General features: G+C 41.6%; 2 protein-coding genes across 4 annotated transcripts; one reads left to right on the top strand and one right to left on the bottom strand.

The window, feature by feature from the left end:
- Window positions 1–12,011: 12,011 nt before the first annotated feature.
- On the bottom strand, window positions 12,012–17,914 carry LOC145793482 (uncharacterized). Its single transcript, XM_082876319.1, has 5 exons — window positions 17,847–17,914; window positions 17,175–17,477; window positions 16,819–17,060; window positions 14,592–15,034; window positions 12,012–12,143 (listed from the first exon to the last, which is right to left on the bottom strand). The coding sequence occupies exons 1-5, from the start codon at window positions 17,912–17,914 to the stop codon at window positions 12,012–12,014; spliced, it is 1,188 nt and encodes a 395-aa protein (XP_082732445.1).
- A 23,267-nt stretch (window positions 17,915–41,181) lies between these two features.
- LOC114293088 (cleavage stimulating factor 64) lies at window positions 41,182–71,071 on the top strand. Of its 3 annotated transcripts, XM_082874399.1 has the most exons (11): window positions 41,182–41,517; window positions 41,720–41,798; window positions 42,405–42,579; window positions 44,528–44,561; window positions 44,664–44,908; window positions 44,994–45,071; window positions 49,127–49,162; window positions 49,269–49,799; window positions 50,420–50,746; window positions 68,488–68,597; window positions 70,467–71,071. In XM_082874399.1, exons 1-10 carry the CDS (start codon window positions 41,487–41,489, stop codon window positions 68,566–68,568), a joined length of 1,617 nt encoding a protein of 538 aa, XP_082730525.1. In that variant the 5' UTR covers window positions 41,182–41,486; the 3' UTR covers window positions 68,569–68,597; window positions 70,467–71,071. The 3 variants fall into 3 exon arrangements, with proteins under 3 accessions (XP_082730525.1, XP_082730524.1, XP_082730523.1); XM_082874398.1 differs by lacking the exon at window positions 68,488–68,597 and having other exon boundaries at window positions 44,694–44,908; XM_082874397.1 differs by lacking the exon at window positions 68,488–68,597.
- The last annotated feature ends 1,018 nt before the right edge of the window (window positions 71,072–72,089 follow it).

Raw genomic sequence — 72,089 nt, 5'->3', positions numbered from 1 at the left:
CCTGAGCGAGTATGTGAGCTTAGGGGAATGATAAAGAAGGCTGAGCACTTAAGAGAGATATTAAGTGCGCAGCCCACCATCAAAAAGGGAAAAACAGAGGCCACGAACGTCATGTCTTTTTTAGACAGAGACTTGGCAAGGATATATTGCCCTCACAATGATGCACTGGTCGTTACTCTCCGCGTCAAGGATTACGACGTCAAGCGAATTTTGATCGACCAAGGGAGCTTATGTGAGATAATGTACTACGAAACTTTCAAACAGTTGAAACTGGAGGACAAAGACTTGGCACCTGCCGTATCTCCCCTAATTGGATTCAACTCAATGCCAGAGTGGCCAGTTGGAAAGATTATCCTCCCAGTTAGAGCAAGAAGCATGACGAAACAAGTGAAATTCTGGGTATTGAAAGTCCCTTCCACTTACGACATAATTTTGGGAAGAACATGGCTGCACGCCATGCGATTGGTAGTGTCAACCTACCATCAAGTAATGCGGTTCCCCAACGAAGCCGGAGTAATTGAAGAGGTCTATGGAGACCAAATTATGTCTAAACAATGCTTCGTCACAGTAAATGGCAGCCGAGCTGCCAAGGGGTTTGTTTAGATGGGGGAAGAGCCCGAGAGTAATGAATTGTTTGCGGATGTTGGCAAAGCCGCTGAACAGAAGGCAGTGGAAGACTTGGTACAGGTAAGAATAGATGAAAAGAACCCGGATAAGTTCTTTTTGCTTGGCTCATCTATGTCTAGCACTGAGAGAATAGAGGTCATGGAATTCTTGACCTCTAACATCGAAGTGTTTGCCTAGACGCCGTATGACATGCCTGGCATTGACACAAGGTTCATCTGTCACCAATTAAATGTCCATCCAACTGCCAGACCAATTATACAGTGCACTCGCAGATCGGCACTCCACCATGTCGAGATAGTGGCGGAAGAAGTGGAAAACCTGCTAGAAGCAGGATCTATCAGAGAGGTGCACTACGCCAGATGGATCTCCAATACAGTAGTGGTACCGAAGAAGAATGGAAAATGGCGTGTCTGTATGGACTACAAAACAATTAACAAGGCATGTCCAAATGACAACTTTCCTCTACCACGCGTAGACCAACTGGTAGATCTGACGACAGGACATAACCGTCTTAGCTTTCTTGATGTGTACAGAGGTTACCATCAGATCGCTATGTATGAGCCAGACCAGGAGGTCACATCCTTTACAACACCAAAAGGACTGTATTGTTATAAGGTCATGCCCTTTGGCCTTAAGAACGCATGGGCAATATTCCAACGGATGGTCACCAAGATGTTCGAACCATTGTTAGGCAGAACAATGGAAGCCTATATCGACGACATGGTGGTCAAGAGCAAGGATAAGAATGACCATCTCAGGAACCTAGGTGAGATGTTTCAGATCCTGAAGAAGTACAAGCTACGCGTTAATGCATCCAAGTGTGCGTTCGGCGTAGGATCTGGCAAGTTCCTAGGCTCCCTGATGACCAACCGAGGTATAGAGGTAGACCCTTCTCAGATCAAAGCAATTCAAGATTTAGAGAGGCCCAACTCAGTAAAATAAGTATAGCATCTCACCGGTATGGCAGCTGCGCTCAACCGGTTCATCAGTCGGTCATCAGACAGATGTCGACCATTTTTTCAAGCATTAAAGGCCAAATTTGAGTGGGACGAAGAATGCAACCGCGCCCTAGAAAGTTTGAAAGAATACATGTCTTCTCTGCCATTGCTAGTGACCCCAATACCTGGAGAAGAACTATTCTTGTACTTAGCAGTTTCACAGCACGCAATCAGCACAGTGTTGGTCCGAGCGGAAGGAATCCAACATCTGCCCATCTTTTATGTCAGCAAGACATTGCTGGGCGCAGAAGCCAGTTACTTACCATTGGAAAAATTGGCCTTAGCCTTGATGATGGCATCAAGGAAATTATCGCATTACTTCCATGCCCACACAATAATCGTCCTCACAGCTTTTCCATTAAAAGCTTTGTTTGAGAGGGCGGATTTTTTTGGACGAGTCTTGAAGTGGGCAGTCAAGTTGGGACAGTTCGACATCAAGTTCCAACCTAGAACTGCCATAAAAGCCCAAGCCTTGGCAGACTTTGTCGCAGAATTCACTCCAGGAAGTCATCATATCTGCCCAGTCGACCTGACTGATACAACCGAACTTGGGTTGGCAGTTGAAGCCGGAATAGCACAACCCCTGGTGCAGGATACCCAGTCAGACCCTAAGGCAGACCAGAGTAAAGTAAGGGAGGAAGAAGCAAACCATGCGACACCAAGCCAAGACTCACTAACAAATAAAGACTTGGTACAATCAGATAGCAAGGGGCAAACAGCAAGCATGGACCTTGAAGAAAACACTAGTAACACTCTTGATCCCAAGGCATCATCTAATCCCTCCACTTGCTGGAAACTGTTCGTCAGAGAGATGTGGAAGCTCTTCGTCGATGGAGCGTCCAACAGGCACGATGCAGGACTAGGCATAGTCCTCATCTCACCAGATGGCCTAGTGATGGAGCAAACAGTCAACCTTGGCTTCCCAGCATCAAACAACGAAGCGGAATATGAAGCACTTCTGGCAGGCTTAAAATCAGCATCCTACATGAAGGCCACCGAGCTAATGGTTTACAGTGGCTCACAGCTGGTGGTAAACCAAATTTCAGGTGACTATGAGGCAAAGGATGACAGGATGGCTAAGTACCAAGAGTTAGTCAGAAAAGAGATTAAGAAATTTGAAATAGTGAGGACAGAGCAGATCGGTAAGGAAAAAAACAGTAGAGCGGACAAACTAGCAGGCTTTGCTTCAATGACAGATACCTCCATCCCTCATCCATTGTTGATTGACTACCTACCAAGACCAAGCATTGAAGAACCCGAAGTAGAAGAGGTATGTTGTGCCGAACTAGGCCCTTCGTAGATGGATCCCATCATACTGTTCCTAAAAGACGGTGTCTTACCGGAAGAAAAGAAAGAGGCCAACAAAATAAGAGCAAAGTCATGGCGCTTTTGGCTCTCCCCATCAATGGCATTGTACAAGAAATCCTTCACAAGACCTTACCTAAAGTGTGTCCACCCTAGCAAAGTGGAAGCATTCTTGTTCAAAATTCACGAAAGCATATGCGGAAGCCACCAAGGGAGGAGATCATTGGCTTACAAAGCAATTTCGCAGGGATATTAGTGGCCTTACATGCAAGCAGATTCGGAGAAGTATGTCAAGAAGTGCAAGAAATGTCAGAAGTTCGCACACCAAATACATCAGCCAGCCAGAGAGCTTCTACCTTTAACTAGTCCATGGCCCTTCGCAATGTGGGACTTGGACATAGTAGGACCACTTCCGACAGCACCCGACAACAAAAAGTTCTTCCTCGCAGCAACAGACTACTTCACAAAGTGGGTGGAAGCAGAAGCACTAGCATCAATAAAGGAGAAAGATGTGAAGAAGTTCGTCTGGAAAAATGTCATCACTCGGTTCGGCATACCCAAGGCGCTAATATCAGACAACGGCACTCAGTTCGACGGCAATATCTTTAGAGGCTTTTGTGAAGAGTACAAGATAGAATTCTACAACTCTACACCAGCATACCCCCAGGCAAATGGCCAGGCAAAAGCATCAAATAAAGTTGTCTTTGATGGATTAAAGAAAAAGTTAGAGAAAGCAAAAGGAAAGTGGGCTGAGGAGCTTCTTCATGTTTTATGGGCTTACCGTACCGCACCTCGACGATCAATAGGAGAAATACCATTCTTCTTAGCCTACGGCATGGAAGCAGTAATCCCACTAGAAGTTGGACTCCCCACCATTCGAAGCGAAAATTTTGATCCAGACTTAAATGAAAAAACCATCACATTAGAGCTCGACCTTGCAGAAGAAAGAAGAGAAAGAGCACTGGTTCACATCGCCTCATACCAGCAGGAGTTATCCAAGAAATACAACAAGACTGTACATCCAAGGCAATTCAAGATCAGAGATTCGGTACTACGCAAAGTAATGGGAAACACCCTAGTATCCGGAGATGACAAGTTAGGGCCCAATTGGGAAGGACCTTACAAAGTGGTTGGATTAGTTGGTAAAGGGGCATACCACTTAGAAGACAAGAACGGCAAAGCCATTCCCAGGCCATGGAACACTGCCAATCTCAAATTATTTTATTTTTAGCTTTTCTTTCAAGTATTTGTAATTTTTTCTTTCTCAATAAAACAAGTAGTTTCTTTTCAGTATAGTTGTTTCCTTCTGTAAAAGATTGTTTTAGTGAGTTAGGAGCACTGTAAGCATAGTTAGCCGGAATAACCAACTTTGTACTCTCTTCAGCTAAGATTAGGATCAGTACTGAAGAAGTTGGCTAGAAAAACCAACACCCCTCCTAAGCCCAGGATAAGGATCCAGGCTGCAGGACGTTTGGTCGGAATAACCAAACACTTTACTCTAGGTTGGCAGGAAAAACCAACTTAGAGGTTGGCTGGAAAAACCAACACCCCCCCTAAGTCCAGGATAAGGATCCAGGCTGCAGGACGTTTGGTCGAAATAACCAAACACTTTACTCTAGATTGGCAGGAAAAACCAACTTAGAGGTTGGCTGGAATAACCAACACCCCTCCTAAGCCTAGGATAAGGTTCCAGGCTACAGGACGTTTCGTCGGAATAACCAAACACTCTACTCTAGGTTGGTAGAAATAACCAACTTAGAGGTTAGCTGGAATAACCAACACCTCTCATAAGTCCAGGATAAGGATCTAGGCTGCAGGACGTTTGGCAGGAATAACCAAACACTTCACTCTAGGTTGACAGAAATAACCAACTTAAAGGTTGGCTGGAAAAACTAACACTTAGTTCTTTTCAGTTGAAGAGTGGTTGGCTGGAAAAACCAACACTTATTGTTCTTCAGCCGAGATAAGAAGTTGGCTGGAAAAAACAACACTTAGTACTCTTTAGCCAAAGTAAGGATCTAGGCTGAAGAGTGGTTGGCTGAAAAAACCAACGCTTATTGTTTTTTAGCCGAGATAAGGATCAAGGCTAAAGAGGTTGGCAGGTATGGCCAGTCAGATTGTAAAATTATGACCAGGATAAAGTATCTCGGCCCGAGAATATTATACTTCATTCAGATTATAGTTAGAAAGTTACATGCATGGCAGTTAACAGAAATAACAATTGGATCAAAAGAGATTTCATTGATCATACAAAGTCAAAGTACAAAAGGGGGGACTTTGGCTCGGTTACAGTCTCTCTTTCCAAAAGGAAAAAAAAGAAGAAAAGTACATAGTCAAGCAAACAGGTCATCTAAGTCAGCATCTAAAACCACCCGGTCTTCGCCCAAAGGTAGCTCGGTTGTGGCAACCACATTCTGGTTAAGCTCGGTTGGAGGCACAACATCGGACACAGCTGGCAAAGGTGGGATGGAGACCTCTGGAGTTGGGGAGGTAGACTGGCGACCGGATTGAGTGTTGTCTTCTGGAGCTTCATCTTCATCCTCCTCCTTCAGAAATTGCTAGTGAACTCGGTATGAAATATGAAGGAGGATTGAAGACCTCGGTCTCAGGTCCATGACCGAGCTGCGCCACAACCCCCCTCCACCCGCATTTAAAGAACGGGTCTTTCGCAGCTTCACACTGCTTGATGTACAGGACTTCGCCTTCTTTAAAACCGCGGTCCTCCGCATCCTCCAGCTTCTTCTCAAGCTTTGTTATTTCGGCATTCTTTTTTCCTTCAAGCTTGGCCAGCTTGCGCAGATATTTATCTTTCATCACGGCCAGGGCCTTTTGTTTATCAGCATCAGCCGAGGTAACTAGCCCGGTGAGTCGAGCCACCTCGGCCTCTAGCTCGGCCGTCTTCTGTTGGGACTCTTTTAGCTCGGCCGCCTTTTCATTAGCCTCGACCATGGCCTGCTTGGTGGTTTTTCGAAGTTCCAACACTCGCTTGTGAGCGATGTGGTTTTTCTGTATGGCCTGCAAAAGGATGGTAAGACAATTTTCAGTAAAACCGAGCCAAAAGTCGTAAGAATTTCTGAAAAATAAGTGAATGAGCAACTTACCAGCACCATTGATTTTGTGGACAAACGAAGGGCCTTCAGTTCGGTTAGGTGGTCGTGGTGCCTCATGTCGACTAGAAGGCAAACGCCTTTAGCAAGGTTGAAGGCCATCAAGTGGTCTTTTTCTGTGACCATTGAGTCAGAATCCGTGATAGCGCGGTTCTGAAATGTGATCTTTGGTACCCACTTTAAGGAGCTAGCTTGGTCTGAGTGCTCAGGTGGAGGGCTTGGTGAAGAGGTTCGAGGCACTACGGTTTCATCCTCGTCGACAAGGCGTGGCTCGGTTATGGAAGTCCGAGCACGCTTGTGGTTGGCTTGCTGGTGGTACCTCGGCTTGGTTTGTTTCAGTTAGAAGGGCCCTCATTGCTCTTTTCTTGGCCATTTCTTGTTCGGTAGTTAGTGTGATGAGATTGATTTGTGGCAAGGATAGATCAGGCTCTGGCGAAGGTTCAAGGAGGAAATCGGTTACTCTGGTCTTCCTGCGGCTATTATATCGGTAAGTCGATTCGAAATTCAGTAGCTCGACCCAGCCTCTGTTTGGATATCGGAGTGCAGCACGAAGTACGTTTAAGTTCAGGAAGTAAAGCGACGTCGTACGGAGGAACGCAGACTTGATCAACAGGATTATACGAGATGGTTTATTTCTTTCCCGCACAGGTACAATTTTTGTGTAAAGGTATATCGTAGTGATGTCTCTCTCTATATCTTGCATACATGTGTGACCTACTAAATGAAATGTTCTTTCATTAAAAGGGTGACTAAATCATGGTTGATTGCATCTATTTTTGAAAAACAAAATTGAGCATGTAAAGTTCTTCAACTGAGCATTCCAGTGATTAGTGATGCGCTTGATGGTTTACTAAATTGAATAGAAATGAATAATACCTTTTTGTCAAACAATCCTATGGGCGCCTAAGCCTAGGTTTTTATTTTGGAAAGAATAAATAAATAAAAGGGAGAATAGAAGCCCACATTACATCAAAAGATATCATCACAGAACTACGATGAAGCAACCCGACTATGCCTCACTAAGGGCACAATGTAAGTAGCAGTGCACACATGATTTTCCATATCAAGTTTATCTACAAAACTACCCACTACTACTATATCTAGCACTCAAGCCTCCAAGAAGAACCAAAAAATAAATAATTGTGAAGGTCCTTGGGTTAGGGTATGAGAGAGAGTACTTGACTTCTTTCTAATTAGGCACGGGCAAAATTGACCAAATTTAAACAAATCTTGACCAAATTTTAAAAATTTAAGACAGACCAATTTTAGAATAGCGACGTAATCAGCCAAATGTTTTACACTTCAATTTACCCACCGGAGTCAAGACAACCAATCCTAATCCAAGCTTTAAGTTCTAACAACAACAATAACGAGTCAGGGCAACCAAACCATGATGATTATGATTAGTAAATTACTTAACTTTCTCTCTCTCTCTCTCTCTCTCTCTCTCTCTGTTCATCAAATTTGAGTAAAAATTTGATTAAAAGCTTGATCTGATATGAATACTCCAATCCTTACTCTATTCGCATCTTTAAATCTTTTCAAAAAAATTCCAAACTTATCCTAAAAACCATCTCTTATCCATACCATTTTTTATGAAAGAAAACCATCTCCTATCCATACTCTATTTTAAAATTTTATCAAAAAAGATTAAAAGTATTATTATTGGAGATTTGGTGAAATTTTTTGTTCATCTTTGATTTAGTGAAAATTTTGGATCTATTATGTTTTTCCTGTGTATAATAGCCAAATAATTTTGAGACCAAAGTTATGTGTAAGAACCAAATTTTTGCTTAATAGTTCAAATAATTGACAGTAATTCTTTGATGAAAAAATAATTTCTGCTTAATGTTTTTTTTGATTAAAAAAATTGGCAATAATTCTGATTAAAAATTGACAGAAATTTGGTGATGAGAGACATTTCCTCAATGTTTAATAGTTCTGAGAGAAATTTGGTTCACAATAATTCTGCTTAATGTTTAATCAAAATTGACAGAAATTTGGTTCACATAATGTTTTTTTTAATTCTTTGATGAAATTTAGTTCAAATAATTTATGCTTAATAGTTCAAATAATTGACAATAATTGACTGACCAACTATTATACACAGTTGATAGTAAACACAATGTGTATAACCTTTTATTTTCTTTTTTGAACACCAAACCAATTTATGCTTAATGTTTTTTTTTATTTAAAAAATTGACAATAATTCTGATTAAAAATTGACAGAAATTTGGTGATGAGAGACATATTTCCTCAATGTTTAATAGTTCTGAGAGAAATTTGGTTCACAATAATTCTGCTTAATGTTTAATCAAAATTGACAGAAATTTGGTTCACATAATGTTTTTTTAAATTCTTTGATGAAATTTAGTTCAAATAATTTCTGCTTAAGAGTTCAAATAATTGACAATAATTGACAGACCAACTATTATACACAGTTGACAGTCAACACAATGTGTATAACCTTTTTTTTTTTTTTTGAACACCAAACCAATTTCTGCTTAATGTTTTTTTTATTAAAAAAATTGACAATAATTCTGATTAAAAATTGACAGAAATTTGGTGATGAGAGACACATTTCCTCAATGTTTAATAGTTCTGAGAGAAATTTGGTTCACAATAATTCTGCTCAATGTTTAATCAAAATTGACAGAAGGCACGATGTAAATAATTTTAAGATCAAAATGTAGTTATAAAAATATATTTAATTTTTTTTTTCTTAAAGAACTTGGAACATTTTTGCTTGTGTTACATGCTCTACAAAACTCAAATAAAATATATTAAGACTTTCATAATATGAAAAAAGGAACTTATAATTTTAAAAATTTTGTAGGAAAAATGGAATCATTCACAGTATTAATCTGTCAAAGTCCAACTGCACATTTAATAATGACGTCAGTTCTCTTTTCTACGTGGAGATAACTATCACATGGAATCTCTAGTATATTTGTGAGATTTTTGAAGTGTTCATGCACATGTCCATGTGTGATGGAAATTGATCTATATATCTTGCCAGGTAATGTTTGAAATTCAGAATCCAAACCATGTGGAACTTGATGGTGTGCTATCTAGAAAGAGAGGCATGATTTGTGAAAGTGTAGTGAATTAAATGTGAAATAGAATGCTTATCCATTGAGATTTCATTACATGACCAACGGGTGAGGCCTCAACCTTGAGGCAGAACCTTGATACAAATCTAGCAAGCTAAAATTATGGAAAAAAAGCCTCTTATCTTAGCAAAATTAACAACCCGCCACCAAGCTAAGATATGCATATTCATATATATGATCAATTACATGCCCAAGATGACTACTAAAATGGAGCATATTCAGTTGACAGAGGACTTGAAAAAGTGAAACAGGAAAAATTCCAAACTATTTAAGTCTAAGTCTAAACAATTGAAGTTGATAAGACAAAAAAATCCAAGACACTCATTTTATATTATTTTTTTAAGAGCACTAAATTTTATTTTAAATAACAAACATAGAAAAATCAAAATTTTAAATACTGAATTTCTACACAAACAAACAAATAAAAGCTTATTAAGTCTAAAAAATTGCGAACATTTGGGATAGTGCAAACAAACAAACAAACCAATATACGAACACATAATAAATTATACGAAAACATAACAAATTATAAACACATAAACACAAAAATAGGAACACCATTTTTTTAAAACACACACGCACACAAATTAAGTAAACAAACAAACCAAATTTTTTAAAACTGAATTTATGCACAATTTGTATATACAGAATCTTTTTATATAATACACCTAATATTTTCTTAGTTGATGATTCAACTAACATATTATTATTATTATTATTATTATTATTATTATTATTATTATTATTATTATGTCTATAGTTTTGTGTTCCATAAAAGCAACAATATAGTATATATGTTAGAACCTAGCAATATTAAATTCTAAATTTAATACTTACAGTGCTTTTGAAGAAAATGAGAATCAAGAATTCTTATTCTGTAGTTTGTCTATAAACTAAATTCAATGCTTTTCTACGCCAATTTTCTGCGCCAATTTTCTAGCGTATTTTCTACGTACTAAAGCACATCAGTATCTGTAAAAAAAATTGACAATACTTAACGTGTAAACACAAAACTAATGTGCATAACCTTTTATTTTTATTTTGTTTGAACACCAAACTAATTTATGCTTAATGTTTTTTTGGTGATAAAAAATTTCTGATTTTGGTGATAAACAGTTGACAGTAAACACATTGAGCAAATTTTTTGTCTCTCATCACTAATTTAAACAGTTGACAGTAAACATATTGAGCAGAATTTTTGGTGATTTTGGTGATAAAAAACAGAGCCAACTGATTTTGGTGATAAAAAACAGAGTCAAGTGATTTTGGTGATAAAAAACATAGCCTTTGCAACTACAAAAAGCATATACCATGACACATTATTCTGAATATTTCTCATCAACTCATCCATAAAAGTAAACCACAAATTTTAAAGAGCTCCATAAAAGGTGCAAACAGATTAACAAAAAGAACATTATAGACCTCTTTGCAGGTTCATAAATGTTGAGGCTTACTTATAGAACATTAAAAATGTTTTCAACCATAAAGAACATTAAGAACATTATAGAACATTATAGACCTAATTAAGTTGAGGCTTACTTGCATGAACCGTATCACCTATAGAGCATATAGGTTGTGAATTTACATAAAACAGCAATACGTATCCACCTGTTTCTTAATGGAAACGTGTTGAACCTTGTAACTGATTAATTTATGTCATAATACTATGGGGCATTGTTTGTAATTGGAGGAATGGGATTTGCCCCCTCCCACACACACAGAAGAGCATATCACAAATCAAGCATATATGTATTGGTGATCAAAGTTTGAAGATTATTCTTCTAGAACCATGATATGGGAACAAAGTAATTATTCCTTTGTGCTATCAGAGAAATATGTTAGTTGCCTAATGTCATACCTTCGTAAGGTAGTGTCTACTTTTCTTCAGTTTTACTCAATAGCAAAGCAATAACAAAAGAAATAACAAAAGTAAAAAATTCACCCGTATATATTAGGTGAAAAAAATTCACCTCAGAGAGGAAAAAAAGTGATGTCAACCCGCCAAACGTTACCAAAGCAATAACAAAAGAAAAAAAAATAAGAAAAAATAAATGAACAAAACAATCCCTTTATTTTTGAAAACCATTGATATACACCGTGCCTTTAACAGCCAATTTGCTTTTTAATTTTTTATTTTTTTGAGAACATCTTTTCTTTTTGTTGAGGTAGGAAAATGAATATCTATTAGACAAAAAAAATGAGTGTGAATATTTACTATTACCAATTTGGTATCCATATATTTATTATGATGTCAGATTGAAATTAGGACATGAAAATGTAGTCTGATAAGGGGAGGGGAAAAGATGTTAAATAAAAAATCAAATCTCTATTACACCCTTTGTTACTTGTCACTAAGTAGATTGATGATGGAAGGAAATGAAGTTTGTACAAAGTGCTATATGTGTATCAGTCTTACAATCCCTCCAAAAATTATAGTATACACAGATATAAATGCAGAATATACATCTTTTATCTATCTATTTGGGATGATCAAGTAGGAGCTTGAAATGTAGATGCTATTTAAGTTCTTTAATGAATTTGGATCCATACCTATTATATTATCAACCTATATATATGTTTGCATATAAAATTTACTAAAATTAAAAACAGAAGAAAAATCCCAAAAAAATGGGAGCCAAACAGGGGTAGTTAATATCAATATGCTTCAAGGATTTTTTGACATGACTGTCTTATACCAGTATACTAATATTCTCATATGTTATCCGTGTGTGTGTGTTCTTAGATCTTCCGACTCGTATAGAGACCTAATTATAGAAGTATAGTGGTCTGTTGAATATTTTCTAATACAAATACATATGAACACACACACATGGATAACATTTGAGAACCAAAGTAATAAACTAACCGAGCAGCCGAGCAGGATGTTGAGCAGCCGAAGTGAATAGCCAAGCAGCCAAAGTGATGTCGCAGCCGGAGTGAACAACGGTGAGAGTGGTCAGAGTGATCGACAGAAGCTCTGATGAAGGCAAAAGCTGAGAGAGGAAAAAAAAAATTCAAGAAGAAGAACAATTAATAATACTGAATTGGTTAAAGTCATGTTTTCAATAACTCTATAGATTGGTCTGTGAAGAATTTGAATTCAATAACTATAGATTTGCAGAATTTGCAGAATTTGGTCAAAAGAAATATATGCTGATATTTGCAAAGAAATTCTGCAAATCAGAAAGAAATATATATACTGAGGGAGATTCTGCTCAGAAAGAAATTTGACCAAATATATATACTCTATATATATGTTTGCAAAGAAATTCTGCAAATCAGATATTTACAAATCTGACCAAATATATATACTTTGAATCCCTTATATATCAGAATTTGAATTCAATAACTATAGATTTGCAGAATTTCTTTTGAATCCCTATAACTAAATATATATATATCAGCACATCTGATTTGCAGAATTTCTTTTTCAAATCTGTTGCACGGTGTATCATTTAAATAACTCAAATTTGTTGCACGGTGTATCATTCAAATAACTCAATATATATATCATTCAAATCTGCACACACCCAGAAGACACCATAATAAAATGCAAATCTGCACACACCCAATACAAAATCCAAACCGTATAACTCACCCGTATAACTCAAACCATATCACCCGTATATATCAGTTGGCTCAATATCACCATATCACCCGTATAACTCAATATCACCCAATACAATATGATAAACCCCAAAACACAAAAACAGAGCAAGGAATTCAGATGGTAGACAGAGAGGGAAATAGAGATGGAAGGTAAATAGAGGGTATGGGAAGACAGATGGTAGAAAGAAGGTATGGGACAGACAGAGGGTAGATACTGAGGGAGACACAGGCAAATGAAATGTGTTGGGCGGGAACCACCCATTGATCTCAACCATTGATATACACTTAGGATTCATCTGAGCCATCCAAATGAAATGTGTCTCTCATACATTTTAGACATTTTCAAAAACCTTTGTGACTTATTATATAGATTTAATCATACCAAATCAATTTTCACTTAAATTTACCATAAAATCACATAAATTCTAATTAGCATAAAACACTACTCAATTTCTGAATCGGTCGCCGGTAAGGCTTTCAATTCGCAGTTTAAAGTCAAAACATGAACAAATCATTTTATGACAAACAGATAAAAACACAAGGATAATGCAATACATATGCAATTTAATTCTAGATTCCTTCTAAATTACTGTTAGGCATAAATAATCATGGTTTAGCATTAATCGGAGGTCGAGGTTATTACAGTCTTCCCCTATTAAAAGAGTTTGGTCCTCCAAACTCGAATTACCTTCATTCGGAATCAACATTGGGTCCAATGGGAACAAATCCGGATATCTCTTCATTATGTCTTCCTCGGTTTCCCAAGTTGCATAGGTTCCTCTGTGGTTTTGCCAATCAACTTTTACCAACGGTATTTCTTTATTTCTCAACTTTTTGATCCAGCGATTCACAATCTGGATAGGTCTTTCCTCATAAGTGTAGTCATCTTTCAAAAGCACATGTGTCGGTTCGATGACGTGGAGTGGATCCCTCAAATATTCTCGTAGCATCGATACATGAAAGGCGTTATGTATGTGTTCTATTACTGGAGGTAAGGCTACCCGATACGATACTGGATTGATCTTTTCGAGGACTTCATAAGGTCCAACATATCTTGGCGCCAATTTTCCCTTAACACGAAACCGAGTTTGACTCTTCATCGGGGTCACCTTTATAAACACGTGGTCCCTAACTTCATATTCCCTCTCTTTTCTTCGAACATCGGCATAGCTCTTCTGTCGACTCTGTGCAGTTTTCAGACGCTGCTGTATCTGTTTCACTTTCTCGGTTGTTTCTTGCACAAGTTCCGGTCCCAACAAAGGTCTATCACCTATTTCAGCCCAACATATCGGAGAACGACATTTTCTTCCATACAAAGCTTTGTAAGGAGCCATTCTAATGCTTGAATGGTAACTGTTGTTATACACAAATTCAGCTAATGGCAGATAGGTCTCCCAGTTTCCCTGGAAGTCTAATACACACATTCTAAGCATATCCTCTAAAGTTTGGTTAGTTCGTTCAGTTTGTCCATCTGTCTGTGGGTGATAAGCACTACTCAACCTCAGTTCAGTCCCCAAAGCCTGTTGCAAACTCTGCCAAAATCTTGATACAAACTTCAAGTCTCTGTCAGACACAATAGATATTGGCACTCCATGCAATCTCACAATTTCAGTCATATAGATATTGGCCAATTTATCAACGTTATAAATAGTTTTGACAGGCAGAAAATAGGCAGACTTAGTTAAACGATCAACTATAACCCAGATAGAGTCCATACCTTGGGAAGAACGAGGCAGTCCCACAATGAAGTCCATGGTAATGTGCTCCCATTTCCATTCCGGTATTGGGAGTGGTTGTAGCAAACCAGCGGGTCGTTGGTGTTCAGCTTTAACCTGTTGGCAATGTGGACATCTAGCCACAAAGTCTGCAATACTCTGTTTCGTTCTAGGCCACCAAAAATTATGTTTCAAACTATGATACATCTTGGTGTTCCCCGGATGCATAGCAAATTTACTACTGTGAGCATCGGTCATAACACATTTCCTCAAATCATAACAATCGGGCACACAAAGACGGTTCTGAAATTTCAGCACATCATTCTCAAACACAAATCCTGGCCTCGGGTTTGAGTCAAATTCCTCCGTGATCTTTGTCAAGTATTCATCATCACACTGTTTCTGTTTGATCTCGTTAAGAATTATAGGTTGAGCGGCAATAGCAGTTAATAGCCCATCTTGTTCTAGGTCAGTCAACAATTCTTTTCGGTTGGATAGTAAACATGACAAATTCGCACTGGACTTTCGGCTTAAGGTATCTACTACGGTATTAGCCTTTCCTGGATGATACAAGATTTGCAAATCATAATCCTTGATTAGTTCTAACCATTGTCTCTGTCTCATGTTCAATTCATTTTGGATGAAGAAATATTTCAAACTTTTATGGTCTGTATACACCTCGCAAGTTACCCCATACAAATAGTGACGCCATATTTTCAAAGTAAACACCACAGCAGCTAATTCAAGATCATGTGTTGAGTAATTCTTTTCATGAGGTCGAAGTTGTCTAGAAGTATAGGCAATCACCCTTTTGTTTTGCATTAGTACACACCCCAAGCCTTTATAGGAAGCATCATTGCACACTTGAAACCCATCAGTACCGTTGGGCAGAGTTAAAATTGGTGCAGTTACTAACCTGGTTTTCAACTCTTGGAAAGCTGCCTCTCTTTGTTCATTCCAGTCAAATGGCACATTTTTCTGAGTTAATTGAGTCAATGGCATGGCAAGCTTAGAAAAGTCTTTCACAAACCTCCGGCAGTAACCTGTAAGTCCTAGAAAACTTCGGACTTCTGTCACATTTGTCGGTCTAGGCCAATCCACGACAGCTTCAATTTTCTGAGGGTCAACAGAAACTCCATCCTTGTTGATTACATGTCCGAAAAATGCCGCACTGCTAAGCCAGAATTCACACTTGGACAATTTAGCATACAATTCCTTTTCTCTCAAAATCTGCAAGGTGGTTCTCAGATGGTTCTCATGTTCTTCCCTGTCTTTAGAATAAATCAAAATGTTATCAATAAATACAACAATGAAGTCATCCATATATGATTTAAACACCCTATTCATAAGATCCATGAAAGCTGCAGGTGCATTGGTCATCCCAAACGGCATTAATAAAAATTCATAATGTCCATATCTAGTTCGGAATGCAGTTTTCTCTATGTCCTCAGCTCTAACCTGTAATTGATGATACCCGGACCTGAGGTCAATTTTGGAAAACGCTTGGGCATCTTGAAGTTGATCAAACAAGTCATCTATTCGGGGTTGAGGGTATTTATTCTTGATAGTCACTTTGTTCAGTTCTCAGTAGTCTATACACAATGTTAAAGATCCATCATTCTTTTTGACAAACAAAACTTGAGCACCCCAAGGTGAAGTACTCGGACGGATAAATTTCTTATCTAACAGTTCTTGAAGTTGGGTTTTCAATTCTTTCAATTCAGAGGTAGACATTCTATAGGGAGTCTTGGAAATAGGTTGTGTCCTCGGAAACACCTCAACATTGAATTCAATTTCTCCATCAACTAAGTCCCCAGGTAAGTCAGTCGGAAACACATCGGGAAATTCACAAGCAACAGGGATTGTTTCTACAGTAGTACTGTCAGATGGTGCAGTCAGTATACAACACAGATAACCCCTACATCCCTTCCTGAGGAGTTTTACAGTTTTCATAGCCGAAATCAAATATGGGGAGGAATTACCCCATTCCCAATAAAAGTAAATTCAGGCATACCCAGTGGTCTAAACACAACAGGTTTATTTGCACAGTCAATGGTAGCACAGTATTTAGTCAACCAATCTATCCCCAAAATATAATCAAAATGATTAATGTCCAAGGGTAATAAGTCCACATATAACATCATATCGCCAATCATAACATCATATGCTAGATAAACATGAGAACACATCATAGAATCCCCAAACGGCGTAGACACAGATAACACATAGGTCCTACGTCCTAATGGTCTAGTCAATTTTCGAGAAAAAGCATGTGATACAAAGGAATGTGTAAAACCAGAATCTATCAGTACACGTGCATTTTGAGAACATATAGGGAGTGTACCTGACACCACAGTATAGGTGTTCGGCACGTCACCGGGCACTAAGGAAAACACTCGGCCTTGTCTCAGAGGTTCTTTCCCAGTATTGGCTTTGGCATTGGTTTTGGCCACAGAAGCGGATCCCGCTGAACTTGCTGTAGGACGGCTAGTAGTCTCAAACCTGAGCGGGCAATCTTTCACTACATGGCCTGGCTGGCCACACCAGAAACAAGCACCGGACACTCGATAGCACACACCCCTGTGCCTTTTACCACAATCAGAACAGACCAGAATAGACCCACAACTCTGACTCGAGCTGTTCGATGTCCCTGTGTTTTGTTTCTTACCGACAAAAGACCGGCCTCTTTTAAAACCAAACCTGGATCTTTTTTCTCTCCACTCAGTTGTTGTAGTTGTTGGGGCTTTACTTTGTTTCATGGCAGCTAGGGTGACCCCTGCCATTAAGGCTCTGTCTAGAACTTCCACATAAGTAGGCAATTTCAGGACGCCTACTCGATCAAACACGTCTAGATCCAATCCACCTTCAAACTTTCGTGCTTTCTTGTAATCGGTATCCACCATATGTGGAGCAAACCGTGCCAATTCGGTGAATTTAGTTTCATATTCTGCCACAGACATTCTTCCCTGTTTGACTTCCTGAAATTCAGACACTTTCCGATCCCTGAAACATTAGGGAAAATACTTGTCGTAGAAAATAACATTAAACTGTGCCCATGTCATATTTCCATTGCCACTTCGGATCAGTAACCACCACCTGCGGGCTTCATCTTTCAGAGTGTAGGTGGCTAGGAGGACTTTCTGAGTTTCAAAACAAGAAAATACTTCATACAATTTTTCCATCTCAAGCAACCACGTCTTAGCTTTCAAAGGTTCAATTCCACCATAGAACGTTGGCGGTTTCATTTTCATGAATTTCTGTGTCAAATTGATGATGTCATTATTATCTGCCTCGGTTTGTGTCGGTGGAGGTGGAGGGGGCAAAGGTTGTTGTCTCTATTGTTGTGTCAAGGTTTCAGTCAATACTGCTAACATCTGTTCCATTCGGCCCATGCGAGCTTCTGAAGATTCACTTTCACCACTTCCCTTTGCATTCTCCATCTTACTATACAGACATCAAATGATAATAAACACATGCATAATCTTATTCGTTCCTTTCAATTCATTTGTTCATATGTACATTCAGTTTTCATATTCAGTTGCATTACCACACACTCACACATGCAGATAGAATGCCTCTAACTCTTACTAGGACATCCTTAGCTCATACGGACCTGTGTGTGCGGTAGAACACGTGCTCTGATACCACTCTGTCACGACCTAAACCCGTCCCTATAGGTTTAGCACCGTAACCGGCCAGTAATCCGTGGATTAACAAAGGCCTCTAAACAGATTAACAAATAATAAGGGGCTGAGGAAGCAATAATACAAAAATAGACAAGGTCTAATGAGCTGTGATAACGCACATGGGACAGAACATTTCAAAACCTTTTTATATATACATAAACATGCCAGTCTAAATACACAATATTTACAAGGTATTTACAGAATGTACTTCCCAAGACCAGACTTTACAAAGCAAACACAAAGACTAGCATGAATAAAAAAGCAGCCATGGTTTTAGGCTTCGTTCAGAACCTCCTCGGGAGGCGTAATAATTGGTTGACAAAAGCAAAACAGAAGGCCGTCAATTCTGGCCCTGGTCATGTGCCGACTCACCTACATACATAATATAAACTGTGAGCGAAAGTCCAGTGAATAATAATAGAGTAAAGGGTTTCAATGAATGAGTTCGTACAGATTCAGAAATCATAATTCAGATTTGTATCAAATTCATCATTTGTCTAGATCATATACAGACAGAAATCATAAGTCATGATTAAGTTTACGTGATACATCCATTAGCATTAACAGAACAGAACGTATACACGCGAGGTTACGAATAACCAGTTCCATAAAGGAGCCTTCGGATCTGGGCAACAGAATAGAACAGAAGCTGAGCCCCCGTGACAGGGCCTCCGGTACGGGTAACAGAGTGCAGACAGAAATAAGTTCCATAAAGGAACCTCCGATATCGGGTAACAGCTAACAGATATCACATGATGCTAAGGATGTCACGAATACATATCACAAATTGAACAATCATTTATTATACAGAACATATCATTTCGGAAAACTAATCTTGTTTTATCACACAGAAAGTAGATACAGTTTGAACATAACTTTACTAAATTATTACTCACAGTTGGCCTTGAAACAGACAGACGGAGCAGATTGATCACACGATACGCGGAACGTGATCTACAAAACACATAACGGACATACACTTGAAACACACATTCTAATTGCACAAAACTTACATCGTTGGTTCTTAGTGTGTTTCTAACCTTAAATCCTCACTATAGAGTCTTAAACATGGTCTAGGAATGCCTAGGATGGAATGAGGATGCAAAGATGCCTTGGAAAATATTTTTCAAAACTTGCCGAAAACAGGGGTCTCGCTCGAGCGTGGCTTCCGTCGCTCGAGCGAGCTTGTCAAAACAGAGGGGTCGCTCGAGCGTAGACTCCTTCACTCGAGCGGTCTGTAAAAAATGCAAAAGTACTGGTTGTTGAAATTTTACGCTCGATACCCACTCGATGCTCGCTCGAGCGTGAGACACAGCTCTTCGCTCGAGCGTGCATCTGCATGCACCAAAAACCTAAGAGCTTGCAATTTACGCTTGAGCCACCAGTTCTTTGCTCAAGCGGAGCTCTAAACAAACGATGGTCGCTCGAGTGAGGAAGTCAAATTCTGGAATTTCCAGATTTGCCTCCCAAGCTCAAACCAAGCATTCAACATCTCAAAACTCGACCTCTTGGGCCTATTTTCTGGAAAACACTTGTAAACTCATAGTATAAGATGTTTCAAAGATCAATTTGTAAAATCAAAGCCCAAATGTGAGTCAATTAAACACAATTTCAAATAAAACTTCAAGAACAAAACAAGAGCTTAACATGCAAGTGTTCATTTTAAATCCAATGCTCTAAAACATGACCAAATGCAAGATTGAGCTCAAAATCATGATGAATTCATGGACTAAGGCTAGAATATGGGCTTGCATGCAAGAACTTCCATGAAGACACTTCAAAATGCTAAGATATGAACATGCATGCATGATTTCCTACTCAATTTAATATATTAAGCTAATTCATGCCTTAAATCACTATCCTTACCATGAATCATGCAAGAACAACTCAAACTCTCAATCAAAAGGGTGAGTCTCCTACCTCAAGTCCTCAATTTCAAGAATGGAAGCTCAATTATGCAATCCTTCTACAATTCCTCCATATTCCAAGCAAAATCTCTAGATGAATTCAATCTCCTACCTCACTCCCTCTCTTTCACTGTTTTGGCAAGGAAAAGGCTGAAAATGGTGTATGAATCAATTCTAAACAATGTATGAGAAAGTGGCCCACTCAAGGGCAATAATGTAATTAACTTGAACTAATGTAATTTAGTATCATATAATCTAATTTAATCATACCAAATCAATTTTCACTTAAATTTACCATAAAATCACATAAATTCTAATTAGCATAAAACACTCCTCAATTTCTGAATCGGTCGCCGGTAAGGCTTTCAATTCGCAGTTTAAAGTCAAAACATGAACAGATCATTTTATGGCAAACAGATAAAAACACAAGGATAATGCAATACATATGCAATTTAATTCTGAATTCCTTCTAAATTACTATTAGGCATAAATAATCATGGTTTAGCATTAATCGGAGGTCAGGGTTATTACACCCTAAAGGAGAGGCCAGTAGTGTTCAGCTTCCGCTACACTCCGGAGGAGACAATGTTCCTATTTGGGACGCGGAACTACGAGCCATGAAACTCTAGCCCCAAGAGGTCATGCAGAACATACAGAGTAACCTTCCACGACAGCCAACTCCCCATTTGTCGCCTCCATCAGAAACAAACCCCTACCCTCCAAGTTCAAGATGCTATCGATCGACACCTTCGACAGCACAACCGACCCTGTCGACCATTTGGAGGCTTACAGGACCCTCATGATCCTTCATGCTTTTCTTGATGAAATCATGTGTCGAGTTTTCCCCGTGACACTTAAGGGGTCGGCACGACTATGGTTCAGTCAGCTACCGCCAGACTCTGTCATTACTTTCCAACAGCTAAGTGACTCCTTCATGAGCCACTTCATCGGTGCTCAACACCAGAGATGTCCGGCGACTCAACTGCTCAATATCCTGCAGACAGAAAGAGAGTCGTTGTGCAGCTTTGTTACCCGTTTCAATATCGAAGCCTTATAGGTGGAGAAAAATGGCGACAAGGTCATCCTCATGGCCTTCATGGCTGGTTCACGCCCATCAGATTTCCTTTTCTCTCTTTCCAAAAACCCTTCGACCTCCATTGCCACTCTCCTTTCCAAAGCTCAAAAATATATGAATGCCGAAGACTTTTTGGCAGCCCGCCAAGACTCCACTTCCAAAAACCCACCCCCCAAGGACAAAAGAAAAGAACTCGAACCCAGATCCTCCCAATATCCACATCAACCCCCTCAGTATATTGACCGACCTGCCCGCGCAGACTGATCGACACCTATCCGACCACCGGTCGGTTCGAATGATACACCCCTCTCAATTCACCCATGGAGCATGTCTTGAACCAAATCCAACAAGACTACAACCTGAAATGGCCTCCACCATCACAATCTCCCTCCAACTGGCGAGATCAATCCAAGTAATGTCGTTTCCATCAAGACTACGGCCACAACACTAAGGAATATGTCAACCTTAAAGACCAAGTAGAGAATCTGATACGGCACGGGCATCTTAGTCGATTCATGGCAACCCGTCCCTTGTAAAGGCAAATGATCGACCCGCCGGGGGACCACCGTCGACACACTCCCCCCTGACAACCAGCACAACCTAAGCGAGACAATGACCGGGCCTCACCATAACCCCGAGCACAAGGCAATCCTGCTTCCTCGGTCGGTGAGATTAGAGTTATCGCCGGCAGGATCGCATGCGGCAGACCATCTCAATCGGCACAGAAGGAAGTAACAACACTGGACCGCCCCTACAAACATCCTAAGCAATGGTCTGAACCAATCATCTTTATAGAGACAAACTGTGCAGGTATTCGTTACCCCCACGATGACCCCCTCGTCATCTCCGCTCTCTTATCAAACTACAAAGTCAGACGGGTCCTTGTCGGCAACGGCAACTCTTCAAACATTGTCTTTCTGAACGCCTATCGCCAACTCAAGGTAGGAGAAAAAAGTTATCCCCTTTCCAAACCCCACTGGTCGGCTTCACCGGGGATCAGGTGACCTCTATAGGCTCCATCGATCTCCCCATCACCATTGGAGAATATCCACGGCAGACCTCCAAACTACTCACTTTCCTCATCGTCGACTGCCCTTCTGCTTATAACAGCATCCTCGGTCACACGGCTCTCAACGCCTTCCAAGCTATCACCTTTATCTATCATCTAGCCATGAAATTCTTGACTGACCTTGGGGTTGGCACAATGAGGGGCAAGCAAACGATGGCTAGAGAGTGTTATGTTGCCTCGCTAAAGGATGTCAAAATGATGGAGGCTATGATCATTGAAGGCCTTGATGTCAGAGACGAGGAAGAGTTAGTCAGGGGGAACCGGTTGAGGAACTTGTCAAAGTGCCTATCGATCTTACCGATTCAACCAAAATAGCTAAGATTGGCATTCAACTATCTTCTCAGGCAAAGGCTGACCTCACAGCTCTCTTAGCGGAGCACAACGATGTCTTCGCTTGGACCCACTCAAACATGCCAGGTATCGATCCCTCTTTCATTACTCATCGTCTTAGTATTGAGGCCCATTTTCGACCTTTCCGCCGGAGGCAGTGCATTTTCCATCCAGAAACGTAATACCCTTATCGCCACTGAGCTCGACAAACTACTGAAGGCACAGTCTAAGTCATAAAACTCCCAGGCAGACGAAATAGCTCAATTTGCCTCAACCGACTAATCAGACTTCAGTCATGGCATCCGCATTGAATACCTGACCCATCCAGTGACTTCGCCAAGCCCACAGGAGATCCACTTCCTCCAGAATGAACCTATCCCATGGGCCTGAGACATCATTTCATTTTTTACATGAGGGGAGTTACTGGACGATAAATAACAGGCCACTAAAGTCAGAGTCCGATCGTCTAATTATATCATCATCAGGGGTCTACTGTACAAACGAGGATTCTCACGCCCATACCTCAAGTGTTTTAGTCCTGCTTAAGCGACCTATGTGATAAGAAAAGTACACAAGAGCATTTGTGGTAACCATTTAGGTAGAAGATCTATGGTTCATAAAATCCTCTGCATCGGTTACTTCTGGCCTACGCTCAATCAAGATGCCAGCGAATTTGTGCTTAAGTGTGATAAATGCTAGCGCTTTGCTAACATCCCCTATGCCCCACTAATAGAATTGATTACACTCAGCAGTCCCTACCCCTTTGCTAAGTGGGGCATCAACTTAGTCGGTCTTTTACCCACTAGTAGGGGCCAAACCAAGTTCGATGTGGTTGCCATTGACTACTTCACCAAATGGGTGGAAGCAGAACCCCTTTATACAATTACTGAGTGAAACACCACCAGGTTCATCTGGCAGTCAATCGTGTGCCGATTTGAAATCCTCCAAGCCATTGTCTCGGACAACGGAAAACAATTCGACAATGCCAAGTTTAGGAAACTCTGTGAAGAGCTTAACATTAAACCATGTTTCTTTTCTCTAGGCCATCCCCAAGCTAATAGGCAAGTCGAAGTCACCAACCACTTCCTTCTGAAGATCATCAAGACTAAGTTGGAAGCCGCCAAAGAACTCTAGGCTGAGGAATTACCGAACATACTTTGGGCTTATCGGACGATAACTCGAACCCCCATTGGGGAGACCTTTTTTTGCCTAACATATGGCGCCGAGGCAGTCATCCCAGTGGAAATCAGCTTGCTGACCCCCCGGGATCTACATTCGAATCCAGAACTAAACGAAGAGTTGCGTCGGGCTAATCTGGACCTAGTTGAAGAGCTCTGAGAGACAACTGCTGTTAGGCAGGCATCATATCAGCAGAGAATGAGAACACATTATAACCGCAGAGTCTGACCTGGGGTGTTCACAGTGGGAGACCTAGTCTTGTGTGAAGCAACCCTTGCCACTAAAAATCCGACCGAGGGCAAGCTAACAGCCAAATGGGAAAGACCTTACATTGTCAAGGCCAGACCCCACCCAGGTACTTACCGTCTCCAAGATATGGAAAGTCGAGAGCTCCCCCATCCATGGAATGTTAAGCATTTGAAACACTATTTCCAGTAAAATTGCGTCTCCCGCTTTTGTATCATTCAATTGTTGTATGTTTTATTTTGCCGCTTTGAACACTAGTTCATTTTTGCCCTTTCCATACACGCTGTAAATTTGTGATTGACAGACTGTGCCTTAATGACAACAATTTAACATCCCCGTTATCTGTGTTATGCTTTAATGTCAAGTTTTGGGTGACTCTCAACCAGATTGAGCCCTCAAAGCCTCAGCCAGACTGAGCATGAAGAGCTCAACCAGACTGAGTTAAGCCAAGCCTCAGGCAGACTAAGCATGAAGAGCTCAGCCAAACTAAGTTAAGCCAAGACTCAGCTAGACTGAGCCCTCCAAGCCTCAGTCAGACTGAGCATGAAGAGCTCAGCTAGACTGAGCCCTCCAAGCCTCAACCAGACTGAATTAAGCCAAGCCTCAGCTAGACTGAGTCTTCCAAGCTTCAGCCAGACTAAGCATGAAGAGCTCAGCCAGACTGAGTTAAACCTAGTCTCAGTCAGCCTAAGCCCTCCAAGTCTTTGACAGACTGGGCATGAAGAGCTCAGCCAGACTGAGTTAGGCCTAGTCTCAGCCAGATTGAGCCCTCCAAGCCTCAGCCAGACTGAACGTGAAAAACCCAGCCAGATTGAGTTGTACACAGTGCCACTTCTTAGTTAAATCTAAGTTCATTCTTATCCTAGGTCATTTTACCTAAGTTAGATTACTTATCCAATTTTACCATTCATACACTTTATTAACAATTTTACCATTCACAAAAAAAAAAAAAAAACCGTTACAGAACTGGTACCTTTATTTATTAACAATTTGCACCACCATACACTTTATTACAGAAACCACATTCACTTCATTACAAAAAAAAACAAAAACAAAAACAAAAACAAAAACAAAAGCAAAAAAACAAAAACAAAGACAAAGGAAAAACACCCAGCCCTCACTCCATTTCGTTGGACGATAGATCTTTCTCTTTCACCCCCTCATCTAGGGGAGTCTGGGCGACATCATCCTCTCCTACTTTCACCAGACTGAAGTCCACATCTGGGAACAGCTCCTGTACCTTATATTTGAACCTCATCCAGCCGTTGTTCTAGTACTGGCTCATTTCGTGCTTATAGAAGTCTGACCGCTGAAAACCCCAGATTACTTCTTTTTTGGTCCTACCAGCAACAACCACTCCTGATGGCCTAGCACCCCCTACACCCTCCTTGGCCAAAATCCTCGTGATCGTTGTGTCGATGGCCATCTGGAATTCAGCAAACCCCTTCAACTGATCCGCCGCCGCCGCGTACAGGTCCGGATACGCTGTCCTCTTAGAGGCCATTTTGGTCCTTTTTTTTCTCAGGGTCTTCTCTAACTCCGCGATGCGCCCATCTGCTTATTCTTTGTCTTTTAGGGCCTGGTCGCGCAGCTCTTCATTGTTGGTGAGGGCCTTTTCTAACCTTTCCTTGGCAGTGTTGCAGGCTTCCTAGACTTCGCCTACTTTCCTCCGCTCGTCCGCCAACTCAAACTCTAGTGATACCGCCTTGTGGCGCACCACTTCCAGTTTCAATTTGGTAACGGTAAGCTCAGAGGCAACCTCGGTTTGGTCTATTCTAGCGCGTTCTGCCAAGTAACTCTGCACAACCGCTAATACTTCCATCTTTTTTGCCCTTTGCGCATAGTCCAGGCCCTTTGCGCAGGCACTTCATGTTGCTTTTCTCTAGCCCGTCGTCTCCACCCTTAAGTTTTGCAATTGTGCCTTCACTCCTTCCGACCGGGCCTTCAGCGGCTTTATATCCACCTTTGCCCGCGCTGCCTTATTTAGCAGGGCTGTCGCCAAGGTCGTTGCTTCCATCTGCGTCGAACAGAACCCTCTCAGGAGGTCGCCTCTGTAAATTGTGCCATCCTCCACACGGTCGCGTCCTCCACAACCCCTAAGAGATGATCTGCGGTGACCCTAGCTTCGCCTCCTTCTGTCGCCGAATGACCGCCAGCCGCACGAACATGATACGTGACGGTCTTCAACGCGGGCTCATCTCCGCTCTGTTCGCTCGCCCACTCCCTACCCCTGGACTTGGGGACACTTGTTGTACAGGCACATCCTTGGACGAATGGTTTTCCAACCGTTCGCCTCCTGCCATTTGTTCTTGCTCGGCCGTTCCACTCACCACTTGGCCACTTGAGTGCTTGGCCTCTCCCACCCCAATCTTAGTCTCCCCCACCTCTACTTCTGAGGATACCTCTGCTATCCCCTCCTTCGCCTTCTTCAACACTGGCCCTCCCTCACTCTCCTCTGTAGCTGCCCTCATTTTCTTCTTTTTTTTCAACACCGCCTCCACCTTCTTTTTGCTCATCTCCTTCAGTGGATTCATTGGCGGTGGCAGCGGTGCAAAATCGGTCAAGTCCTTCTCTCCCAGCGGCTTGGGGCGTGGTTGGATTCGCTCCTTTATGACCAGCTTTGGCGCACAGCCTAACTTTGATTCTTTATATTTATCCTCGTTGGCGAACATCTTTTTCTTCTCTGCCTCCTGCATCTTCCTTCTCGCCTCCAACTCTTCCGGTGCAGGGTCCTCTTCCGTCGGCTGTGGCCCCAAATTCAAGGCAAACATGGTTGAAGGCTGGGTAAGGTCATCCCACTTTAAGCCCTCTTTCTCCCTCAACTCCTTCACTCGTTTAACCCTATTCTCCGCCTCTGCCTCCAACCTTGGCTTCACCGACTTAATAGGAATTTTCCACATTGTACGCACCCCCTACCGCCATTCACCGATACATAAAACCACCTTGGTCTCCACCCCTTCACCGACAATGGCAAACCCGCCACTAATCCTCTACCCGCCACCGTCTACAAGGTCACCAATGTTTCTTGTTGACCAAAGGCCTTATAACAAGAAAAGAACTCATCCACTGTCATCGTTACTCCCATGGTCGCCCATGGTCATACGATCGTGCAGGCCAATAATATTTTCCATGTATTAGGCATAAGTTAACCTGGCGCCACCTCCAACCGATTCAACACGTCTACCACTATTTGTGGGAGTAGTAACCTCAGACCCCCCCCGGCCGCAATGCCTTCTCATATAGTGTAAACTCCATCGGACGTGCATCCGATGCCCTCTCCTTCGACGCCAGTAATTTCAACTCTATCACCGCTGGAATCTGGTATTTCTTACGCATCTCCTCTAACTCCTCTACCTTAAACGTCAATTTGTCGGCCTTGGTGTGCTAGTGGTCAGGTCCCACTTGGCTAATCGGCCTCACCGCCACGATCATTATGGACGGATGAGGTCGCACTGCTTATTTCGCTACTTTTTCCTCCCACCTCTATGTCCTATATTGCTCCGCCAACTCCATCGCATCATCCTCACCTAGCGCCTCTAACCTCATAGCTGGCGTTTTGTTTTAAGCCATCTCTTTTACATTTCTGTGTATTGCTTCGGACGTATGCGCGAGGAAGTTCGCAAACTGTTGGAGGGGAGTGTCAAACAAAATGAACGGGGTCAAGTCTGGGATGTGTTGGTTTCTTGCAATGAGATATGTAAAACGAATAACTCCAAATGCCCATAGTTTGCCTATTTTCCAAGGATCAAGGTTAAAACTCGCTAGTTTGAAAATTTCCAAAGTTACAACCCCCGTTTTTTCCACAACCTATCCTAACCCTAACCTTTCGCTTCCTGCTAACGCATCATTTCCCTTACCACTGGTTTAGATGATCACCCCACGTGTACAGCCACGATTCATCGCCCTCTTCCTCTTCCCCATCTATTCCACTTCAAATCATCACGTGCATCATCGCTCCTTGAACCCTGCGCGCTGTCACTACCTCTTCGGATTCCTCTCGGTTGGCCCTCTTGCTCAGCCTCCCCTCGCGGTCAGCTTTCCTCTCGGTCGATCTTCTTGCTTGGTCCCCCCTCGTGGTTAGCCTTCTTCTTGGTCAATCCTCTCGCTCGGCTCCCTTCACAATCGGCCCTCCTCTCGGTCGATCTTCTCGCTCGGCCCCCTTCGCGGTCGGTCCTCCTCATGGTCAGTCCTCTTGCTCGGCCTTCCCTCGCGGTCGACCATTCGCTTGGTCGATCTTCTCGCTTAGCTCCTTTTGCGATCAGCCCTCTTTTCGGTCGGTCCTTCAGTTCGGCCACCTCCACAGCTGGTCATCCCTCTTGGCTTGGAAGGACCCTTCCCATTTTCCTTCTTATTCCTTTCGTTGGACTAAAATTGCGCTTGAGAATAAGGGACTACTGATATCAGTGGGCCCATAAAAGGTTCTGGCCCACGACTTAGAGCCCAATTCACGGTTCAAGTACTAAAGCTCAACACCCTTGAGAACCCAATGTTGAACTAGGGACCAATGGTGTAACAACCCTGACTCATGATTAACATTAATCCATGATTAATTATGCCTAACAGTAATTAATGAGGAATTCTGAATTAATTTGCATGTGTGTGTGTGGTACTATCTGTGTTTATATCTGTTTTGCGTAGAAAGATCTGTTCGTGTCTTAGTTTCAATTTGCGAATTGAAGGTCTTATCGGCATCCGATACAGAAATTGATTTGAATTATGTGTTATTAGAATTTATAGGATTTTATGGTAGGTTTAATTAAAATTCGTTTCGGAATGATTAAATAAGATTAATTTAATCCCACTTAATTGTCTATGACTTAAACTAATTAAACACCATTTCTTTTATGAGCCCACTCACCTCTTCTTATCCATTTGCATACACCTTTGAGCTTATTCTACAAAAAAAAAAAAAAAAAAAAAAAAAAACGTGAGAAAAGGGAGAGTAGAGAGAAATTGAGCTCAAACAAAGAATTGGCTAGGAAATTAAAGACAATTTGAGGCATTGAGTTGGGATCACACTTGCATTCAACCTTAGGTAAGAACTATACTCCTAAACTTTGTACTTAAGACAATTAGTATATGAATTCAAGAGAGTTAGGTGTACAATTAAGCTAAGATTGAAGAATTGAAGCTCAATGCATACATGCATATATAATCCATGGCATTTGAGGGTGTTTTTCCAAAGAATTCTTGCATGCATGTCATAATTCTAGCTTCGTTTTGGAGATTCCCTCATGCATGTCTTGAATTCGCTTTGATTGTGAGAAAATATCAAGTTTTATGTTGTTTGGTAACAGTTGATCATGTTTTGAGAAGCTTTGGTTCAAAGAATTGCATGCATGTCATGTTCTTGGCTTATTCTTGAATTTAAGTTGAATTTTGTACAATTGGCATGTCATTGGGCCATGCTTTCTTGAAATGATCCTTTAAACATGTTGTTTTATGAGTTTCTAAGTGTTTTCTCAAGTTTTGGCCCAGAAAAATGAAGTTTGATGCTTTAATGTTTGAGTTTGAACTTGAAGATCAAATCTGGAAATTCTAGAAATTTGATCCACGCTCGAGCAGGGGACTTCACGCTCGAGCGAGAACTCTGAGTACGTACATTTCCGCTCGAGCGACGTGAGTTATGCTCGAGCATGAAATGCATGTACTCAGAAGTTCGTATGTTTTACAGTCCGCTTGAGCGAAGGTCTGAGTCTCACGCTCGAGCAGAGGTCGAGCGTTCGTCAAGCGTGAAATCCATGCATCTAGTACTTTTGTTAAAATTTACAGTCTGCTCGAGCGAGGGAAGTCATGCTCGAACGAACCTTCATTTTTTGTATGTCCGCTCGAGCGAGGAAAGCCACGCTCGAGCATGGACCCTGTTTTCAGCAAGTTTGGGAAAATGTTTTCAAGTGCATTTTCGCATCTTCATTCTATCCTAGGCATTCCTAGGTCATGATTAAGACTCCATAATGAGGTTAAAGGCTAGAAACACACTAAGAACAAATAAAGTAAGTTGTGTGCGTTTTGAATGTATGTTTCAAGTGTGCGTTTGTTATATGTTTGTGTAGGTCACATGCCATAAACCGTTGATTAGTCTGCTCTGTCTGTCTGTACCTGAAGCCAACTGTAAGTAATAACTTAGTAAAGCTATTTCAACTTTATCTACTTTCTGTATGATAAGATAAGATCTGTTTTCTGAAATGCTATGTTCTATATAATGAATGATTGTTCAATTTCTGACAATGTATTCATGGCATCCTTAGCATCATGTGATGTCTGTTAGCTGTTACCCGGTATCGGAGGTTCCATTATAGAACTTATTATGTCTGTCATCTGTTACCCGTACCGAAGGCTCCATTATGGAGCTCAGCATGTTTATTTTTTGTTACCTGGATCCGGAGGTTCCTTTATGGAACTGGTTATTTATAACCACCATATGTTCTGCATCTGTTTTGTATCTGCTCTGTTAGCGCTAATGAATGTACCACGTATGATTAAGCATGAACTCTGATTTCTGTATATGATTTGAACAAAAATATGAATATGAATATAAACATGAATCTGTTACGAATCTGAATTATGATTTCTGAATTTGATATGGATATCATTCACTAAAACCCTTTACTCTGTTATTATTCACTGGGCTTCCGCTCATTGTTTATATTATGTATGTAGGTGAGCCGGTACGTGATCAGGGCCAAAGTTGACGGCCCACATTTCAGTTTTGTCAGCCAACCTTTGCGTCTCCCGAGGAGGTTTCTGAAGAAGTTTGGTCTTGTGGTTGTTTTTATAATCTGTATTAGACTATGTTTGTTTGTTAAGTTGTGGGCGAGATTTTTGTCATGTACGCCTAAATGTGTCGTGTATATATTGTGTGTGTTGACTTCGCTCACATTTTATAAAAAGTTTCAAGCTATCCTATCTCATGTATGTTATCACAGCTCATTGGACCTTGTCTATTTCGCATATTTGCTTCTACAACCCCTATCTATATATTAATCTGTCATGAGGCCTTTGGTAATCCAAGGATTACTGGCCGGTTGCGATACTAAACCTATAGGGGCGGGTTTGGGTCGTGACAAATGGCATCTAAACACTTGTCAAGTAGGGAACCAGCCACGTAAGCAGATAAAGATCTGCAAAGTTATTGCATCCATACATCAGCCATTAATGAGACCCTGGTAGTGTAGACACCCAATTTTTGATCGACCTTAAGACTCAGACGTCATCATTTGAGCATTCGGTGATAGTGCTTGTTTTGAGTTTCCGGAGTTTTGGCTGAAAGCCTCTCCTCCAGGCCTTTGAACTCTTTGTGCTTCAGCTCGGTTTGCGGACCAAGCCTTGTTTTCCTTGCCTGTAGGGAGAGGGTGGTCTTGTAGACCATCCTTTTGTGGTCGTAGACCACTTTTTGCGGTCGTAGACCACTTTTCGCGCTTGGAGACTAGTTTTCGGTTTTTGGAGTCTTCGGCCGCGCGCCTTGTCTCAGGACCGCTTAACGTTCTCCGTTTGGCGTGATTTTTGAACCACACCTTGTTGCCTCTACCTAGAGGGACACTGGGGTCTGGGAGACCACTTTTGATGCCCGTAGACTAGTTTTCGAGGCTCCTGGCTGCGCGCTTTGCCTCCCGAACTTTCGTCTTGCATCCTTTTTGGTTTGTTTTTGGTACAAACCTTGTTTTCCTTGTTTGGAAGGTGATACAAGGGTGGGAGACCAGTTCTTCCCCTTGGAGACCACTTTCCTCCCCACCAGCCAGTTTTCTTTCATAAAACTGGTCTTCTTGGTCTTTGGACCCTCAAAAGTGGTCGGCCACCACACATTTAGCTTTCTTTCATGCTGCTGACTTTCTTCCACCATGGCCAACCACTTTTTGTCTTGGGAGACCACTTGTGGTGGTCAGCCGACCACTTCAAGTAGCTAGCCGACCACTTGACCTTTTTGGAGATATTTTCATCCAGCTATCACAGCTGGAAGGCACTAAAACCATCCTCCACAAACGTGTATGGAGGGATGGCCTTGGACCCTAAGCTTGTCCAACAAGCTTACACTTTTGTTCTCTATATAAGAGAATCTCCCCCTCCCTCCTCTAGGTTCAAATTTTAGGGCTTGAGAGTGATACATACACATTTGTCTCCATCTTGCTCTTGTTCTTCATTTTGTGCTTCAAAAGTGTAGTTTTATCACACTTTAACACACAAACACACACTTAAACACTATCCTTTTGTTGCTGAGGTTTCTTGAGGTTTGTTTTGGAGTTTTTAGACTGGTTTTGGTTAGAAAAAGCTGCTGGAGTTGTGGTTTTGAAGGTGTTCTTCAAGGGTGAGTTGCTAACCCTTAAAACCCTTATCTTTGCTTAAGCTTTTGGACTTATTTGCATGCTGATTTAAGCTTAACTCTTAGGGTATGTTTGGTAACGTTTACGTTTTCAGTTTATATTTATAAAAATTTTATAAACTGGTTTTTGTTTATTTTTTGTTTATTTTTAGAAAAAGATAAACTACAAACGTGTTTGGTAATTGACAAAATGTTTAAAAAATTTAAAAAATTTAAAAAATAGTGAGAAATGGCAAGTGGCGGTGGAAAACGGTGGTGGAAAGTTGTGACGGTGGGTGGTGGGTAACTGGTGGTAGCGGGTGGGTGGGTGGTGGTGTTGGATGGGTGGATGGCGGTAGCAGGTGGTGGGTGGTAGCGAGTGAGTGGTGGTGGTGGTGGGTGGTGGCGGTGGCGGTGGCGGGTGGCGGGTGGCGGCGGCAGGTGGGTGGCGAATGGCGGGTGGTGGTGGGTAGTGGCGGGTGGGTGGTGGTGGTGGCGGCTAGGTGGCGGTGGTGATGGGTGGGTGGGTGACGGTAGCGGGTGGGTGGGTGACAGTGGAGGGTGGTGGGTGGTAGCGAGTGGGTGGTGGTGGTGGTGGTGGCGAATGATGGGTGGTGGTGGTAGGTGGGTGGCGGATGGCGGGTGGGTGGTGATGGTAGGTGGGTGGGTGACGGTGGCGGGTGGTGGGTGGTAGCGAGTGGGTGGTAGTGGCAGGTGGTAGGTGCTGGTGGCAGGTAAGTGGCAGATGGCGAGTGGTGGTGGGTGGTGGTGGGTGGTAGGTGGTAGCGAGTGGGTGGTGGTGGATGGTGGGTGGCGGGTGGCGGGTGGTGGCAGGTGGTGGATGGTGGTGGCAGGTGGGTGGTGAGTGGTGGTGGCAAGTAGGTAGCGGGTGGTGGTGGCGGGCGGTGGATGGTGGTGGCGGGTGGCGGGTGGTGGGTGGTGGTGGTGGTAGCGAGGGGTGGGTAGTGGTGGCGAGTGGGTGGGTAATGGTGGCGAGGGTGGCAGGTGGGTGGGTGGTGGGTGGCAGGTGGTGGAGGGTGGGTGGTGGTGGAAAATAGTGGCGGATGGTGGCTAGTGTTTGGGGGTAAAAAAAAATTGAAAACTCAAAATGGAAACACATTTTTTGTGTTTTTATTTTTTGGCAAAATTTATAAACTGAGATTACTGATTTATAAATCAAAAATTTTACCAAACAAGTTTTTATTTGAGTTTTTTAAATTTTTGTAAATATAAACAGAAAACTGAAAACGTAAGTGTTACCAAACGACACCTTAGCTACAAAAAGTTCTGTCTTTGCATGCTTAAAATGTTTGTTTAAGGTCACTTTTGTGTTGGAGGTGGTCTACCCCCTCTTAGGCCTTGTTAGGCCTTGTTTTGAGACATCCATTTTGGCTCTTGTTTTAGCCTTTGCATGACCTTTCTACCAATGAATTCCAAAGGAATTTCAGTGGTGGAAATGATGTTTTAAGGTCCCAAATAGGAGGGGGACATCCCCTCTCTTTGTGTCTTCTATGCTTGCTTTGAATGCCTCATGTTTGAGCATGTTTGTTAAGCTTATGCTGGCCATGTCTTAGCATGTATTTGGGGTTATTTCAGTATGACATACCACTGTTTTCACTTGGTTTTGTCACCTCATGCATGCCTTATACACTTGTAGTGTAAATTTCCCAAACTACTCTTGTATGTTTCATGAAGTAGCATGCCATTCTAGCTTATTTTGAGTCCATTTCAGCATGTTCTTGGTATTGTTTTACCATGTTATACCTCTGTTAAGGTTTGATTTAATAGCCCCTTGCATGATCCACGCACTTGTAGTGCAATTCCATGAACTGGCCTAATGTGTATCATGCTTTAGACTATCATTCTAGCAGGCTTTTGGCTTAACTCTAAGAATTTTTTATCCATGTTTTAGCATGCTCTAGCTCTGATTTGTGTTTTTTTGGTCATGCATGCCATGCTTTGTATAGCTATAGTGCATTCTAGCTTGTTGGCTTTTTGTGTCAAGTCCACTAGCATGCATTACTTGGACTATTTTAATGATTTGGCATCATTTGTTATGATATTTCAATGCATATTTCATGGTCATACATTTACATTTTTTCACTTATTCAATGCGTTAGAGGGTTTACCCTTTATGCCTTAAACATGGGTCATTGTGTATGCCTTCATGCCTAAGCTTGCGAGCTATCATTTCAGTGTGTTTTTTGGGTTATTTTGCCATGATATAACTCTGATTTTTGTTGGCGAAGCCATCTCATGCTTGGTCTTGGTAGGTGTAGTGTAATCCACCTTATTTACCTTGCATTCATCATGCCTTATGTCCTTCATGCTAGCTTGTTTTGGCTTCCTTCCATACATGTTTTAGGATCATTTTGACATGTTCTAGAACTGTTTTGGGTTGCCTTTACCACATGCTTCATGTTTTGTATAGCTATAGTACAAATGCCTATGCTAGTTTTAAGCTTTGGGTACCATAGCATGCTTCATTTGTGTTGTGTACATGATTTGACATCCTTTAACATGACATTTCAGAGCTTATAGCATTGCCATGTTCCCACTTCATTCACCCTTTGAGTGCCTCTAAGGGTTGTGCATTTGTTGCCTTGTTTATGGCCTAGTGTGCATGCCATCTTGCCTTGACCTTTGAGCCCCCATCTTAGCATGATTTGGTCTTTGTTTAGACCTACTTAAGCTCTATCCATGATTGGTTCATGTTTTTGTGCCATGTATTGCATGTCCCCTTTGTAGTCCTATTTATTAGCTTTATGTCTTAAGGACTCTAGTATGCTATACTTGTGTTGTTTGAATGATTTGGCATCATTTCATACCTTATTTCAGAGCATGTGGTGTTGTTACACTCCCACATTTGTCACTCTTTAAGCACTCTTGAGAGTTGTGCTCTTATGCCCGGTCAATGGGCCTTTGCATGTGCATGCTTGTATATGCTCTTCGTGCCTTAGTTTAATCATTATGGCCACTGATTTGGGCATGACTGAGGTCTGTCCATTTTTGGTTTAAGTCCATTGAACACCTTATTTGCATTGTGCATGCTTATGTTCTTTGCATTGTGTATGCTAGGTAGTTACATTGCATTGAGTATGCCATGTTGTTACATCGCATTGCGTATGCCATGTTGTTCATTGCATTGTGTATGCCATGTTCTTTGCATTGCATATGCTAGGTTGTTATATCGCATTGAGTATGCCATGTTGTTCATTACATTGTGTATGCCATGTTCATTGTATTGCGTATGCTAGGTTGTTACATTGCATTGTGTATGTCATGTTGCATTGCATGTTTGCATGCTTGGGTTGCATTACATGTTTGCATGCTTGTTGTTGCATTGTGTTTGGATAGGGTGTTAGTCCAAACACGGGAAACGAGGGGCGTTTCATACTTGAAGTGATGAAACGTGCCTTAATTCCCGGTCGCCGACGCTCTTGATCAAGCATGATAGAGTTCAAGGTTTATGTGTTTATTTGTGCATTCATTTCATATGGAATTGTGCAATTTGGCTTCTCAGCCATCATGCATCAAGATGCGTGATTGGTAGCCCGAGGGTTAAGGACCACACTCCCTTGAGCTTATGAAATGATAGGGAGGGTGGTTGTACACACATATCTTGCAAATACATTGCCATGCCCTTTCTTACTCTCTGTTGCAGCAAATTGGAGAAGTACAGCAAAAACTGGCCGGCCAGCCAGAAAAACTAGCTGGCCGACCACTTTTTCTGGTCTACAGCAACAAAAAGTGATCGGCCAGTGGCTGGAAGCCCCCCCTAGGTGGTCAGCAGCCCTCCCACAGGTCCCCAAGGTGAGTTAGAAGCTTTCTGGAGCTTGGTGCAAGGTTCTGAGAACAACTGCAAACAGAGGCAAGTTGGGGCATCGTGACGAATTTTCGAACGAGGCGACCGAGCATGCATATACTTCTCCCTTTGAGGCTCTGTTTTACTGTTTAGCTAATTTGCTTAGCTAGTTTATGCTTTGGATTTGTACTTAAGTAGTTAATGTGTTTAGTTGCTTAATTATTTTGTAATAGCTAGTTAGTTAACTAGGATTAGTTAATTAGCTTCGTTGTGTAATAATTAGTTTAATTAGCTTAGATTAGCTAGTTAGCTCATTATTCGAACCCTCCGTTGAGAGGGCCAACTGTTGTAATAAGCGTGCACGTGTGTGTGTGATGCATGTCTTCCAACCTCCATTTCTTTCTCCTTTTTACTTAACTGCTTACGATGGTTAGTTCTAGGGCATATTTTGTTTAGCATACCTTATGTTCGCATGCGTGCATCCATTCATCTGTCTTGCATGCACCGGGCTCGGCGCATCATACTAACTACATTGTATTTCAATTCTATTTGAATACATATATCAAGTTGTATTTCACATGACATTCTAGAATAGCTGAGCCTATCCTAGTTGCATTTTTGCATGTGTTGCATTAGCCATCTTAACATGAACTAGGATCATGCATGATTTCTAACTAGTTCTCTGTTTACTGTGAGTGTTTACGCTTTAGCATACTGCATGTGTGTTATTGATTGCCATGAAAGCATGCTTGCCATGAGGCTAACTGTTTATTTGATATAACTGTCTGAATGCCTGTGGGTGAATGTTGGATTGCTTAAATTGGGACAATTCATCAAATCCCCGATTTAGCCTACTTGCGAGTAGCAAACTTCAAACCGTTTTCAAACAAACGAATATGCAATGTTTTGTTCCAACTTAGGCGATCTAGTCTATACTTGTATGTTGTGCGCATCACATAGTAATTCTAGGTTAATAACCGGAATAAGAACACATGTGTTTTCAAAAACAAAATATCATGCTTAGTACAGACCGATCTTTGATCGAGCAAGCGGAGGTGCTCATTGCATGACCTTACCCTCTCGTACCTAAGTTCCCGAGCCGAGGCAACTTTGGTGATGATGGACACGTGACCTTAGGTGCTAGTCAGGGTTTTCTAAATTTCCCCCAAAATAAAATATTTAGGTGGCGACTCTGTATCTGGCAAAACAGTCCATGTTTGTCACTTCTTTATTAAAATCAGTTTTTTAAAACGATTTGCCGGATTTGAACTCTTTGGTGATTTATCGGTCTTATATTGCACTTTGTGAGATTAGATTCAGAACCGTGACACAAGTCCGAACTTGTAGTAGCTAGAGAACAAAACGGATTTCGCACCCTCGCAGCACGGAGCCGGAGAGTTCATAGTGGGATCTCGGATTTAAATTAGTGGTCTTGTAGTCATATCTTAAGATGTGATGAGAGAAAGATTAAAAGTTTGAATGGATAGAGTAGCAACGATCCATTTAGTTATAATCTAATTTTATTAATAAACTAAAATATTCTACAATCTTGACAAAAAATAAAAACAAAAAAAAAAATCATAATTAATAGTGATCATTAATGTTTTTGATCATGACAAAGCATTCAACGTATGAGAAAGGGAAATGGGGACAAGTAATTTTATTAATAGATAAAAGTATAATTAAAAAAATTAAAAATAATAAGTGTAATGAAATAAAATGACGATGCTAAAGAATCACTACTTTAATTTAATTTAATTTTTAATTTTTTTTTATTTTTTATCCCCACTCACTCGTAAATATTGTCCCACTTTTTTCAATAATAATAATAATAAAATGTGTAAATTATAAATATACTTTTTGAGATTTTTTTAAAATTCAAATTATTTCTTGTGATTCCAAAAATTATAAATTGTAACACCCTCAAAATAAACCCATTATTCGTACATTCATGATACAAGAAATTGACAATATATTCAAGAGAATAAAATGTACATCTATTTATCAGAGTATTTAACACAAAAGTATTACATGTTGACAATAAAAATAAATGCCCTACGGGCTTACAACTTTCCAAGCCAACACTTGATTATAAAAAAAGAGAGTACTAACTCATACACATTAAGCCCTCGGCTTGAATTTACATGTAATACACAAAAAAGGTAAACAACAAAAAGGGATCTTCAGCCTCTAAGCCTCCCAAGCTATGTCATTGGAGGTGGCATATCAACTAAACCTGAAAATGATGTCCCATATAAGGTGAGTCAATACCTAGTAGAGATATATTAAACCAAGTATGAGAAATAACTAAAACAATAGCATTTGATATATGGTTAACACTTATAAACCAACTTACAACCTTTTTCAATTCAACATCAAGTACATCAATTTTTCATTTCAGTTTCCTTCACTTATACAGTTTCGATTCATAATTATGGCTCAGAACCTGGCCAAACAATTCAATGAAACTATAGCATATATTAAAATACTTCCATACTTCACAATTCACATGAGAATATAACTCATATTAAAACACTTCCATACTTCAACACTTCCATATTTCAAATGATACACAGATTTGCTGTATCAGTGGAGTTCATCCCCTATCTCCTCCCAAACAGGTTTGAGAGTCCATCCCTTATCTCCTCCCAAATCATGGAGTACATCCCCTATCTCTTCCCAAACAATATACATATACAATGTATTTAAACACTTATCATATATAATGATCAATCAATACACACATTTGCTGTATTATTCCAACCGTCATATTCAATGACATATTCAATATGATTAGTTTCAGTTTTCCCTAATCATCATACCATGTCTATAACAATCAAGGCTATCCTCCACCGATAGCCCAAAGCAGTTATCTCTAAACAGATAATAAATTTATCGAACAGATAAATAATCAACAATTTCATAAGTGGGTGATAAATTAATCCATCCATACTATTCAATTACAATTCCATCCAATTTCATGATTTCCAACCCAATTTCACATTTCTCCAAATTAATTATTCAACATAATTAGGGCATTTTCCCTTTTTCCATTATCAACCCTATGGTTCAATTTCATCAATTTAACAACAATGATCCCATTTTTCAACGTCTCACGTACACATGAAGTTTAACATTTGAAAACCTCATTTTATAAATTACACATCAAACCCTAACTTTTTCCGAAATTACCCAACAACACCATCTAATCAAAATGACTAAAATTAATGTTAAAACTCATAGAATGAGTAGGTTATCCCTACCTCAATTTTCAGAGCTCAAAGGAGAAGAGAGGTGAAACTCAAAGTGCTCCAAATCCACAACTTTTCGGATTGAAATGTAGCTCATACCAAGCTCCACACTTTTAACAAAGGGACTAGGATAGAAACACACTAGAACTAGATGGATTTGTAGAGAGAAGTGGTAGTTTAGAGAGAGAGGCAGCCGTTATAGGGTTTGAGAGAAAAATGAGATGAAGAAGTGAAGAAGAAGAAGTTGCTGCCAACTGATATATTCGAGGCTCGCTCGAGCGAAGGAGTGGTCGCTCGAGTGACCAGACACAAAAAAACCTCGCTCGAGCCAACAAATCGAAACTTCAGGTCTGCAACCCAGAAGCATGCTCGAGCGAAGAAAAGTTCGTTCGAGCGAAGAAACCCAAAACATAGACCTCACTCGCTTGAGCGAAGAATTGCAACCTTCAGGTCCAGAACCAGACGCAGACGCAAGCTCGAGCGCAAGACTTCTCGCTCGAGCCACCAGACGCATCACCCAACTCTCGCTCGAGCGAAAAAACCCTGGCTCGAGCGAAGGATCTAAAACACAGAGCTCGCTCGAGCGGATACACCAAAATCTGGGCAGCAACCATTTGTTTCAAAACACTCCCAACCTGATACAAACCTCCCCAATACATCCTAAAATTCAAATATAAGGAATTAAATGACGGAAATGAAACAAATGCAACAATACTCAACCGTAGAACTTAAGTCCAGAATACTGTACATAAAGGGAAAAACCCGAGATCGCTATTAAATACTCCATTGTCAATATTATTTATTTAATAGAATTAATAAAAAAATAAAATTTTTAACTACTATCCTATACAAGTATAAAATTATTTGAATTATTAATTAAAATATATTTTTGGTATCATTGAAAATGCAATGACTTCTTTCTAGTCCGAAGGCCCACTATGGAGTTTGTATCGATAATTCAGACCGTTCAATATGCAGGGTTCGTCAAGTATTTCATCATGGAAAAAATCACATTGATTGGATATTTATAGTCACTTAATCAAATTAAATTTGTGTCAACGGTAAGTATAATTTTAAAAATAAATTATTGACAAATATATGATATGATCAAGTTGATCAATGTAATTTTTTTACAAAAATAAAATATTCGATAAGTCCTACACATTGAACGGTTTGAATTATCAAGACAAACGCAAATTGGACCCACAATGGACCTGATTGGACTATTTTGATTGGACTATTTAGTTAAAACACAAAACTAGAGAGGGTCGAGTCCCATTAAAAATTATTAATTGATGTTATGGTTTATTAATAAAAATATTAATATGTTATGTAATTTGAAACTTGAGGAACATAATATAATTTTTAGAATCATGTCATGCTTGGTTAGAGTTTTCTAAAAACTCTTTTCAGAAAATTTTATTTTATTTTTTTTCATATTTTTTTGTTTTTATTGAATTTTTTTAATATTTTAAGTAATTTTTTTTTACTTTTTAGACATACCTAACATAAATATACTTAAAAAGTAAAAAATTTGTGAAAAAAAGCTTTTAAAAATTTACTAAATATCAAAAATATAAAAAAATATAAAAAAATATAAGAATTCAGTATATATTTTGTATTTTTATGTATTTATTAATTTTTTAAAATATTTTTTTACAATTTTTTTATTTTTTAGATACATCTAAGTAAGGTGCATCTAAAAAATTAAAAAAACAATTTAAAATTTTAAAAATATTCATTAAAAACAAAAAAATATGAAAATTAAAAAATTCAATTCCTAAAAAACTTGATCTAAAAAACTCAAACCAAATATATCGATGGTATTTTAAGTAAAAATGAATTTGTAACTTACCCAAATGAAAAACACGCTAAAAAAGGGAATTTGTAGCACATATTTTAGATCGGACAAGTTCGAGTCGTCGCCGTGAAAACGAACACACACCGAACTCTTTTGTCTCTGCACATGTAAATCCTACTTTATGTCTCTCTCTCTCTCTCTCTCTTATACATATATATATCGGTCCTGAAAGCCTGTGAATGATACTTTGAACGACCACTGATAAAGCCAATAGTCTATAAAGAACAAGTAAAGAAGAGAACGATGCAGAGGAGGAAGAAGATGAAGATGAAGCTGACTCTGAGCTTCGCCTTCTTCTGATTAATTCATGGCCACTTCTCAGCATCGCTGCGTTTTTGGTTCCTTCTCCCCTAACTCACCCCCTCTTTCTCTCTATTTCTGATTCATTCTTAGATTAATCACTGAATCTTCTGTTTGGTTAGTGAGAAATCGTAAGAAAAAAGAATAGGGAAAAAAAAAAATGCATCCTTTTTATTCTTGCCACCGCCAATTAAACCCTAACTTATTTCCTCATGTTTGTTTGGTTCAATTTTGTGGCAGTTGGGAATATACCCTATGATGCCACTGAAGAGCAGCTAATACAAATCTGCGAGGAGGTTGGCCCTGTTGTGTCTTTCAGGTAAAACCCTCTAATTTTTGGTCCCTTTCATTATCAGCATATATGATTTAGTATTGCACTTGAATTGTTGATATTTTGCTAAATATTCTCAAGTTCAAACAAGGATTCTGAGGGTTGGTTTTTGGAATTTGTGTTATTAGGGCATGGTTTTTGGTACTAATTTTTTGGATTATAATGTATCAATTTGGAAACTGTGAGCCTACTATGTTAAAATTGATCGATTAATCTTTCAGTATATAGGAAACCACACCTTGAAGATTTCCACTGCTTGTGACTAGATGGTTATCTTATCTACTGTTTTAGATGTTATAATCATTCGGGATATGGGTCATATGATCCAATGTTTTATCTGGATGAATCGTTGTTTCTTTGAATGCTACTGTCATGAATCCTGTAGTTATTTTTTTTGGCCACTTGGAAATAAAGGTTGCCTTATTTTTGATTGCAAGGAATTTTTGTTAACAAGATTTTGAGAGATAAATGTTGAAACTTCTCTTTATTTTGTGTTGAATTGAAAAGGATATGTTATGCTTCTTAGCCAATTTCTTACTTACTTTAAATGCCAATGATTTGCTTTTTTGATTGATTCTGTTACCTCTCTTTCAGATTAGTTATTGATAGAGAAACTGGAAAACCAAAAGGTTATGGATTCTGTGAATATAAGGATGAAGAGACTGCTTTAAGTGCTCGCCGTAATCTTCAGGGGTATGAGATCAATGGCCGGCAATTGCGAGTTGATTTTGCTGAAAATGATAAAAACACCGACAGAAATCGGGAACAGGTAAAATATTTAGATGAATGAGTAAGCAACTCATTTTGTTATCATTGTCATCACCAGCACCATCATCATAATAATCTTGCAACCATGGGATAGGCACCTCTTTACAGCTTAGGCCCTTGTCTTGTAGCAATCATTTCAGCATATAGGTGTGAACAAATACCTAGATTGTTGACAGAATCTTTTATCCACTGACCATTAGCATTTAGCATCTCATGTGTGACCACTATAAGCTGCTGATTCTGGCCTTGTTAATTATCTAATGGTCCGTTGTTGTGAGGCTCCAGCTGGATGTGTTTGCATAAGGTAGGCCTGGTTCATTTCCTCTGCATATCTCTAATTGTACTTGGGATTTCATATATTTTCTTTTTTAGTGGTTAAGGGTTTTAATAGATTAGTGAAGTACAGCCTTTAATCTGCAGACATTTAGTATGACAGTCCAAGATATATTAGTCATTGAAAGATGATGAGGGTTTGCAGCAGGTCACTCTAGAATGGAAACACTTTTTTGCTCCTGGAGAGTGTAGTTTGCAAACCAGCAGGCTAGTTCTCCATCCATGTTTATGCATCAATGTGATTGTGATCCAATCCTTGGATTGTTTATAAGGGTCATTATAAAACCTTGACGATTTCTGTTATGCTATGCCTATGTATGATGCCTCAAAATCCTTCTACCTTGGAATTTTTATGAACCCAGCCTCCAAATCAATGTGTAGACCATGATTATGATATTACCCAAATGTTTGTGCATAATTATAGATTGCATGCAGGTCCCAAAATTAACTGCTCATCATTTCTTCAAATAGGACATCCGGGCCCAGCTGGAATTTCAGTTGTCTCTTTAGCAACCATCTATGCATTAACTGACCTAGCTAGGAGAGGTGATGTGTGAAAGGAAGCTTTGAATTCAGTCGCTTCTAAGCTGAAGGCCTGGAACACTTATTTGGCTTGACTAATAATTTATACCATGGAGTGTGACACAGTTATTGGAAAAAAGTATTGCATGAAGTTTGAGATGGGCTTTCATTGCCTATGAAAAATGGGATGGTTTTACCACTTCCACCCATTACACACCTCCAAAGCAAGCAAGAACTTGTGAGTTAATTTTTGAAGCATTTGCCTGGACAGATGCTCATCAGAACTTTGAAGAATGATATCTTAAATTTGGGTGGTTGCATTCTGAGTTCAAATGACAAATTTTCCTTCCTTATACTGACCAAAGATTCATATCTCCTAGAATTGATGTTTCATTAACAGTATAATTGGAAGCTAAATGGAATCAACCCCTGAGGAAACAATGTAAAGCACCACAATCAAGAACTCTGAATAAGAGTTGTATTTATGAGGTTGTGTTTTGGTTTGAAGCCTGAAGGAAAACGTCAGCTGTTCAAAGACTAAATCAGTTTAAATTGGGTTACAACTTCAACCCTTGAGTTTTTTTTTTTTTTTTTGGGGGGGGGTGGGTTGGTTTAAGCTCTCAAACTAACAACTTCAAACATCTCACTCTTAAATTGTATCCTGGGATTGAAAAAAGGAAAGTTAGTTAAAATTTGTTGATCTATTATTCTCAGTAGTAAATTGTTGTTTCTTGTGAAGTAATGGGTTTATATTGAAAATTTAGGGTGTGTTTGGTTTATGTTCTCAATTTTTGTTTTCTGGTTTCATTTTCCAGAAAACACCGATAGTTTTTCCTTCACATTGCGGACCTTTAGGCAACATTTTAGTTTATGAGTGTTGTAACACTATAAAGGTGATTGTTAATAAATTGATGTAAGTGTGAAGAAATACAGACAGACAGGCATGAAATTTCTTCTTCATGGAATTGTGATCACCACTTGATATTTTGATGTTGAACATCTTTTGAATGCTCTGAATTTAATTAAGGATTAGGAGATGTCAAATGTCATATTCTATTGTGAATTTAACACAGCAATGGTTGCTTTTTCTGCAGGGTCGTGGTGGACCTGGGATGGTTGCAAATGTTGGTTAGTTTTCTTTCTTTTATCAAATTTCTGCAACCTTGAGTTTACTGTTTTGCATCAATATGATCTGGAGATATTTTTCTTTTCCCCATGGATATAATACAGACCCTCAAAAGCAATTTGGTGGTCCAACAGTTACTGGGGATTCTGGTTCCCACCAGCCGATTGGTCTCCAAGTAGCTATGGCTGCTGCATCTGTCATGGCAGGAGTGCTTGGAGGTGCTCAGGGTAGAAGGGAAATGAATCAAAATGGCTTGCAAGGTCAACCAGCATTGTATAGCGATCCTTTAACGCTTCACCTGGCCAAAATGTCAAGGAACCAGCTAAACGAGGTTATGTTTGAGCTGAAGGTAAACATTTGACTAAAGTTTAGCCAGCGTTTATGAATAACTTTAAATAAGCGGTATAGTTTCATTCTCATTTTTTTTATGTTAGGTAATGGCTATGCAAAACAAGGAACAAGCTCGTCAGCTATTGCTTGCAAACCCACAGTTGGCAAAAGCTGTTTTTGAGGTTGTTTTCTGCCCTTGATGCTTCTATAATTTAAACAAGGTGGTTTTTTTAGTCACTTTTATTTATTATTACACTTCATAATTCTTGCCAGCCATTTAATCTCTAGATTTGGGGCTTATTTCCGTGTTTCATGCTCGTGTGTTTGTACATATTTGTGCGTGTTTATGAGATGACTGTCTTCTGTACGTTTTGTTCTAAACATTCTACATTTATACTCTTGTTCCAGCAACTCAGAGGGATGGTGTGGAGTTCTTAGCATGAAACTTTCCACCTCACAACGGAGCCTTATTATTCATCTACACATACAGTTTCTTTATCCACATCATCCCTATTTGTGTTGACTGGATCTTTGTCAGTGTTAAAATTCAATGTATAAAGAGAATTGTATAGAGAATGAATGATGTATTATTGATTGATTTATAGATATGTTACAATGATTCCTATATATAGAAGAGTAGGTGGTAGTAGGTGGTAGGTGGAGTAGGTGAAGTGGAGGTGGTAGTGGTGTAGTGGGTTAGGTTTAGTGGAGTAGGTGAAGTGGAGGTGATAGTGGTGTAGTGGGTTAGGTTTAGTGGAGTAGGTGAGGTGGTAGTGGTGTAGTGGGTGGATTTTAACAGCCCCCCGCAAACTCAAGGGGGATAGGAACTAACCAACTTGAGTTTGGAGAGAGTAACAAAACAAGAAAATACATAAAAATAAAAGAGGATAGGAGACACTGTATGGTCGTGTTAGACCATTGGTGAAGACACTGGATGGTGGTGTCATAACGTTGTAGAGGACACTGTATGAGGGTGTCATAACGTTGTAGAGGACACTGTATGGTGGTGTCATAACGGTGTAGAGGACACTGGATGGCGGTGTCAGACCGATGTAGAAGACAGTTTATGGGGTCATGTCGGACCATTGTAGCAGACAATGTTGTGACAGTTTACGGAGTCTTGCTGGACCCTTGTAGAAACTAACCGGAATCAATGTCGGGGCAGTTTACAGAGTCTTGTCGGACCCATGAAGGAGCTAACCGGAATCAATGTCGGGACAGTTTACAGAGTCTTGTCGGACCCATGAAGGAGCTAACCGGAATCAATGTCGGGACAGTTTACAGAGTCTTGTCGGACCCTTGAAGGAGCTAACCGGAATCAATGTCGGGACAGTTTACAGAGTCTTGTCGGACCCCTAAAAAGTCGCACCCTCAAAAGGTGTGCCCAATCTTTCAAAAGGCGTGCCATCAAAAGGCGTGCCCAATCCATAAAAAGACGTGCCATTAAAATGAGTGCCCAATCCATAAAAAGGCGTGCCATCAAAAGTTGCGCCCTCAAAAGGCGCGCCCACTTCATCAAAAGTCGTGCCCGACAGAAAGCGTCGAGCCATCAAAAGGTGAGCCGGAGACGCGGCGAGGCACGTGAGCGACAGAGCGGCGTGTCGGCCGCGTCGTCTGTGTCAATATAAACCAATGCGGAGGCGGAGGAAACCAAACCAGACTGAAACCTCTGAACTTGTTATTCTGAAACAATCTGTAAATACTCTGTATCCAACCCTTCTCGAAAACACTCAGCAACCCAAAAAACATGGCCTCTTCTTCCCGTGGTCTACTCACTCTCTTTCCCGACCTCAATGAGTCAACAAGAGAGAGAACTGGTGCGGTGGCTAGTGAACCTCAACCAAACACCTCTATGTTTGCTCCGTTGAACTTTCCGATGCGGTCGGTGGAGCAAAAAATGGCGGTGCAAACTGATATTGAGGCCAATCAGTATACTCTGAAGTCATGTGTGGAAACCATGACTGCGGTCACAAACTTGTCGCACCGGCTGCAGAGCAGGACAAATGAGGTGCAACAGTTAAACTCCCAGCTGGCTCTGCTCCAACGCATGTATAAGGATGCGCGAGCAGAGATAAGTGTGCTAAAGGCAGAAAACAAGGAGCTGAAGCGGAAGGCCACCGTGATGTTCCGATTCGGAGGTCCGCCATATGCTGCAGTGGAGGAGCAGGGAATAGTGATCGTGCCCAGTGGAGTGGGAAACACGGAGGCAACACCGTCAAGGGCCGCCCAGGACGGAGGCAAGAAGAAAAGACCGGCGGAATAGGCGAAGAGAAGAAAAATCCCGCCTGTGGATGTGGTAGTGTGTTGAGTGTGTGCCCATGTGCATAGGTCTGCCGAGAGGGAGAGAGTAAATGCATGGGTTGGTATGTCAAAAAGTAGAATAAAAAGAAAAGTGCACATGGGAAAGAGAGATAGACAACCCTAAGCTTGCATTCTTGTATTGTCCTTCCACTGTCTTTATTAAAGGTATCTTGTGGAAGCTCATCGACATCAGCATCTGAAGCCACAATTGTGTTTTGTAGGAGAAATTTATCTTTGCATTGCATATCTGGAGGGTATTCTGTTTGAGCTTGAAGGGTGACAGTTCCTGCTGCAGTTGCCGTGTTTGTCGCATAGCTGTATCCCTTTCATCCTTCAGATGTTGCAAACCCGGAATATCATCATAGCTTGAGGAGCTGCGCATAGAGTTGTTATTAAAACTTCGATCATCTGGGTTTCCAAGGGCTGCTTGAGGAGACATATTTCCTTCTGGGCCAAATTTAAACGGCAGTGCCATTTCTGTATGATATGTGGAAAGGGATTCAAGAGAGAGCAGCAAGAAATTTGACAGCGGAGTGAAGGTATGTGTAGAGGTCCGGCAGACGGCCAAGGCGAGGCTGCCGCCCGCCGGTGAAGCGGAATCACTAAGTTCTTAACCTGGCTCTGATACCATGTTAAAATTCAATGTATAAAGAGAATTGTATAGAGAATGAATGATGTATTATTGATTGATTTATAGATATGTTACAATGATTCCTATATATAGAAGAGTAGGTGGTAGGTGGAGTAGGTGAAGTGGAGGTGGTAGTGGTGTAGTGGGTTAGGTTTAGTGGAGTAGGTGAAGTGGAGGTGATAGTGGTGTAGTGGGTTAGGTTTAGTGGAGTAGGTGAGGTGGTAGTGGTGTAGTGGGTGAATTTTAACAGTCAGAATATATTTCATCAATAGATAAAAGAAATTTTTGCTATAGAATGGAGCATAGGAGTGAAATTGTTGCTTCATGGGGATGGGGAGAACATTGTCCTGTATGGGTTAGTGCATCAAGTTTCATTTCTGTAGAAACCAAATGGTTGTGTATGCTTGCATTTAGTGGACAAGAGTAAAAATGCCAAGTAGATTAAGAAGATAGGCTCAGAAAAGGACAACGAAATCAGGAAGAGATACACATGAAAAAGAAAACACTTGCTCATCTCTCCAGCTTCATCTTATTCCACCCATTATGAATATCGATGCTAAGCACTGGTGACAAACCTTTCCTTGTCAGAGATTATACCTTCTCTTGAGTACTTGTTTACTGTCATCCCATCATTCTTTTTAGCCTCAAGCTGACATTTGTAGTGATATTTTCTATTCAAACTCATAAATAGAAAACAAACTACATAGCCATCCACCACATTATTGTAGGACTATGCACTGGATTGATGCCAAAGCTTCAAAAAAGGCTTAGATGCTCTGTGTGTTTCTGCAATACTAAGTACATGGGAAAAAAAATCATCATGATTGTTTGTAATTTTCTTCTAAAGCCATTAGGTAGCTACTTTAGGCATCTCTGTGGATAAGTACATTAGACATGTCTATTTAAAAAAAAAACTCTATCCATCCTTTTCTACTTATATAACCCCTTGCTGCAGTTCCCAAACTTCTCACCCCATCTTTAAATTTATTTATGGTGTTCCTTGCTGAACAGAGCTTGAACCTCATACCCAGTCTTCTGTGACCCAACTTAGAACTAGACTTTTCTATTCTATTAGGAGGTAGTTATTTAAATTCTTGACCTAAATTTTCTGAGAGGAAAATACATCTGTATTCCATTTGGAAGTATGGAAGTCTATTTCTTCCCTTTTCTTGGTTATCTAGACGGATCCTCTAGATGGAAGTATAGAAGTCTATTTACTTCACGTGTATTTTTTCTTCATTACAATTCAATTGTGATCTTGTCATCTACAACATCTTACATGGTGTCATCTGACTCTGATTACAGGCACAGATAATGCTAGAAATGGTTACCCCACAAATGGTTTGTTCAATTACCTTAAAAGTTTTTTGTTATACTGTTATTATTTGCTCTCCAGTGCTTGATATTGGCTGACAGAAATATGTTTACTTCCCTTCAAATTGTGCAGTTGCAGATGCCAAATATTCGGCAGGCTTCAGGACAGCCTTTGTCACAAGATGGGCAACAAGGTCAGCAGCCAGTAGTTCAAACTCTTCCTGGGTTGCCCCCTCTTGCACAGAACAAGATGCAGTTTGGTTTGATGCCCAGAGTACAAGAAGGTCAAATATCTTCTCTGCATCCAAATTCTTTGGCTCACAACCAATATTCTGCTCTCCCACAACTTCCTACACATCCTCAAGTTAAGCTTCCACAGCTACCCCAGAACCAAGTTCTGCAACAAGGCTCATTGCCAGGCCACTCTGGAATTTCAATACTTCCATCCATATGCCCACTGCCTTTGGGCAATGCATCTTCTAGACCACACGTTCCGGTGGCGGCTTCATCTTTTGGGAAGCGGCAAATGCAATCACCTTTGATACCACACCAAGGACAGGCCACAGCTGCTAATTTAGGACATAACAGTCAGCTGTTTGCTCCAAATGCAACTCTTCAACCTTCCCTTTTGACTCGTCCTCTGCTATCAAATCAGAACTTCCAGGTGCAAACTATGCTTATGCTATTAGCATCCATAATCAGAGAATCAAACATGAATATCTGGTAGGAAAGATGCTACATGCTAGGCATCCCTAAGTGGGCTATAGCTTAAAAATATAGATTTGACGATATTATCTTCTCCTTGAAGAATAGTCTTGCGTCCAAGGCATGCTGTTTTCTTAGGTGGCCCAAAGCAAAGAGTATTTATATAACTCTTATTTGTTTTCCCTATAAGAGTAGTCTTCCATTGCAACTTGGATGCTTACTGTAATATGGCCAATGATTTTTTATTTTTAAAGAGCTAATCTTAAGGTAAATAAGCATGCCTAACAGTATTTGATTCACTTAAGGTAGATTGAAATGCATATTTTTTGTTCTGTGATCTTTTTAATTGTTGAAATGCTTCAAAATTCTAAGAAGAAAAAGAAAAAAGCACTTCATGTCATGACTGAAAAAGGTAAATAAGTTTGACAGTTTCTTGATGTTTGCCATTGAACAAAATGTACTACTATTTTCTTGGGATGGTTCAGATGCAGATGTTGAACAAAATGTTCTATCAGATGTATTTTAGTATATTTGAACGTTAAATTGATTATGTGCATGTATTTCTTTTACTATGAACAGCCTGGCACCTCAATATTATCGGGTATTCCTGATATGATAAATAAGGATGCTGATAGACCTGCTCAAGTTACCAATGCATCAACTTGGGTCCCAAGAGTTGAGAACTGTTCAAGCTTGCCTTCTGGACCATCTATGGTTGATACTTCAGATCCAATGAGTGGGCCTTCAAAGCTAATGAAATTGGATGAAGGAAGGAGTAAGTTGGTGGGGGGTGTAAATGTGTCGACAGCTCTATCTGGACCATCCCAAGTTTCTGGTGATGCCTTGTTTGGAAACCAAATTCACAAAGTGGAAGAAGCTATAAACCCCGAGAAGCAAGTTCCTCAGGTACCATGTTTCTCATTTGTGGCACTATTAGGGCCTGTTTGGTAACCATTTCGTTTTTAGTTTATATTTATAAAATTTTTAAAAACTGTCATAAAAACTTGTTTGATAATTTTTTTGGTTTATAAATGGTTGTCTCAGTTTGTAAATTTAAGGAAAAAAACGTAAACTCATTTTTAGACAGAAATTCTAACAAATTTTATTTCAATTAATTTTTTTTTTCTATTAATTTTTTTAATTAATTTTTTTTTTTTTTCAATTATAATGTGTATGATCACATTGTCATAAATAATAAAAAATAAATATAAGTATTTTAGGCATGAACAAACATTTTTTAGTTTGTGTTTTTAAAATTTTTTAAATATTTTGTTCAAACCAAACGGGTTTGTAGTTTATATTTCTCTAAAAATAAGCAAAAACTAGTCTATAAAATTTTTGTAAACATAAACCAAAAACGTAAATTGGTCTGGTTTTTAGAATCAATTTTGAAAAAGAACTTATTGAAAAGAGTTGACAAAATTTGAAAATTTGTTTGGTTGTATATTTTTGGAAATAGTTTTTAGTAATTTGAAAATTTAGAACTTGTTTAGATTTGAGTTTTGAAAACTAGTTTTTGAGTTTTTTGTTTTTCATGTTTTGTTGTCTTTAGTGAACTTTTTTCGTATTTTAGTCAATTTTTTTTTACTTTTTGGATACACCTTATCTAAATGTACTTTTTAAATACACTTAATCTAAATGTACTTTTTGTATTTTAGTCAAATTTTTTTACTTTTGGAGTTTTCAAAAATAGTTTTTGAGTTTCAATTTGTATTTTATTGTTTGAAATGAATTTTTTTAATATTTTAATCAATGTTTTTTAGTTTTTAGATCCACTAAATCTAAATATACTTAAACATATAAAATTTATGAAAAAAACTTTTAAAAAATCACTAAATACAGAAAAATATACAAAAAAATAAAAAAAATTCAATTTTTATTTTTATTTTTACTTTTAAAGTATATCTAGATTATCTGTATCTAAAAAATAAAAATAAAAATAAAAATTTGGCCAATATATTAAAAATTTTCATTATAAATAAAAAAAAAAACTTAAAAATTGTTTTTGAATACTTCAAAACCAAACAAAGTTTTAAAAATTATTTGCTCATTCCACGTTAGTCGTCCAAATTTTAATTAAACACATTTTTTTCACTATTTTCAAAAATATTTTTTTATTAATTCGAAATACAAATTCATTTTGTTTTAAAATTTTATTTGAATTGGCAAATTTACAAAGTTTCATAAATTAAAAAAAAAATTGGATTAACTTGAAAATATGATATACCACATATTTCAACATAATATCGGTTCAATTAATATAACTTTGGTAATAGAGATAAATTTGATTTGAAATAGCTTTGAAAATAAAGATAAATATCTTGAATTTTTTCTCTTATTCTTCTCCTTACCCATAGGGGCTTACACATTTTTTTTATATAGAGAAGGTTATACATAAGTTCAATGAACAACCTTACAACTAACTGGGTACATGAATATAATCTAGACAATGAACCTAATAAATATAAAACACATGAATATAAAAAAACATGAATACAAAGAATACATGAACCTAATGTATCCGATGTATGCAATGTAAATATGGCATTAATTTTAACATTCCCCTTAATGCCATATTGTGTGACACCCAATATTTCTCTAAAAAATTCAAACAGTCCCTTGGTAGAGCTTTGGTGAAGATGTTTGCAACTTGATCTTCAGTCTTGCGATATTTGATTTGAATCTCATCATCTTCCACTGCTTCTCTAATGAAATGATGTTTGATAGCAATTTGTTTGGTACGAGAATGATTGGAGTAGCTTTACCTTGCTTTTCACCAAAATCGTCCAAAATTCTTTTTAGCCAAATTGCTTGTGCCTCACTTCTTTTGGAACATGAGCATAACAAATGGAACCAAACACCTTCAAGTGATTCACCGATGGTTTCCTTCCACTCCAAGCTTCAAATGGAGTTTTGTCCTTAAAGCTTTTGTAGGACATCTATTCATCAAGCTGCTGTATACATGGCCTTATCCCAAAAAGTTTTGGGTAGCCCCTTCTCATGTAGCATAGACTTTGACATCTCCTTTATGGTTCTATTCTTCCTTTTCGCCGCACCATTTTGTTGTGGAGTGTACCCAAAAGTTAATTGCCTTTCTATACTAATATCTTCACAAAATTTCATAAACTTGATGATGCAGTTCGTCCTGGGTGGATGGGTCGGGCTGGTCCAAGCTCTTCAAGTTCCGATCCAGGCGGATGATTCCACCAGATGACCTGCAAGCAAGTCCAAAGGGGAACGGGGTAGTCCCCCAGTGAACCCTCCGGCGAGCAAATCAGTAGAGGAAGAAGGAAATATAGAGAGAGAGAGATAGATAGAAAAGCTTAACCTTCCTCTTGTCTTCGATTCTTGCTTATATCCTTTGGTAATCATTTCACTGTCTCTTACGATGTGCCCCCCTCCGCCGAAAGCCTGTGCCATAGCTTACCTTTTTCAGGGTGAGGGGGCTCTGTTCCGACGGGGAAGTGTTGTCGTAATAAATGCTGTGATGGATTGCATTAATGGTGATGTGTTGTAGTAATAACTCTGTAGATCTTTGTCTGCTGATGTGGCCTGTGTTTCTCTTGCCATGTGCCCGAATGTCATTGGCCCTCCATGCCCAGATGGCCTCCAGCTGTCCTGGGCTTTGCCAGCCGGGTTATGCTATGGGTCCCAAGCGATGGGTTTGGGGTTGTTTGTTGTGGGCTGTAAGCCTTATGGGCCTATCCATGTCAGTAGTCCCATTTCCGAGTACAGCTTTAGTCCAACGAAGGGAATAGTAATAAGGAAGAGAAGTTGCGAACCGAGCGGAGAGGCCGACCGTTAGGCGTGCCGACCGCGAGGCGTGCCGACCGCAAGGGTGGCCGAGCGGAAGGGGATGACCGTGAGGGTGGCCGAGCGGGAGGGGTCGACCGTGAGGCGTGCCGACCGCAAGGGTGGCCGAGCGGGAGGGGTCGACCGCGAGGCGTGCCGACCGCGAGGCGTGCCGACCGCGAGGCGTGCCGACCACAAGGGTGGCCGAGCGGGAGGGGTCGACCGTGAGGCGCGTCGGCCGCAAGGGTGGCCGAGCGGGAAAGGTCGACCGTGAGGAGGGTCAACCGTGAGGCGTGCCAACCGCAAGGGTGGCCGAGCGGGAGGGGTCGATCGTGAGGCGTGCCGACCGCAAGGGTGGCCGAGCGGGGGGAGATGACCGTGAAGGTGGCCGAGCGTGGGGCGTGCCGACCAGGACGGCGCGGGGCTCAAAAAAGGGGGGGGTGTGCCATGTGATGATGTGAAATGGAAAGGATAGGGTAAGGGGAGGGGACAGTGCATCGTGGCCATATACGTGGCAATATCGTGGGGGAAGTGAAGCGTTGGAGCAGAAATGAAACGATAGGTCACGAGGGGGGGTTTTGAAAAGGCGATTTTGGCGGTTGATTTGAAAGGTTTTTAAATGGGCTAAAATTAATTTGGATCCATGGAATACGGGTAAACCGTGGGTTTTTGGTATAATTCGTTTCACCTACCTTTTTACAAAAACTCAAAATACCCAAGTGTTAATTCCTTCATTACGTACGACACACCTGTACAACATTTTCTCAACTTCCTTGCTCCTGCGTCAGAAGTGATTCGTAAGCAAACCCTAGAAATGGCACAAGAAGAAGTGGTGAATGTGAGGGTGGACCCCCTGGGAGACGATGATGCAGAGGAGCTAGCGGCGCGATATAGGACGGAGACACAAATGGTGGGGGTGGGGGAACCGGTGGGACAATCGCAGGCGTCGGCCCTGATATTGGCTCCAAGGCCAATAAGCCAGGTAGAGCCGGATTAGTGGCACACTAAGGCTGACAAATCCACAATTACTGCGGCAGATTTGGAGGCTATCAGGGAAAAATACCAGATTCCGGCTGAGGTGGAGTTATTGCTGACAACATCAAGGGAAAGGCCATCTGATGCCAGGCCGGGGGAGTTTTCCCTTTACGAGGAGGCACTAAAAGGTGGGCTGAGGTTGCCACTGCCCTAAGTGGTGGTTGACGTACTGAACCGTCTGGAGGCAGCACCGGGGCAATTGATGCCTAATGCATGGAAGATTCTGCTGGCCTGTGCTAGCGCGTGGCCCAAGGCGAATGGAGGGGAAACTATGGCGGTTCTTGGGAGGGGAAGCCATGGCGGTAGATGAGTTCTTTTCCTGTTATAAGGCTTCGGGGCAGCAAGAGACGTGGGTCACCCTACAGGCAGTGATGGGGAGGGGATTGGTGGCGGGGCTGCCGACATCGATCAAGGGGTGGCGGCCACGGTGGTTTTACGTGTCTGCCAATGAGGGACTGGGAGTGCACACCATCTGGAAGGTGCCCATTAGGTCGATGGAGTCAAGACTGGGGGCAGCGGCGGAAGAGAGGGTGAAGAGGGTGAAGGAGTGGAGGGAGAGAGAGAAGGCCAAATGGGACGAGCTTGTTCAACCGTCCGCATTGTTTGAGGCGGGGTTGGGACTGCAGCCGAGGGGTGGGGACCTCGACCAAGCAGAATTGGAGGCGAGAAGAGAAGTTCAGGAGGCAGAGGATCAGGCCATACTTGCCAAAGCCACGAAGTTGAAGGAAGCGCGAGGAGACCGACCGCCTCAACCGATCGCGCGGGAGAGGATCTGACCGCGCCCAAGGCCGCTAGGGGGGAAGGACTTAAGCAGTTTTGAGCCACGACCGCCCCCAGTAGATCCTGTAAAAGAACAGGCCAGAAAGGAGGGGGAGGCTCTGAAGAAGAAGAAGAAAAAGAAGAGGAGTGCCCCAGAGGGAGCTGCAGATGAGTCTGGGGCCAAGAGGGCTAAGGTGGCCCCAGCGGAGGTGGAGGCCCCTGTGGCCAAGGATACCCAGAGGTGGTGGGGGTCACCCCAACACTGGAGGTTGTGGAGACTGCCCCAACAGTGCAAGTAGGAGTTGGTTTGACTGAGGTTGAGCCGAGCGAGAGGGAGCAGACCCAAAGGGGCCCTGCACCCCAGGAAGGAGGGGTCCGTCTGGCCACGGCAATCTATCACGCTCGCGCGTTAGCTGGAAGGTTGGAGGGAGAAGAAGGCCCAGCCAGGGCGGGGGCAGACCGTTTGGTGAAGATTGTGGAGGAGACAGCCCTGCGCTCGGCCTCCGGATTCAATGAGGCTGACCTGCTGAGGGGGTTATGCTCCGCCCAAATGGAGGTAACCACCTTGGCAGGGGCCCTTCTAAGGAAAGCAGGGGCTGCCAAGCTAAGAGCTGAAGAGGCCAAGGCCCAGTTGGCCAAGTTGAAGAAGGAGAGTGCCGACTGGAAGACTGCCCATGCTGAGCTGCAAGCAGTCAAGTTAGAGTTGGAGGACACACGCCGTAAGGTCGTGTCGCTCGAGTTCCAACTGGCTGGCGAGCAGAAAAAGTTGGAGGAGTCTGAAAGAGCCTGCGCCGTTGCGTTCGAGCGGCATGATGAGGCCATGAGCAGCAATGAAGAGTTGGTCAGGCAAAAAGATGAGGCAGATGCCAGATTTGGAGATCTGTTGAAGGAGTTGGAGGATGAGCGCGCTAAAGCAGAGGAGGAGAAGGGGAGGCTTGTGAGGGAGTTGGAAGCAGAGAAGGTGAAAGCGATGGCGGAGATGGAGAGTCTGAGGAAGGGAGTGGAAGAGGAAAGGGCAACGGCGGCTGCTGAAAGGGGGGCCCTGTAGAGAGAGCTGGACGAAGAGAGGGCGAAGGTGGCTTCTGAGAGGGCGGCCTACCCCGATCTGTGCGTCTCAGCAGTGGAGCAATACAAAGGGTCTCCCGAATTTCATATGGCAGTAGATGCCGCAGTCGCCAGGAATCTGGCTGGGCAAGAATCTGGTGGGGTGGGCCCATCAAGGACGACTGCTGGAGGTAGGACGGAGGCAGAAGTGATTGAGAGCTTCCAGCAGTCAAGACTTCTACAAGCACGAAATGGCTGAGTTCTGGGACAGCGGTTGGAAGATGTTCAAACGCAGAGCTGAAGAGCTATTCCCAGACTTGGACCTGAGTAGTGTAACGATTGGTGAAGATGATGTGGCCCAAACCCCCCTGGACGAGGGCATTGAAGAAGAAGAGCTTGTATCCTGCGCGGAGGAATAACCAAGGGAGATGAAGAGCCCCCCTCTCTGTGTCTGTTTTTTTTTTTTTGGTAATGAACTTGTGTACACATTGTAAATGAATAAAATTTCGTTTATGTTGTCAATTGACTGTGTTGGCCTGTATTGTTTAAAATGAATGAAGTCTTGTCATAAAAACTAGTCATAAAAATTGTGCAATAAAAATTCCGTGCAAAGTTAAGTTAAAAGTTCCTTCCAGCAGAGTGAGATTGGATTTGTATGAAAATTGAAAGGATGATAGTGGTTTATTGAAAAATTGGATCATGAAATTGTAGAACATAATATTCGAATGGGGTTAGTACTTCCAGTTTAATAACTACGGATGAAGAATCCATGGATGAGGACAGAAAAGTAGGTTGCAAATCGTAACTAAACGGTTAATTGTAAACTTGTAGAGAAGAGATTGGAGAAACAAGCTGGGTGGGGTGGGAGATAATTTGATTAGTAAATGAAATACGTGAGAACACCTTTGGAATCTAACTTAGTAAAAACGTGGTCCTGGAATTGTGAATAAGTTTCAAAATGTGACTGAGTGTTAAAAACGTGGTCCTGCTTTACGAAATTTCGTGGATAGGATGATCTCAGCATGGAGTGCTCAGTTCTGGCTGAGGCTTTGAAGTGCTCAGTCTGGCTGAGGCTTTGAAGTGTTCAGTCTGGCCGAGGCCTTGGGTGCTCGGTCTGGCCGAGGCTTTGAGTGCTCAGTCTGGCCGAGGCTTTGAGTGCTCGGTCTGGCCGAGGCCTTGAGTGCTCGGTCTGGCCGAGGCTTTGAGTGCTCAGTCCGGCCGAGGCTTTGAGTGCTCGGTCCGGCAGAGGCTTTGAGTGCTCGGTCCGGCTGAGGCCTTGAGTGCTTGGTCCGGCTGAGGCCTTGAGTGCTCGGTCTGGCCGAGGCTTCTGAAGTGCTCAGTCTGGCTGAGGCTTTGAAGTGTTCTGTCTGGCTGAGGCCTTGAGTGCTCAGTCCGGCTGAGGCTTTGGGTGCTCAGTCTGGCTGAGGCTTTGAGTGCTCAGTTTGGCTGAGGCTTTGAGTGCTCGGTCTGGCCGAGGCTTTGAATGCTCAGTCTGGCTGAGGCTTCTGAAGTGCTCAGTCTGGCTGAGGCTTTGAGTGCTCGGTCTAGCCGAGGCTTTGGGTGCTCGGTCTGGCCGAGGCTTTGGGTGCTCGGTCCGGTCGAGGCTTTGAGTGCTCGGTCCTGCCGAGGCTTTGAGTGCTGCAAGTGAAAGTGTCATGGGAGCGTCATACAGACAGTTTGAATTATAAAAGCTGAGAATTTCGGTCGGAATTTGCATTATGTATTAAAGAGGAAAATATAACAATGTTGACAATACAAAAGTATGAACTCATTGATAGTAACGCTTCAAATGTTCCGCATTCCAGGGATGGGGGAGGTCTCGGCCTTCCTTGTCTTAAAGTCGGTAAGTGCCTGGTCGTGGTCGGGCTTTCACAACGTATGGTCCCTCCCATTTGGCTGCCAGTTTGCCTTCGGTTGGATTCTTTGTGGCAAGAGTCGTTTCTCTCAAGACAAGGTCCCCTACAGAGAACTCTTGTGGTCGAACTCTACGGTTGTAGTGTGTTCTCATTTTCTGCTGGTACGAAGCCAATCTGACAGCAGCAGTCTCTCTGAGCTCTTCGATGAGGTCCAGGTCTGTTTGATGGAGCTCTTCGGTTGAGGCGAGATCCGGATGTAAAACCCTGGGGGTGGGCAGACCGACTTCTACCGGAATAACCGCCTCAGCGCCATATGTTAAGCGAAAAGGGGTTTCCCCAGTGGGAGCGCAAGCAGTGGTTCGGTAAGCCCAGAGTACATTTGGTAGTTCCTCAGCCCAAAGGCCTTTAGCAGCTTCGGGCTTAGTTTTGATGATTTTCAGAAGGGAACGGTTGGTGACCTCAACTTGGCCATTTGCTTGGGGATGACCGGGGGAAGAGAAGCATGGTTGAATCTGGAGATTTGCACAATTTTTTGTACTTCGCATTATCGAATTGTTTGCCGTTGTCGGAGATGATGGCTTGAGGGATGCCAAATCGGCAAACGATCGATTGCTAGATAAACCTGGTGGTGTTCCGCTCGGTGATTGTGGCAAGGGGTTCGGCCTTGACCCACTTGGTGAAATAATCAATGGCGACAATCGCGAACTTGGTCTGGCCTCGACTGGTGGGAAGTGGACCAACCAAGTCGATCCCCCATTTGGCAAACGGATAAGGGCTGCAGAGTGTGATTAACTCTGTAGGAGGAGCATGGGGGATGTTGGCGAAACGTTGACATTTATCGCATTTGAGCACGAAATCGGTCGCATCCTGATTAAGAGTTGGCCAAAAATACCCAGTACGGAGTATCTTGTGGGCAAGGGACCTGCCGCCTGAATGGTTACCACAAATTCCCTCATGGATCTCCTGCATTACATAAGTTGCTTGAGCTGGATTGAGGCATCGTAGATATGGCCGGGAGAAACCGTGCTTGTACAATATACCGTCGACAATGATGTAATTGGATGCTTGGGATCGGACTTTGGCTGCCTGCTGTTGGTCATCTGGGAGTGCCCCTGTGGTCAAGAATAGGAGAATGTCAGATGCCCAATGGATGGGTTCGTTTTGGATGAACTGTACAGCTTGCAGGTCGGGCGAAATGGTCGGGTGGTGTAGATATTCGAGACGGACATCATGGCTGAGATTAGGATGGTCAGCAGAGGTCAGCTGAGCCATCTCATCTGCTTTGGAGTTTTCCGCCCGAGGTATGTGCCTGATGTGGAAGGTATTGAAGAGGCGAGCAAGGGGGGGTGCCATATCCCTGTAAGCTCGCATTGTGTCTTCCTTGGCGTCGAAGTCCCCTGTCATCTGACCGACGACGAGCTGCGAGTTGCTGAATACTCGGAGGTGGCTGACACCAATGTCCTTGGCAAGGCGGAGTCCTGCTATCAATGCCTCATACTCGGCCTCATTGTTGCTTGCTTCAAACAAGAAACGGAGGGCACATTTGAAATAGCTGCCCTCGGGGGAGGTGAGGATGAGGCCGGCCTTACTTCCTTCTCTGCGAGACGAACCGTCGACATTGAGAGTCCAAGAATGAGGATCTTCTGGCTCTGTTGGAGTTGGTGGGAGTGGAGGGGTAGTGGTCGGGGCTGGATTGGTGAACTCTAGGATGAAGTCAGCTACAGCTTGCCCCTTGATTGCTGTCCGAGGGCGGTAGGAGATGTCGAATTGGCTGAGTTCTACTGACCACTGCATTAGTCTGCCTGAGAGTTCTGGTTGCTGCATGACCTTTTTAGGGGCTGGTCAGTGAGGACCACTATGGAGTGGGCTTGGAAGTATGGGCGGAGTCGTCTGGAGGCGATGACCAATGCCAGGGACAGCTTTTCTAATAAGGGGTAGTTCTGCTCCGCTCCCCTGAGAGCCCGACTGATGTAATAGACCGGCCGTTGGATTGAGCCATCTTCTCTGAGGAGTGCTGCACTGACTACGGTGCTCGACACTGCTAAGTAGAGGAAGAGGGGCTCGCCCGTGATTGCCTGTGAAAGAAGTGGAAGATTGGCCATGCATTGCTTTAACTGTTGGAAAGCCTCTTCGGATTCAGCTGTCCAGTCAAAAGTTTGCCGAAGAACTTTGAAGAATGGTAGGCACTTATTTGTTGCACGGGAAATGAAGCGGTTGAGGGCCGCCACTCGGCCGGTGAGTCTTTGAACTTCTTTGACCGTCCTAGGTGACTGCATCTCAACTAAGGCCTTGATCTTCTCAGGGTTAGCTTCAATGCCGCGCTGATTGACCATAAAACCCAAAAACTTTCCAGATCCTACGCCGAAGGCGCATTTCTCTGGGTTGAGCTTCATCTGGTACTTGCTCAAGGTGGCGAAGGTCTCTCGTAAGTCAGTGAGGTGATCGGAGGAATGTTTGCTTTTGACTAGCATGCCGTCGACGTAGACTTCCATATTCCGGCCTATTTGGTGATGGAAAACGGTATTAACCAGCCATTGATAGGTGGCCCAGCATTCTTCAACCCGAATGGCATTACACAATAGTGGTAGGTCCCTCGGTCGGTAATGAATGATGTGTGTTCCCGATCAGATGTGTGCATCAGGATTTGGTTGTACCCAGAGAAGGCATCTATGATGCTGAGCATTTGATGACCGGCCGTGGCATCGACCAGCAGATCTATGCGGGGAAGGGGGTAGCTGTCTTTGGGGCAAGCTCGGTTCAGGTCAGAGTAATCGACACAGAGTCACCATTTGCCATTGTGTTTGCGGACGAGGACCACGTTGGACAACCATCTAGGGTAGTCCACATTTTTGATGAATTGGGCCTCGAGGAGCTTGTCAACTTCTGCGGCTATAAGAGTGTTGCGCTCCGGATGGAAAATGCGTTGCTTCTGGCGGTGGGGTCGAAAGTGGGGTTCGATGCTGAGGCGATGGGTTATGAAGGAGGGGTCAATGCCTGGCATGTCTGAATGGGTCCAGGCGAATACATCTCTATGCTCGGTTAGGAGAGCGGTAAGGTCGGCCTTGGCTTGGGAAGGTAGTTGGCTACCGATCTTGGCAGTTTTTATTGGGTTGGTGGGATCAATGTTAACTTCAACAAGTTCCTCCACAGGTTCTCCTCTGACCATCTCGTCCTCGTCTCAGACGTCAAGCCCTTCGATGATCATGGCCTCTTTCAGCTTGACTTCTTTGAGTGAGGCGACATAACACTCCCTGGCCACGGTCTGTTCGCCTTTGACAGTTCCGACGTCGAGATCGGTAGGAAACTTGAGGGCAAGGTGATAGGTGGATGTGATGGCTTGGAAGGCGTTGAGGGTTGTGCGGCCAAGGATGATGTTGTAAGCAGAGGGGCAGTCGACCACAAGGAAGGTGAGCAACTTAGTGGTCTGCCTCGGGTGTTCGCCAATGGTTATAGGTAGATCGATGGAGCTGATGGAGGTCACACGGTCGCCGGTGAAACCAACCAAAGGGGTTTGGAGAGGAGACAAGCTTTCTTCCCCAATCTTGAGCTGGCGGAAGCAATTGAGGAAGATGATGTCTGAAGAGCTGCCGTTGTCTATGAGAACTCGTCTGACCTTGTAGTTGGAGAGGGTGGCGGAAATGACAAGGGGGTCATCATGTGGGTAACGGACTCCTGCACAGTCGGTGTCCGTGAAGGTGATGGGTTCGATCTACTGTTTTGACTGTTTGGAAGGTCGGTCCACCGTCGCCATTGCTTTGTCTGAGCCCTGCCTTATTTTTCTGAGCTCTGCCTTCTGAGCCGAGCGGGATGGTCCCCCGCAAGCAAGGCCGCCTGAAATGACTCTGATTTCTCCGACTGGTGGAGGGGGATTGCCTGGAGGTCGAGGCTGTGGCGGTGGGCGATCATGGCCTTGGTTAGGTGGGGCTTGGTTCTGGGGTGGTGTATGCCGGCAATTGTTCCTGGGAAGGTCGGTTCTTTGCCTCTGCTGAGGGCGGGTGTCTGTGAATCGGCTGAGGCGGCCCTGGCGTATGAAGGTCTCGATCTGATCTTTGAGGTTAATACACTCGTCGGTGGTATGACCATGGTCTTGGTGGAAACGGCAGTATTTGGACTGATCTTTTTGATTGGAAGGGTTTCGTGAAGGCAGGGGCCACTTGAGGGGGTAGTCCCGCTGAATCTGATTGAGGACGTGTTCCATGGGAGAGTTGAGTGGTGTGTACCGATCGAACCGACCGGGCAGTCGGGTCGGAGCCGACCGGTCGGCTCGGTGGGGTCGGTCATTATAGTGGGGTGTTTGGCTATTATACTGGGCGGTCCTGGGTTTTGAGTCTTTCCTTTTGTCTCTGGGGGTCGGATTTTTAGTGATTGGCTCCTGCCGAGTGGCCAGGGAATCTTCAGCATTCATGTACTTCTGGGCTTTGGATAGTAGGGCGGTCATAGTGGTTGGAGGGTTTTTGGAGAGGGAGAAGAAAATCGAACGATCGTAGGCCGGCCATAAAAGCCGTGATTATGACCTTGTCGTCGTTCTCCGCTACTTGAAAGGCTTCAGTGTTGAAGCGGGTGACGAAGCTACGGAGCGACTCCTCCTCGGTCTGACGAATGTTAAGGAGTTGGGTGGGTGGGCGTCTCTGACGCTGGGCTCCGATAAAATGGCTTAGGAAAGAGTCACTGAGGTGTTGAAAGGTGGAGACGGAGTCCGCCGGTAACTGGCTAAACCACAACCGAGCTGATCCCTTCAGTGTCACGGGGAAAGCTCGGCACATGATCTCGTCAGGGAAAGCATGGAGGATCATGAGGGTGCAGTAGGTTTCCAGATGGTCGACTGGGTCCGTTGTGCCATCGAAAGAGTCAATGGTGGGCATTTTGAACTTGGCGGGCAATGGTTTGTCCCGGATGGAGGCAACAAAAGGTGAGTTGGCGGTGACTGAGGGCTTGTGCTGAATGTTCTGCATGACCCCTTGTAGTTGGAGCTTCATAGCTCGGAGTTCAGCGTCCCAGAGGGGAATGTTGTCGCTATGGTCGGTCAATGGAGGCTGGACGCTGCTGGCTTCCCCCTTAGGGGCTAGTGCCACGACTGAAGGGCGTGGGGGTGGAGGTGGTAGGCTCATATGTGGAGGAGGAGGAGGCTGTAAACCTTCTGGGTTGAGCGGAGGGGGTTGTGGAGCAGTGTGGACCGGGGTTCTTTCTTGGTTGGGTGAAATATCTGGAGGTGGAGCGGGGAGGTTTCTTTGGAGTAAAGCATTGATCAGGGCCTGGTTTTGCTCGGCCATGCGGTTAATGCTGTTGGTGAGTTCGATGATGTACTGTGGTGGGTTGTTTGGATGGGGAGGGTCTGTTTGATGATCGGCGGTATTATGGTGAGAAGCCATGGATCTAGTCGTGACCATACACCTGGACGGGTGAGAGGAAAAGGTAACGGGGAGAAAAGGGGGCTCCGGCGATAGTGAACACAACTAGCGCACGAATAAACCACAATTTCCCGCAGACGGCGCCAACTGATGATGCAGTTCGTCCTGGGTGGATGGGTCGGGCTGGTCTAAGCTCTTCAAGTTCCGATCCAGGCGAATGATTCCACCAGATGACCTGCAAGCAAGTCCAAAGGGGAACGGGGTAGTCCCCCAGTGAACCCTTCGGCGAGCAAATCAGTAGAGGAAGAAGGAAATATAGAGAGAGAGAGAGATAGATAGAAAAGCTTAACCTTCCTCTTGTCTTTGATTCTTGCTTATATCCTTTGGTAATCATTTCACTGTCCCTTACGATGTGCCCCCCTCCGCCGAAAGCCTGTGCCGTAGCTTACCTTGTTCAGGGTGAGGGGGCTCTGTTCCGACGGGGAGGTGCTGTCGTAATAAATGCTGTGATGGATTGCATTAATGGTGATTAGAGATGGCAATTGGAACCTGGCCCGACGGGGACCCGATCCCCCGACCCCGAATTGAATGGTTATTTCCCGAAAAATACCCCCGACGGGCCGGGGATGGTATTAAAATTTTAATCCCCGATGACATTCGGGCCGGGGACGGGGATGCATATTTCAGTCCCGGACCCGGCCCGACCCCGGCCCCGATCCCCGCCCCGGTTCCCCGACTGGAAATTACTAAGTTACCCCCGTCTATATATATAATATATGTGTATATGTTAGGGCTTGGTAAACACTCCTCACACACACACACACATACAAACTGTCTCTCCTCTCTCTCTCTCTCTCTCTCTCTGCAGGTGTTATTCACTCACGGTCATGGCGATCTCCTCCTCCTATCATGGCTCCTCCCATCACGGCGATCTCCTCCTCCTATCTCCCATCACGACTCCTCCCATCAGGTGCTACTCACTCACGGTCATGGCGTCGGCAGTGGCGGCGGCGGCTCGTCCCATCCCTCCTCCCATCACGGCGATCTCCTCCTCCCATCTCCGACGCCTTCTTCCTTCTCCCATCTCCGACGTCTTCTCCCTCCTCCCACCACGGCGATCAGTGTTAGATTAGATCTGTGTGTGTGTGTTAGATCTGTGTGTGTGTGCGCGTGTGATCTGATCTGGTGATGAACAATATATATATGATCTGATCTGATCTGAAAATATATATATATATATATATATATATGTTAGATCTTTTTTTTTTTTTTTTGTTGAGCTCATCAGATTGTTAATGGTGATGAACAACAGATCTGTTAGATCTGAATTTTTTTTTTTATTTACATTTGTTACATCTTAAATTTTTGAGCTCATGAGATTGTTAATTGGTGATGAACGACAGATCTCTCCTGGAACTTTTTTTTTTTTTTTTTTTTTTCTTCTCTTTTGGTCGGGGACTTTTCGGGGTCGGGGAAACCCGATCCCCGTTAAGGGGCGGGGGCGGGGGCAGTGATGAGCTCCCCGTCGGGGTCGGGACCAGGGACGGGGGGAGTTTCTACCATCGGGGATCGGGGACGGGAAGGGTGATCCCCGGCCCCGCCCCGCCCCGCCCCATTGCCATTCCTGATGGTGATGTGTTGTGGTAATAACTCTGCAGATCTTTGTCTGCTGATGTGGCCTGTGTTTCTCCTGCCATGTGCCCGAATGTCATTGGCCCTCCATGCCCAGATGGCCTCCAGCTGTCCTGGGCTTTGCCAGCCGGGTTATGCTATGTGTCCCAAGCGATGGGTTTGGGGTTGTTTGTTGTGGGCTGTAAGCCTTATGGGCCTATCCATGTCAAAACTCATTTGAGTTGTATTCTTTGCCTCTATCACTTCTCAATACTTTCATCAAACAACCACTTTGTCTTTTAGCAAGATTTTGAAATTTCTTGAAGATAGAGAAAAGTTCACTTTTTTATCTCATAAAATACACCCAAGTCATTCTAGTAAAATCATCAATAAAAATAATGAAGTACTTTTTATCTCCATGAGTTGGTGTATCCATAGGTCCGCACACATCGGTATGGACAAGCTCCAATGGTGCTTTAGCTCTCCATGCTCTCTCCTTTGGAAATGACTCCCGGTGATGCTTTCCAAGTGCACAACATTCACAAATATGTTGCACTTCATAAATGGTCAGCAACCCAAAACCATATTCTTTTGTTATAGATGCTTCAAGCTTTGAAAATTCAAATGCCCAAATCTTTTATGTCAAAGCCATGAATTGTCAATCACATGCATCTTCAAAACTGCATTTTTGCTATATCGGAAAATGAGAGGAAAACTTCTATCCTTGTCCATCTTGATTTTTGCTACAACTTGGCTTCTCCCTCCTTTGTCAAAAATTTTGCAAAAAATCTTCTTCAAAGTGAACAAGGTATCCATGCTCCATAAGTTGTCCAACACTTAGCACACTATACTAAGTCTGGAACTAGGAGAACATCGGAAATGAATCTTGTACCCATCTTGGTTTCTATAGCAATAGTACCTTTTCTTTTTGTTTGGACTAAGGCACCATTCTCCATTTTTACTTGAGGACTGGAGGAAGCATCCATTTTCACAGAAATGCTCTCATCTCCTATCATGTGATTGCTGCATCCGCTATCGAGAAACTATATATCCTTGTTTTTGATCCAATGCCTTGTGACGCTCTTCACTTTCTTGCTCTTTGGAAAAATATGCTTGTTGAGTGCTCTTGACTTCGTAATCCTTCTTGACATGCCCAAATTTGTTGCAATTGTAACATTTTGGCTTTCCCCCGAAACAAACAATCTTTATCAACATGACTGCTTCGGTTGCAAATTCCACACTTTTGTTAAGTGAACTCTTCATTTTCCTTTCTTTGAAAATTAGGCATTCCTCTTCCTCTTGCATTTCTTGCTCTTCCATTTGCATTTCTTCTTCTTCTTCCTTGGGAATTAGAAGTACTAACATTGAGTTTGGATTGAAAGGCACTTCAATTGACTTTTCAGATTGCCTACTCAACCTTTGCTCAAATGTTTTAATTGAACCCATCAATTCTTCAATACTCAAATCAACAAGATCTTTAGTTTCTTCAATGACAACAACAATAGGATTGTATTTCTCCGGCAAACTTATCAAAATTTTATCAACAACTCTTTGATTGGAAATATTCTCCCCATACATTTTCATTTGGTTCACAAGTTGCATAACTCTAGAAAAATAATCCTTTAACAATCTCATATCCTTCATCTTTATATTTTCAAAATCTCTTTTCAATGATTGAAGTTTGATGGTTCTTACCTTCAAGTTGCCTCTATACTCTTTTTGAAGAATATCCCATGCCTCCTTTGCTTTTGTAGCATTGATAATTCTTGGAAATATTGCTTTTGAAACTCCTTGTTGAATCAGAGAGAGAGTCTTTGAATCATTGTTCCTTTGCTCTTTCAATTGGTTCTTTTGGGGATTTGTCAAAGCTCCTTCATCTTCAGGTTCCTCAAACCCATTCTCAACAAGATCCCAAAGATCTGTACAGACAAAAATAGTTCTCATTTTCACATACCAAAAATCAAAATTTTCACCAGTCAAGATAGGAGTAGATATATTTTGGTTGTTGGAATTTGCCATAGATGTCGACTTGTTCTTGACCCAACCAAAACTCTGATACCATTTCTGTTAGCTTTTTATAAAACTCTCACTAGAATGAACTATTATTTTGTATTGAATTTAACTTGTATTGATCTTGAATTTTTTCTCTTATTTTTCTCTTTGCCCATAGGCTTACATCCTTTTTTATATTGAGAAGGTTATACATAAGTTCAATGAACAACCTTACAACTAACTAGGTACATGAATATAATCTAGATAATGAACCTAATAAATATAAAAAAAACATGAATAGAAACAATACATGAACCCAATGTATGCAATGTAAATATGGCATTAATTTTAACAAAATCTAGAGTAGATTTGAAATAGTTTTGGAAATAGAGATGAATTTGGAATAGATTTGAAATAATTTTGGGAATAGAGATAAATTTAGAATAATTTTGAGAATTGCTTTGGGAATAGAGTTAAACAAATGAGCTTTCAATTTTGGCTCAAAAATTGTTTTGAGAGCCCAAACAAAAGGCGTCTGTTAGTAAAATTTTAGATAGGCTTAGATCGATAGTGCCTAACACAAATTTCGCCAAACAACACAATGATCAAGCAATTATGTTGAGGTTCTATGCCTTAAAAGTTCAAGGACTCCCTTGGAGTAAAAATAATGGCAAAACAAACAAGAAAAAGAGGGAGAGAGAAGAAGAAGATGGTGAAGTGAAATGATTGAATAAACAATCAAATTACAAGTAAAGTACATTAAAACTACTCCTATCTAAGTTTGAACTACTTCTATATAGATTAGATCTACTCTTAGGATAGAAAAGAAATGGAAATCAAGTCATGTATTAATTTGTTGGTGATTACAATAGAGCCATGAATGACAATTTGTAGGAAAAATGAAGGAAAGAACTTCCATTAACCACCACCTAAATAACTACTCTTAACTTCCTAAATGTTCCATCCTCTTTCTTACAATGCCATGTGTCTTTTATTCTTTGAACATTCAAAACTTGTCTTAACTTCTCCTTACCTCCAAAATTTTCCTGCATAATAATATTAAGTTTAAACCTAGTCATAATTGACCGAAAATTTATTTATGGTGAAAACATGGGCCTTAGTTTGTGTACATCTAGTGTGATTTATCTACCCATTTTTTCATGCATTTGTTGGTGTGTTCTTGAAATAACTAAATGGTTATTCCTGTTAGCTTTGTTGTTACTTAAGAGCCTGGGATTTACAAGTGTTGGAAGTGGTGACACTGAAAATTTTCATTGCATTGACATCTTGAAGCCTTGTTCATGGAGTGCTTACCGTAATGTATGCGTTCAATTTTCACTCTCTTAAGCTTTGTCATGTTTCTATCTGTGTACATAACTTGCATCCTATATAATTGGCTCATGTCAATATTGTGCAAGATTACCAATTTTGATTCCTTGAATTTACTTCAAATAAACTGCTGGTTAACTTAAAGAGATTGAGTCAAGGAGATGGTAGGAAGAAATGACAGTATATTAGGAGCTAGCCATAGTTGTATAAAAAGAACAGTGATATGTTTATGTCAAATAGAGTTGAAATAATGCGGGTTGTAGCTAGGTGGAAGGGAGGGCCAATATCCAAATTGCCTACTCAAAGAAGTTATGAAGTTGGAACAAAGCTTAAGGGTGCCAATAGCTAACATTTGGACTTCCTACCAGTTTCCAAAAGCTGTTGGAGAACCCATCCTTGGGATAAACTTTACGACTTAAGTTTCTAACATGCACACTTCCTAACAATTACCGGCACTAAAGCTCTTGGAGAACCAGTTGTATAATACAACTTTATACATGAACTTGAGCCTGTCTTCTGAAACTGTTTGAATCTCTTATCCGTTTAATTGTCCATAGTTTAGATTTATGATACTTGTGGAGCATAAGTTACATCATCACCATGTCAGCTCCTTTTGGATACACAAGGGCCACATGTCAATCTCATGAGGTAGCACACGTGCTAATTTTACATCTCCGTGTGCTGCCCTATGGGTTTGATCTACTCTAGGCGAGAATAATTTGTACAGTAACCTATCCTTGAGCCTAAGCATTTAGTGACAATGCATTCCTAGGCTAGGTCGGTTCCACTGCTCAGGTGGTTGGCCTTGCTGCTTGTGATTAGCATACTCGTTACTCCCTCAGCTTGGCTGAAGCAACTTTCCACTCAAGCATGTCCTCTCTTATACTTGTACACTCCAAGACTAAGGCACATCACCCAAACAAGCTCCACTGACCAATATCCCGATTGTTTGTACTTCGTCTCCAATGGCACTATGTTTCATAATAGCCTAGGTCGGGGAATAGGGCCTAGCAAATTTTTCCTGGGGTTGGTACCTTGCCATAGGATGTCCAGTGACCCATGTCACCATGCAGGATCACTGCATGGGTCACTGGAGGATCTGTGACTTGGAGTTAAAAGTTCAATTATGTGCCTTCTTAGCCCCTTTCTGGAGGAGGTGTACACCTTGACGAGTCACAAAGAGAGGGCGGACCCATAAGAAGACAAGCCACTGACCAAGACATGTTTTGGACGTTGTATTATACCTACCCACTATAGCTCTCCCAATAGTCCTGAGGCTTAATGCATATACCCAATTTCATCCCATGATACAACCCCTGAGGTCCGATCATAGGTAGAGTGGGTGGTTGAGAAACTTCTGGATTGTTGAACTGAGGGAGTCGAGCCACCTGTCCCTAAGCATGGAACACCATGCATGGCTGAGTTTGTCTCCTGTGGCTTGACTCTCCTATACGAGGGACGGCCATGCGTATGTAGAGACATGTATCTCTATATGTCCATCTCTGGCAAGATCAAAGGCTCTCCATTGCCACTCTCTCTCTCTAAGACCACCTCAGTTCTCTCCTCCAGTGACCATGTGCCAGCTTAGTGCCTACTCTCTCCCGAAAAAGGACTAATGACTATCCACATGCACAAGTGTTCCTACATCTTTCCAAGAAAGAGAGGATTCAGTTCATACCGTGCTCATCTGGGCAACTTCATAATATATATGATTCTGGGTATTTAACCTTGTCATCCTCAAATACCGTTGAGCTCTCCATGTGGTTATGATCTGACAATTTTTTATTTAGTTTCATGGCAGACCAGTGTTGTGGTTCTCTACCCTTGACCTCAAGTGTTTTTTTCCCCCTTTTTCTTTAGTTGCAGCTTCCTCCCGATGTGGAATCCGCCTTACTGCAGCAGGTGCTGAATCTCACACCAGAGCAGTTGAGTTCACTGCCGCCAGATCAGCAACAACAAGTCCTTCAACTCCAACAGATTCTTCGGTGAGTTCAGTTCTATCCAACCCATTTGACAACGCAACATGTGAACATGCCCCCAGTGAAGCCATTATAATCAGTCCGGGCTAGTTTGTTCTTTTAAAGTTCCTGGGATAGAGAACCAGTCATTACTTCCAACTAATTTCAAATAGTTGTAAAATTATTTATTTACAGAAGATCAAGTTGAGGATCCTTAGACGCACAAGGAGTTATTTATTTTCATGTAACAGTTACAAGCTTGTGATTAGCAAGTGTGAATCCAATGGTAAGAGAAAGTGAAATTTTGGTGTATTTTCTTTTTTTTTTTGGGGGGGGGGGGGGGGTGAATTGGTGTATTTTCTTGGTTCTAGATGTACAAAATAATCGCTCCCATTTCTACAGTTGCTGTTCTCTTGTGCATGTGCATTCAACACCAAATTATGATTCTTTGCACGAGTTGTGATGTTATTGGATTTCAATAATGCTATGATAATTACATTTTGTTTACTATCTTGGCATGAGTGGTGAGACATATTGTACTAACACAATATTGATTGATAAACAAAATATAGTAAGAAAATGGAACAAATAGGAGCAACTCGAGCACTTCTACCCAACCTTGCCTTTGGCGAGGTTTGAACCTCCAAATTGTCACATGAGAGTGTTGGGAAAATGCCACTGGGCTGCAAGGCATTTCTGACTCTGTATCTCCAGATTTGATGGCCATCGATCAATAATTTCAGAGATACTAATAAATGTATCAATGAACATACTAATAAGATTATTCTATAATTTTGAACTATCATGTGACATTGCCAATGGGGTGCTTCAATAGTTATTGGTCTTGTTTGGTTTGGTCTTGTTTGGTTTGTTTTTTGAAAATAAAAAAATTCCGAATTTAAAAAAAAAATGGAAACTAGTTTGATAAAAATAAATATTAAAAAGGTATTTTTAAAAATTATTTATGGTCTTTCAAAAGATAAAGTTATATAAAAAAAATAAGTATTTTTTATTTTTTTTATTTTTTTCACCAAATTAATTTTTAATTTTTTTAAAAAAAATTATGATTTTTTTTTTTTTTGAAAATCAAACCAAACATGACCATTATATTTGTTGGTATCTTTTTTACTTTATTGTTATATATTGGGTAAATTACACTTTTAGAGTTTCACTTAAATTTTACTGTGGTTTTTATTGTTTCAATTTAAATAATTTAGTTTTTACACTTTTAGTGTAGTTTTAATTTGGTCATTCTGTTCAAGTTAAAGGTTAAAATAAATATTTTTTAAACACTTGCAAATCGTATGAAGTGTACATGTAGAAAAAGCTATTAATAATTTGTACAAAATGATCAAATTGAAACTATACTTATAATGTAAGGATTAAATTATTTAAATTCCAATAATATAAATAAAAGTAAAAAGTATAATTTACTTTTATATATTTGCTGGTATGCTTGTTAGTAAAAAAGTTAAAATTTGTGAAAATATTGGTGTGTATCCAAATTTTGGTAGCCATTCTAATC

The sequence above is a fragment of the Camellia sinensis genome, chromosome 6 (genome assembly GCF_055761805.1).
Source record: "Camellia sinensis isolate YWXY chromosome 6, ASM5576180v1, whole genome shotgun sequence".
NCBI lineage: Eukaryota > Viridiplantae > Streptophyta > Magnoliopsida > Ericales > Theaceae > Camellia > Camellia sinensis.
The sequence above is the reverse complement of the archived record's forward strand: the minus strand, read 5'-3'. Positions and strand labels throughout refer to the sequence as shown.

Bases quoted from the DNA above. Each gene is read 5' to 3' on its own strand.
- LOC114293088 (XM_082874397.1), top strand. From the start codon at position 41,487: ATGGCCACTTCTCAGCATCGCTGCGTTTTTG. The intron at 41,518-41,719 runs GTTCCTTCTCCC...ATTTTGTGGCAG, and splicing joins TCAGCATCGCTGCGTTTTTG to TTGGGAATATACCCTATGAT. The intron at 42,580-44,527 runs GTAAAATATTTA...CTTTTTCTGCAG, and splicing joins CCGACAGAAATCGGGAACAG to GGTCGTGGTGGACCTGGGAT.
- LOC145793482 (XM_082876319.1), bottom strand. From the start codon at position 17,914: ATGGAGAATGCAAAGGGAAGTGGTGAAAGTGAATCTTCAGAAGCTCGC. The intron at 17,478-17,846 runs GTTAGCAGTATT...CTAATGTTTCAG, and splicing joins ATGGGCCGAATGGAACAGAT to GGATCGGAAAGTGTCTGAAT. The intron at 15,035-16,818 runs GTACACTCCCTA...TGTATCATCCAG, and splicing joins CACCTATACTGTGGTGTCAG to GAAAGGCTAATACCGTAGTA.